Raw genomic sequence first — 60948 nt, 5'->3', positions numbered from 1 at the left:
TAGCACAGACACATGTAATCTCTGAAGATATAAATGGCTTTTATGTGAATATTTGTGGTTACCATAGAATGAGTGTTTGAGAATTCAGTTTTATGTACTGTATTCTGAGAAACTCGCATGACCTTCAGCAGATTTTACGCTCTTCTGAAAGTAGTTTTGATAGGAAGGAAAGTTTGAAGAAGGCTACTGTGCTGCATTTGATACTTCTTTGCATTGTGTGCTTCTGCTCTCGGTTTCAGACCTCAGCTGTGTTGCAGTTTCTAATATGTCCCATGAGATGATGCTTTTGTTGGTTGTTGCTCTTCATCACCAAATTTCCTGTTTTACACATGTGACCCCTAGTGCCTTAGAGAGAAGAGAGTTTCCTGAAATAAATACACGCTGTAACACGACCAGTTTGAAAGCCTGTGGGACGGTCTCAGAAAGGCCTACGTGGGTAATAACATTTAATCTTTGTTGAATTTTATTGAAATTAAGGGCAATTACTGTGTAAATGTACTGTTGCACAGCCTTTTAAAATTTTTTTTTTATACCTATCTGAGATGATAATCATCTCTACTATCTGCCATAACAACTATATACAATACAACAATTCTATAATGTTTATTTTTCCCTATATAAACAATAATTTTATATATTATATAAGTATAATTTATAATTGCATACTGTTTATTCAATCCAATTCATATGTATTACAACAACAATAATTACTGCACATGAATACTAAATATTAATGTTATGAATAACAATAATTTATTTACTATATAAATCAATATACAATTATATATATATATATATATATTTATCTACATATTTATGCATATTTAATATATGTATTTTGTATATACATGGAAATATGTATATCATACGTGTTCCTATTATTAATATGTATCATTCATAATCATTTAATATAATTTGTAATGTAATATAATTTTATATAGATGTACTGTAATAAATCTATATTAAATATTATATTTTATATGTATGTAATTATGAATATAGGTAAAATATAAGAAAATATGAAAATATATTTTAGTCATAGAATATAATTGTATGTACATTGTGTACTACTGGTACTAAGAGTAATAAGCATGATTTAATAATGGAATATCAATAATATGTACAATTTATATTTAATGTGTGACATTTAATTTAATGTCTATAAATACTACATATTATTATTATTATTAATATATGTTAAGATTAAAAATTCATATGTTACAATTATATATTTATTGTAATTATGTATTTATTACAATTATTATTCAAATACGTATGCTCACTAGGTTTTCTTGCTGTTCTTTTTCTGCATCACTGGACGGAACTGTCGTCTTGGGCTGCCGGCCATAATCAGTGACAGAGCCAAAATTCAAATCACTAGGGTTTCCTCTCGTCAGACGAGCCCAGCATGTTCAGCTCTGCCGGACTGCTGTGCTCCGACATTGTTAGTGAGATACAGGATATCCCTGAAGGGGGAGAAAGCTAAACCATATCAGACCTAATCAACATTGTTTGTTAAACAGTAAGCCAGACATCCTTCTCCATGATATAACACCCCACGCCCAACAGACATAAACAGTACACCGTGAGCTCCCGGGCAACATTTCAACCCCTAAATATGGACGCAGAGTACTCAGAACACGTGCTTGAATCAAATAGTAATATTAATCGCTTCCAGTAAACGTACTGAAATGCCAAGTTCAGAGGCAAACTTTCAGTCATGCAACTATTAATGAAACTGAAGTACATAAAAATGTTAAACTGCTGTTCAGATAAATCTTATAATCATAAAATATTATTAAACAGCAGTTGGAGGCCTTATTTCTATCAGTATCACCCTAGTGAAAATGAACCATGGCTTTATTGCAGTAAATAATTTTTTGTTTTTTTTTGTTTTTTTGCCATATTTATTACCATTCGTATAACCAGTTTTACTATAAATACCGTGGTTAAACTATGGTTAGTGTGGCAAAGCCATGGTTAATTTGTGGTTACCATTATTTAATTATAGTAGCATGGTTTTTTGGTTTTTATATGTAGTAAATTTTAATTTACTGATTAATTTTCATAAGGGCATGGACAGCATTGTTATTTTAGTATCACTGAGATATAATATTTTCAATCTTGAATTAGTTTTATTTTTGTATATTCCATTTTAATTTTAATTTGAAAGAAAAAAGACATACAGACATATAGGCTATACAAGAAAATGATAATAAAATGGACAAAAACACACAACAAAATTACAAAAAAATGTCCTACATTTTTATCCTAGTTTTTAAAAATACATCTGTATATTTTATTTATTTATTCAGTTTCAGTTTAAGTCATGTTAGTACATCAAGTTAAACTAAATTAAAAGGGGGAAATGCTGCTTTGGTAACTAACTGAAATCAAATATTGTTTTGTATTTTATTTTTATTAATCAATGTTTTTAGTTCCAGCCCTATAATAACCCTAAAGCCTCCAGGCCTGTCTTTGTGCTGAATGCATGAGGTCCATCTGCCAGCATGATTAACGTTCCCAGTAATAACTGCTATTTGATCTAGTGTTATTCTTTCAATAGGAACTGCTTCCCATCCTGCATCCTAATCCTGTTTCTCAGGTCAAATTACAAGAAGAACTTCGTCCCCTTGTTTGAAATCTAGAAAATCCTCCTAGCTTGTTTGTGGCCACACGTGACTAGCTAGGCTTCATTAAGATAATGGTTGATATTAGACCTGCGAGAGGATTCACATTACACCAATGCTAATTGAGGTCCTGCGAGGTGGTCTGGCTATTTGCAGCTTCCTGTCATCATCACTAATCTCGAAGGAACACAAAATGGGATGTCAAGGTGCTCTGTCACACCAACCCCTACAGCTGTACAGGATGAATTGAGATTTTTTTTTTCTTTACACAAATGAGGTGGGTTTAAGCGGTATTAGACAGGGCTGCCCACATGATGTCAGCAGATGATGTCACAGCTGATGGAAAAAGCAACATCTGTTGAGTTGAGGAATATTTCTGGTTAAAGGGATACTCCATCCAAAAATGAAAATTGTGTCATTAATCACTTACCCCCATGTCGTTCCAAACCGGTAAAAGCTTCGTTCGTCCTCGGAACACAATTGAAGGTATTTTGGATGAAAACCGGGAGGCTTGTGACTGTCCCATTGACTGCTAAGTAAATTACACTGTCAAGGCACAGAAAAGTATAAAAACATCACCAACTGCGTACGCTATTCTCTGTCATCAGTAACGCATGGATACGCTGTTTCCGTTCAAATCAAAGCGTAAATAAACGTACAATACGTATCCATGCGTTACTGATAACAGAGAATAGCGTACGCACTTTGCGTCCATCGGATGCTCTCCAAAATTGCGCTACGCTGACACAGAGAGACAGAGAGGAGACGAATTGTTGAATAAATGTCGTTATTTTTATTTTCTTTGCGTACAGAAAGTATTCTAGTCGCTTCATAAAATTCACATTGAACCACTAATGGCAGATGGACTATTTTGGCTATGTTTTTTATACTTTTCTGTGCCTTGACAGTGTAATTTATTTGGCAGTCAATGGGACAGTCAAGCCTCCCGGTTTTCATCCAAAATATCTTCAATTGTGTTCCGAAGACGAACGAAGCTTTTACGGGTTTGGAACAACATGGGGGTAAGTGATTAATGACAAAATTTTCATTTTGGGGTGGAGTATCCCTTTAAAAGGTAAAAGCTTAATCGCTTGTGAGTGGAGATCGTTTTCAAGACATTAAAGCCATTGAGGATTCCATGAGAAAATGTAAACATGAGCCCTCAAGTAAGGCTACATTTCAAACAGATGAAACATACACTGTGTGTCTCCACCCTTTATAATACAGTGTATTTATCACTGTTGTTGTGTTGAGGTAATACTGTCATTATGGCCACACCCAGCCTGGTATACACTAATCTTGTGTCTGGCTGGACTTTACACAGGCTTTACAGTAAAAGCCATGTTATATGAAGCTTAAAATGAGTTCAGGAATGGTTAAAAACCAAGATTCTGCGAAGCAGAAAAGCTCCTTGTCTCTACTGTATAGAACTGAAATGCCAAAATAGTGCAAAATGAAACTCATTATTAGTCTTTTATCTGTGTTTGTCATCATTTACTCACCCTCATGTCAGTCATATAATGTTTTTTTCTTCTTCTGTGGAACACAAACGTTCAGCAGAATTTCTGAGCTGTTGTTTCTCTCTGGATAATTGGTTGTGAATGGGCTCTTAAAAAAGACAAAAACACACTATAAAAGTTGTCTATATGATTCTTATTCTGTATTTCAAGTCTTTTGAAGGCATATGGTAGCTTTTTGTGTTGTTATGCTCTTGTTATGGTACCTTGACAGAATGCATCCACATTTACTTTCATATATGGAGCAGCGTGAACATTCTTCTAAACTTCTTTTTTTGTGTTCCACAGAAGAAAGCAAGTCATACAGGTTTGGAATGATGTGAGAGTGAGTAAATGATGACAGAAGTTGCATTTTCAGATGAATTATTCCTTTAAGGAGCATTATGAATGGCCAGTTTCAAAGCTGCGACTGAAACAGTGGAAATGTTTAGGGAGTATCCCAGAAGGTTTTGCTCTAAGTTGGAAAGAAAAACAGAAAATGGTGGCTGCCATGGCGATTTGGGCAATAGTCACACAAAGTAAAAATTGTGGTAGGCTACCTGTGCTTCAAATGATCATTCAGACACAGACCAAACTGGCAGAGCCAAAAGCTTCATGGAAAGGTTCAGACACGTGATGAGAATGGCATAAACAGGTTTATGTTTAGATATAATGTAATGCAAGACTAACCACAGTTTCACACACACATAACCTAGATCTAAATTAGTTCCTTACTACCTATTGTAAATCTCAGATGGAAGAAGAAACTGTTTACAAGATTATCATGTTTTCATCATTACAAATATTGAGTCAAGGATCAATGTTCAAGGCAGTTTAAAAACCAACTTTTACAATGTTAATTATCAACCAGAAACATGAGTGCAAATACAATGTTTAGGAATTTTTCCTGTTCAACTCTTGACATACTTGCTGATTTCTGAAGGATCATGTGACACTGAAGACAGGAGTAATGGCTGCTGAAAATTCAGCTTTGTCATCACTGGAGTAAATACATTTTCATAATATATTGAAATATAAAACAGTAATTTTAAGTTGTAATAATATTACTGATTTTTGATCATAATGTCATGTGAGCATAAAGTCAAGAGTGTGTCATCCTGTAAGAAACAAAAATTATGTGAGTTACACTATCAGCATTGATCTTATATATCTCTTACTGTATATAATTAATTAGGAGGAACATCTGAGACAGAGCTTCTATTTAAAGCATAAGTGAGATCTCCTGAGCTTTAACGTTTGCACTCCTGAACAATAATGTTTTCCTCAGGGTTACGTCTCTCTCTGAGATGGCGCTCTCTGTTTGTGACTAATGCATATAACACTTCTCTGTTTCTCAAAGCTGTGAGAATGTCATAAACTGCAAATACACAAAACAACAAACACCAGAAGGACCAAGCAGCCTGTCGATAATGCGTTCAGAGCGCTCTTTTTGTACTTTGAGGAATGCGTGTAACTCTAACAGTAGTTTGGATAGTCTTTGTTTATCAAAGGCAGTCATGTAAAACCCTCCGGTCTGGTCCCACAGCACTAAGCTGCCACTCAGAGCATCTGTGCTTATTCTGGACCTAATCTTACTTTAGCTCTACCTATACGCTCTTATGTCTGCAATGGAGAAGGCTTCCTATGTCATTCAATCCTTGGACCTTGCCACATATAATCTACAGTAATTGATTTCCTTGTGTGTGTTGTGTGTCCATGTGTGTGTGTGTGTGTGTGTCAGTTTGTACTCGATGGCTTCTATGTAAACACACTATTACAGAGATTAACATTCGCAATCAAACAAAGGAAGTAGTTACATGTTTGTCTGAACATCAACACAGTCGTAAACAGACTATGATCTCGGTCTACCCAATAGCCCCACACACACACACACACACACCTGTTTAAAACCCCCGCATATGCATATTTATTCACAGTTGTGTGGTTTTGATGGCATTTGTGGCTGTATTTTGTTCTGACAGGAGACTGAAATGGCACACAGGAGAACAAAAGCGTTTTTGGAGGCAGCAGAGAAGAATCAGTGACAGATTAAAGAGTTAATCCTCTTGAGTATCTGTAGGTCTGACACCCCACGTCAGGATGAATTCCTCTCAACACTGCGCAAGACAATAAAAGTAGAGTCAACAGCACAGATATAGACCTCACGCTTTCAAGACAAGGCCACACATGCAGTCATACACACAGCGTTTAACTTTCTATGTAAATGTATTCATGGAATAGCTATAAGCACATACAAAAGTGCCTGTCAAATTACATTAGAATATTGTAAAGAAGAGACCAAAGATAAAAATGCACTTGCTTGTTTTGCTTATGTCAGTGACAAAAACAAAATATCTGACATTGGTTTTACTTAAATACCTGTTTTGTATTATTTCTAATAGTTTTCAGGAATATGTGCTTCTGATCTCAATTTTATATCCGTTTATCTATTTTTTCCCTTGCTTTATTTCGATTTTCTCCACAGGAACAGATTTATCATAAAATTACAGATATAATTCAATAATATCATTAAGAGTATGTATGTGTGTGTATATATATATATATATATATATTAGTGCTGTCAAACGATTAATAGTGATTAATCACATCCAAAATAAAAGTTTTTATTTACATAATATATGTGTGTGTGTTGTGTATATTTATTATGGATATATAAATACAGCATATATTTTGAAAATATTTACATGTATATATTTATATTCATATAATTTATATAATAAATAAATATATTTAATGTATAAAGTTCTTAAATATATACATACATGTGTGTGTATTTATATATCCATAATAAATATACACAGTACACACACATATATATTATGTAAACAAAAACTTTTATCTTGGTTGCGATTAATCATGATTAATCGTTTGACAGCACTAATGTATATATATATATATCACCATCAATACGTATCCTGTCTATTGTATTAATAAAAAATGTCTATGCCATAAAAGAAACAGAACAGTTACTATACAATTGTTGATCCATGGCATGATGCAATTTACGCATGGACAGCATTCTACATTCTACATTTAAATAATTACAGGAGTACATGTAATCGAGTACACATAAGCTAAAATAGCAGCCATAAAAATAAATATATAATAATAATGATATAATAAGTGAATACATTATTTAAGTTATTTATTCTTTAACAAATTCCTGAACAAATTGCTGAAAAAGAGATCTTACCATGGTTTGCTGGTCTGTCGGCTCGTTTTATAAGGATTTTGAGAGCTTTTCAGCTGGTTAGGATGGGGTACTACTAGCTTGTAGTAACAGCTTGGCAAGGCTAGTGAGACAAGCTTAGATCAGCTTAAACCAGCAAACCATGTTAGGCTTTTCTTTCCAGCAGATATATAAACCACAGTTACAGTTACATTGATCTAACAAATGAGGAGCTGTCCATGATTTTACTTGTGGTCACGGTCTTAGTACAAATGCCACAGGTAAACTATTGGTGAGAACTAGCCAATGTGGTAAATAACTGAATAATAACATAATAAAACTGAACACAAAACAACATTAGGCTGATTATGTTTTTTTTGTGTGTGTGTTTAGCATTATATACTCTGAAAAAAGAATAGGCATAAAGCATTTTCCCATTAATTCGTTTATACCAGCGCGCATGGATTTGTGGGCTCGCCTCTCTCTCTCTCTCCGCCTCTTCCTTTAACTGCTGGGGGGCGTATTCATCCGCGCACACACATACCGTTCGACACCGCGCCGTTTTTATCTGCCTCACCAGCTCTGGTTTCCCCACGTTCAGCCTTTCCCCCCGTCAACTGCCGCCATGTTTTTTTGAGGCAGGATGACAGCAGACAGCGAGCGCAGACGAAGACGGATATAATACTGAAAAACCGTCGAATTGCAGCATTTTTTCGACCAGGCGCCGGTCTATTTTTTATTGCGGACTCGCGAGGAACTCATTTATCGGTATATTTGCGAATACCAAAGGCTGAATTGTAGTATTATTTTGCTTTCCTATGGCGTAGGCACATTTTTCCTAATATATATCTTTTTTTTTAAATTTCAGGATGGGAGGGGGTCCTCCCACATAAATATAAAATCCACAAATTATTATTTTCTCGTTTTGAAGTTTATGCCATGAAAAAGCAAGAAGTCAGAAGCCTGTCAAAAGAACAACCTATTCCTGCCTGCGCTTAACTAACCTACCTCTGCCAGCGAACATACAGGAATAACCAGACCAGTGATCTGTGCATGAGCAACTGCTTTACCACAAGTCACCTGCTGTCAAAACTTTGTTTCTTAAGCAAACCGAAGGAAGAAAAAAAAACAACAACTTTTAATCTAAAGTGAAGATCCGACAGAACATATTTCAAAGATGACGGGCAACATCCCAGTTGACATGGTAAGAATTTACTCCTACTGCAAAAGGTTTAGTGGTGTTTACGATCAAATTTAATGTTCTTTGAAACTAAATAGTATCTATTTTTTTGTTTCTAGTATTTTTGGCTATTACTAAAACGTAACCAAAAAAAAAAAAAAAAAAAAAAGGTTTTAACATGACTGGCAACTATTATTGAGGTGATCGTTTTTTAGATACTTAAATTAGTACTCGGGAGTACTCATTCCTTTGTTACTAGCCACTATACTGACAGATAACTATTCCATTGTTACTGGTAACAGATTGCAATATTCTAGTTAGATAGCAACAGTTTGAATAGTTAACGTTACAATAAACAAAAGAATACTTAATAGTACCTAATGTTTCTTTGGTAGTAAACTAGAATAGTTACCAGCAACAATTGAAATACATACTAGTCTGAAGTGAATAGTTAATAAATGAACCACAGATCTCCATAGAATTCAATAAAAAGTGTTGTTTGTTGCTAGATTCAATTAAATAGTTACTTGTCTCTATTGAGATCCTGACTAGTAGCAAAGGAAAGTACTGAAATCTAATGAACAGTGAATTACTAGTAATTTTTTGGTCTCTTAATAGTACATTTCTTAAAAACAAGTACTAGTAACATAATAATAGATACTAGTTAGTTTCATATAACAAATATGTTAGTGTTTGTCAGAGATTAAAGACGGTCAGTTGATTTCCTAGTTGCTTTTGCAAATAGACCAACCCAAGAAAATCAAGAAGGACAGTGTTATTAAATGTCTTGGATCACTTTTTGCTCTTCCGCCGATAACCACATCAAAATTCCACCTCAATCAGGAAGGGCAGTAGTGTAAAGATGATATCCTATCTGATGGCCTACACAGTGCTGTTCAGACTGATAAAGAGGAAGTATGATCAGGGAGACTCGAAAACAGTCACTGCCCTGTTTGCACAACTAAAATCATATCGAAATGTGAATCTAAACAAATGCTCAAACCGAAACTCCAACATTAGAATCTTGGTGTCCAGAGGGATGATGTCATAGATTCTTTTTAATCCTCATTGCATGCTTTAAGAATAGCATTTCAAGCTTTGCATTATGATGTAAGGCTATAATAGATTGGGACTTCTAAACCCCATGGGTGGTGGTAGTACTGTCAGTACTCGCCAGTATCCAGAAGGTCAGTGGTGTAAATCGAAGGACGTGAGAAATCAGCTTATCAACAATAAACCACAGCTCTGATTGTGTATTAAGATATTGAAACTAATATCAAAACAAATAAGAACTTCTCCTACTGGTGCCAAACTGTAACATTGTGTCGCAGCGTGTTAGTCAAGCATGCTTTGGGTATGCCAAACAGCTGATCTGGCTGTCAAACTCAAGAGATGCTGACGCTTTGACATTGCAGGGACTACGTTTGATGTTGTGTACGCTGAGGGCTGATGTGATCGGCCTTTACAGTGCACATTCAGCTGTCCTTCTGTTTCTGCCATTGAGTAGCACCTACAGTGGGTAAAAAAATTATTTGATCCCCTGCTGATTTTGTACGTTTGCCCACTGACAAAGAAATGATCAGTCTATAATTTCAATGGTAGGATAATTTGAACAGTCAGAGACAGAATAACAACAAAAAATCCAGAAAAACGCATTTAAAAAAAGTTATAAATTGATTTGCATTTTAATGAGTGAACTATTTGATTAGTAATGAGTATAAGTATTTGATCCCCTATCAATCAGCAAGATTTCTGGCTCCCAGGTGTCTTTAATACAGGTAAGGAGCTGAGATTAGGAGCACTCTCTTAAAGGGTGTTACCTGTATAAAAGACACCTGTCCACAGAAGCAATCAATCAATCAGATTCCAAACTCTCCACCATGGCCAAGACCAAAGAGCTGTCCAAGGATGTCAGGGACAAGATTGTAGACCTACACAAGGCTGGAATGGGCTACAAGACCATCGCCAAGCATCTTGGTGAGAAGGTGACAACAGTTCACAAATAGAAGAAACACAAAATAACTGTCAGTCTCCCTCGGACTGGGGCTCTATGCAAGATCTCACCTCGTGGAGTTTCAGTGATCATGAGAACTATGAGGAATCAGCCCAGAACTACACGGGAGGATCTTGTCAAAGGATCTTGTCAATGATCTCAAGGCAGCTGGGACCATAGTCAACAAGAAAACAATTGGTAACACACTACGCTGCACATGTACAGGCCCTTCTGAAGTTTGCCAATGATTCAGAGGAGAACTGGGTGAAAGTGTTGTGTTCAGATGAGACCAAAATCGAGCTTTTTGGCATCAACTCAACTCGCCGTATTTGGAGAAGGAGAAATGCTGCCTATGACTCCAAGAACATCATCCCCACCGTCAAACATGGAGGTGGAAACATTATGCTTTGGGGGTGTTTTTCTGCTAAGGGGACAGGACAACTGCACCGCATCAAAGGGACGATGGACGGGGCCATGTACCGTCAGGGTCAGGGCATTGAAGCCAGATGGGTGGCTGGGATGGGTATTCCAGCATGACAATGACCCAAAACACATGGCCAAGGCAACAAAAGAGTCAGTGGCTCAAAAATAAGCACATTAAGGTCCTGGAGTGGCCTAGCCAGCCTCCAGACCTTCATCCCATAGAAAATCTGTGGAGGGAGCTGAAGGTTCGAGTTGCCAAACATCAGCCTCAAAACCTTAATAACTTGGAGAGGATCTGCAAAGAGGTGTGGGACAAAATCCCTCCTGAGATGTGTGCAAACCTGGCGGCTATCTACAAGAAACGTCTGACTTCTGTGATTGCCAACAAGGGTTTTGCCACTAAGTAATGTTTTGCGAAGGGGTCAAATACTTATTTCACTCATTAAAATGCAAAACAATTTATAACTTTTTTGAAATGTGTTTTCCTGGATTTTTTGTTGTTGTTATTCTGTTTCACTGTTCAAATAAACCTACCATTAAAATTATAGACTGATCATTTCTTTGTCAGTGGGCAAACGTACAAAATTTTCCCCCAATTTAAATGTAAACCTGTCTCTCAGAAAGGCTTCCTTGGCAACTAAAAGAGCAATGCCACATATTGTTGATTTTAAGGCCAGAAACGTGAGCCGACCCTGATGATGACGATGCATCTCTTGACATCTCTACAGGAAGAAAGGCTTTTCTCACACTACGCAAACAGGGACAGAACAGGGAACAAAGTGTTATGTTATAGCCCAAAGTCAGGCATTGATTATCTAAGCTAGCATTAGAAGGTTTTTAAGGTCAACTTTGAGAACTTTAAATACCCGAACCTCACAGGAAATAATTTTATATGGATTTACTAGCTTTCAAATCCATTACTAGCTTTAAAATTAATGCAGAAGCTGCATGATGTTTTTCTACTTTGGGTTTAGGTGTCTATTTTTGGTCTCCTGGAACAGCATGTTCAGTTTTTGGATGAAATGTCCACGAGGTGAAACTTAGAATCATTGTGTGGTCTCCAGCTGAGGGGCATTCGGTTGGGGGGTAGGGTTGTCAAACAATGGGAGTGTCTGTGTGTGTGTGTGTGCATACATCTTGTGGGTGGGCATTTTAATGAATGGGCTTTTTTTCTGGAGAGCTCTCACCGTTTCAAAGCAACAAAATGTTGCGGAAGCCTTTCGCCTATAGGTGCTACATCAGATATACTGCTTTAAAAGAGTTCACTTTGATCAATTGTGAGACTGAGGTGTGAAGGAGAACTCAATACTCCCTGACAGGACTGTGTCACTTTGTGTGGTGTCATGTGGTATCGTGTCCTCTCTGCGTAGGGGTGAATTAGTACGGGAGGAATGTCAAGGAGAGACCTCCCCAGTGGCTGTTGTCCACACACTTGAGTAGCATTGCTCAGCACTTTCAAAAGTTTAAATTGTTATGTAAAAAACAATTGAAGTGCTTGATAAACCTACATGTTGAATGAAATTAGACTAAGAGCTAATCTTGTTATGAGGGGTAGTTATATTGTTTTGATATGTACTGTAGACATGAAATGGCATTTGAAACCGAGTGAAACAGGATATTCGATGAAAAAAAAAATGTTGGATAGCTCTTTATTATGTCTATCGGGATTGTTATGATTGTGAAAAGTGGCTTTTAGCACAGAATATAATTTTTTTGTAACATGTTTTTCTTTCAAATAACATGCACTGATGAATGAACAATAAGTCCAGGAATGTGCATTAAGGAAGTAAATGCAGTCAGTTTTGATTTTATGTTTCACACAAGATGGAGAACGAAGGTACATTGAACAAAAATGAGTGTAGAAATTGTAAATTGTAAAATTGATTTACAAAAAAACAGCAAGTAACATTGAATTAAATGTGAAATGTTGAAGTGAAAGACTTTGAAAAATAATTTTTAAGGTGTAATTAAGACAAATTGCTAAAGTAGCATGCTTTCTGTTTGCAGAATCAAACCAGCTTTGTCATTGAGACTTTTGCAAAATTATGTAACCGAGATCAAATCAATAAGATCTCATCAGAGAACCAGACAACAGAAAGATCTGGCTACACAAATCAGTCCCTTTGAGGGTTTATTAGGTCATTATAACATCTGTTTAATGACAGACCCTCTTCTGACCACAAACAGCATACCTGCTACGAACAGCCAGTGTTTAACTCAGAGGTGGCCAAAGTGAGAGAGAATGACAGGAGAAAGGTACAGGGTAGGTGATGATAAGTATTTGCGTATAAGAAATGGAAAAGTTGTAGAAAATGTTATGAAACACAACACAGTATGTGCCACGATTCAAAACATTGCGAATGAACCTGTGTCAACAGCGTGAGAAAAAGACTCAGCATTTTGGTGAGGTATCAGTTTAAATCTCTCACACGCTTAGAAACGCCATTTTCAGAGTTAAAGCTTAGTTTGGACAAACTACTTGGAACGGAATTGTAAAATTCTAGAAAAGCTAATGAATGAAAATGATATGAAATTGATGCAAAAACAGAGATGACGCAAAAACAGTTTAGTATCTATTGTATCTATATGTGTTTGTGTGAATAAAGCAACAAGTATGACATAAAGAGTATGATTTGCATAAAATGAATGACTCCAGTGAGTGTTTATGGGTCAGCAAGGGTTAAAGGCTAAAGAGGGAGCGAGAGAGAAGCAGGGGGAGGAAGTAGCTCAGACTCACTCAATAAAGGATCCTTTCAGTAGAGTGAGGAACAATTTACAACAGCTCTGTGAGAGAGGTGCCTGCTCGCGCACACAAACACACACACACACACACACACACACTGTCATGGAAAGTTAGAGTGATTCAACGTCAGTTTGTGTAAATAGTTCTCAGTGCCTTATATTGTAAGTTGTTTTAACTTCTCTGTGGTATTTCTACATATTCATTACTGGACTTGAGTCAACATATATCTGTTTTTACATGTTTCCAGAGGTGGTTCTATTTGAGCTTTGTGTGAGTTGGGTAGAGACTGACTGTAGAGGGTTGTTCCACTGTAAACAGTGGCTCTCGCTCGCCTTTATGACATCATTGCACAAGCATTCTCTTGTAGTTCAGTGAAGTCACAGATTGAAATCTCAGGCTAGACTTCCCTTCTCCTATAGAGGCCTCCAGTTTTGAAGTTATTGGCCAAAACAGGAAAGTTGGAACTTCCAGCATGTTTTGTTTCATTTTAAAGTCAGCATCTTCTAAATGCTATTGTTGTGAATGATTCATCCATGCATATGTTTTTTTTTTTTTTTTTGGACCTTTTCTGATTTTTTTAATCAAAATGTCTTAACTCGGTCATCTGTGAAACAACAGACTTCTCATTGATAATGTTGGACTTCTCCAAACATTTTCCTTACAGTTGACTGCAGGTTCACATTTAGATTTGCTTCCATTCAATCAACAACCGATGGACAGAACCAAGTCCCTCCCATACATTTTTTTCTTTCTCAATATTTAGTTTCACTCAGATGTCACAATACAGACACAATACCATTATATTGTGAATGTATATGACACAGGGAAGGGAGTGTCCATGAAAGAGTTTCATGAGCGCTTTTTTAAGATTACTTGGTTCATCATTATTAGGGGCAAGAATGTGATACAATTCCAAAATGATTCTTGGCCTACTTTTTTCCCTTTTTAATTATTCTGTTGTGCATTGAACTGTAGAACATGATAGAATTGGAAAAATTACTACAAGACACAAAGATTGAAAGTATCAACACAGATTTGTGAGAAAAAAATATCACACTATAATGAAAAATGATTGTATTGCCACATAGCATGCATGCTGTGTCTTAGAACTGGTGCTTATTTAATACCATTATGCAGTCTGTTTGACAGAAATAACAAGAAAAAGCCTTAGGACAGACCAGAGTTATGACTTTTAATGAAATATCTTCTCTGGGGTTGCCTGAAAGAAAAGATAAAAAAAAAAAAAAGAAAAGAAAAAAGATTTTCAGTCATGAAGTTGGCACGTGGAGTTTTGTCTCTGGTGCTGTAATATTCTGTTTGAGAACATGTGCATGATAGTAATAAGAAATGAGGAGGGTGTTTTGCAGATTTATAATACATGGCTGTCAAAAGGCCATTTCTATCAGCCGGTCGTCTCACTGATGGGGAGGTAAGTGAATGGGTCCCCTCCCCCTACTCTCTCTCTTTCTGCAGATGTCTGCCCTTTTTCATCAGTAGGCACGTGGGCAGGGCCTGCAGGGCAGGAGGCTGCCTGCCTTCCCTTCATCTGGCTACAGGAGATTAGATATTATTCTCTCATGCTCTGTCTTTCTTCTGCTTTTTTTATCTTGGTTTTTTTCTCCATTAGAAAATTAAATATAATTGTGTCAAAACAATTTTTTTATATAAAATTAATAATATTATTCTCTATATATAGAGATGGGCTTAAAGCCATAATTGCATAATTATTCTCATTAAGCAGAAATCTTGTCATATTTTCTGACCAAGTTGGGTTCTCTATTGTAGCATGTGTCTAACTAACAGAGATCTTCTAGCATTGTGACTTTTAAGATGTGTGACATTATCCTTAAAGCACCTGAAAGGAATCTTGTTTCAGTACTAGAAAGGTCAGAGTTCTAGGTTTGTGTTTATTTAACCTCACTAAACACACATTGCTAATGTGTTTATTGAAGGTGTGTAATTAGCCTTAAGAACAGGAAAGTTTGTACAAAGATGAATCATTCACAGACTCAGCATTTATTACCACCAGTGTGAAGCCATGTCCACTTCTGTGATTGTAATTGGCACGTCATCAGACGGGCTTGTATTGATTTCAGTGATATTATCACCCAAGCCCTTGTTTTCCCATCCGGTGAGATTCATCGTTTGGGCCGGATGAGCGCGTGTGAGTATGTCTGTGTGAGTGATTGTCCTTCAGGACTGCTGATAGGGCATCCAGACAGGCTGAGACTGCAGCTGCTGGGGTGCTGTGGTTGTGATTAAGTACGGAAGCTAAAACTAGCTTTCTGGTGCTAATGGCCACCTTGCGATGCGCTCAAGTGGGTTGGGGAGAAGACCAAGAGCGAGATAATGAGACTAAAGGATGTTCTAGACATCTTGAGGAAATGATTACAAAATGATCACTCTTACCGTAGCGATTGAGACTGGTCTATCATGGAAAAAATCCATCAAGGAAGTGTGGAAAGTTTTTGGCACTTTGTGGTGGTGCGTCATATGTGTTTTTATAGGACATTTTGAATAACCGACAGCTGTAACTAGAGCTTTCATGCTCGTCTGTTCAGATAAATGGCAACGATTATTAAGGAACATTATGTACAATAAAGCATTATAAGCATTAAGAGAAAGTAAAGCCACAATAGCCTTTAGCAGGGTGATCAAAGGCAAGCCTCATTAAGAATATCTCTTATCTTACATAAAAAAAATCACATATTAAAGTCAACATGACATCACCCTCAAATGCAGCGGCAAATGCAGCTGAGAGCAAAATCAATCATTTTGTGTTCAACCTACCGCACATCAACTCATGCAGAGAACATCCAGCCTCCTTTTGTGTTGTTCGTACATGGCAGATTTGCCCATGTGTGTGCGCATGCCCATGACTGCGAGTCAGATCTCAAATTCCTGCATAAAATTGTGGCATCCGCAGAGGTCTTGGAGATAGACAGGGAGCTTTACAATTCCACTACAGCCCCTCTCGCAGTTTAATTTCCCATGTCTAAATGTGCCATCTAATTCTCAGATCTCATGTCATTTTATGCTGTTATCTCTTTCTCCTGTGCCTTGCTCTTCATAATGAGAATTTAAGAGTCTGACGCACATCTGAAAGATATCACATAATAATGAATGGCTGGGTCTCAGATTTTTGCTCCCGAAACAATCTGCTCAATATCATGAAGGCACTTTTATATGAAACAGAAATCATTTTGTGGACTGGAATCTATTCATTTAGCAGCTCTGCCTAGAGACTAGTGGCTGAATGAGCTAGCTATTATCAAACATGCCGATTGTGATTGTGCTTTTGGCTCTGGCTGAAGTGAGACATTTATCCTTCCATTCCCATGCATTTCAATCTGTCATTTTGGACATGTTCATTGCATTATCCACTGCCAATGCAAACAGGCCAGACCATTTCATCTTCTGTTCAGAAAGAGGTCAAGGTGACCTGTAATGTTGAATACCTATGCAAATCCCCCACGCAAACAATGGTTGGTTTACCGTATTCAGCGGTTTTAACTTTCTCACCAGAGAAAGAATCGGATCACTATTGCAAAGTGGACCAACCTGTTCTGTCTCATGTTGAGAAATAAAAAACTGGATTGTACAGGCTGTACCTTGCTTGACTGAACCTGAAATCGATGCTTTGTTTTGGAAAAAAAATTAAATATATAAAGGTTTGAAACGTTGTAAAAATGGCTCGTAAAAGAACCTTGTATAAGTTACACCCAAGTTATTTTCATACCAAAATCATTTTATGGATAAACTTCTGGCTTTCTCAATTACGTAATTAAAGTAGAAAGCAAATGGCATTCAGAATCCCTTTTACTTCTACAGTGTGACATATTTCTAAGTGAAGCACGATATTCAGTAGGGCGGGACTTCATTTCATTGGGAATTGATTGGATTGTGATAGGGTTAAAAAGTAAGGTTTTACTCCTGTCAAACAAATTTTCAGAGGTGAAACAAGCTACACTACTATTCAAAAGTTACTATTAATTTTTTATTTTTTTTTGGAAAGTCTTATCCTCACTAAGGCTGTATTTATTTGATTAAAGATACAGTACAACCAGTAATATTGTAAAATATTATTAAAATAATATATTTCTGTGAATTTTAAGTAGCCATTTTCAACAGTCTTTAGTGTCAGAAATCATTTGGTGCTCAAGAAATATTTCTTATTGTTGTCAATAATAATATTTTACTTAATAATTTGTGGAAACCATGCTACCTTTTTAGGATTCTTGAATAGAAAAGAAAATCGAAAATAACAGTATTTACTTGAAATAGAAACTTTTTGTAACATCATTATAAATGTCTGTTAATTTTGATGTGTCAACTTAATGTGTCCTTGCTGAATAAACATAACTACATAACTAAACGAATAAAAACTTACTGACCCCAAATTTTACTAACACCAAACCTTTGCATATTACATTATAGTAGAAGAAAGATTATAAAGACAATTTTTTCTTTGGAACTTATATGCACTTATAATTCTTTGACAATAACCCTGGGAACATGCATTAAGGAAGTAAATGGGGTTAGTTGTGATCCGTTGACTGTTGGTTTAAAGCATCCAGTTTAGTCAGTTGGTACGGTATACTCCAATTTCAAACTGAGGAAAGAAACAACACTTCCATTTCAGGAATGAGATCCTCTAAAAAGCTCAGGCTTCACACTTCCTCAAGATATGCGGGTGAAATCTTGCTCACACCGTGACTGATGAAGGAGAAATGAGTGAGTGTGATCACAGTCCTCAAAACCACCTCTGTCTTAACTACATCACAGACTCCTGGAGACAGAGACAGAGATGACACCATTTGAACCAATAGTGTGCTGTCAGGAGGAAGATGGATGGCTTCCTTTTTCTGTCTCCTCTGTTTATGAATGAGGTTGAATTCATACACTGAAGCAGACTCTGAATCCATTGAGTAGAATGAATGAGTTTTGTGCCTGACTGAAATGGATTTTCAGGACACAGAAAGAGAAAATGATCATGTTTTGTTGAGCAGTGTGGTCATATTTTCTCAATTCTTCATTTATCTGTTGTTGTGACTGATTACGTCATGCTTAAATCAGTTTTTCTAAAGATCTCTCAAGATTACAGCTTTTGTTCAGAGCCCTTTGCTAAATGTCATGATATTTATATGATTAGTTTGTCTGGGTAACGCTTTGAATAAAACATTATTTTTATCTGTCGCATTAGCAGGACTCTGACATTGTGCATTCATTCACACGTTTTTTTTAGACTTGCAAACATAAGCACTGGTTTTCTGTGATGTATTGAACACCGATGCAGATTCTGCTCATTTAAATATGCCACTTTGGTACAGTAATCTACAGTAGCTGGCTAATAAAGGTGAGGTTTTTCAAAACTGATGAATGTTTTCCGAAATTTTTTTTTTATTATTGTAAGCAACTCTGTATTATTAAGCTGATTTGTCAAGTGTACAATTATAATACTCTAGAGTTTTACTTTTTTAATTTTTTTTGTCTTCACGTTAAAAGCTAATTTTACAGTATTATAGTGCCATAATGATATTTTAAGCCAGCATAGAACATCATTAGTATTTTTGCTAATAAAGAGCACTATAATATTGTTATCATTCCTGGGCTACATGGTTTTCTCCTTGTGTTTTTTCCTCTAGATTTTTCTTTGTCATGTCTAACCCTGGTCTTTTTCCTATTGCTGTGGCCCCTGCCCGACATATAGCTATAAATAAATAAAATTTTGAAGAAATTTTGTGATTCAGTCGCTTGAAGAATTTTGTAGTATGAACTGGAATAAGTCCTGGGTTTGTTGGTAAGACAGAGCCTAATGTTGAACTTGGGATCAAGCGTGCATTAGCCTTGTGTGGTTGCAATCCTAATGGCTCTTTCTGTCAGTCAGGCGTGTTTTAGGTGAGTTTTTTTTTGTTTTTGAATGTCATGTCAGTGTTCTTTAACCAGCTTATGTAGACATATAGCCAATCCCACCATAGAACTCACTAATTTCCTCTCCGTCCAAAACGGACAAATCCCTGCTGGAGGCGTCGTATCTAATATTGTTTTCATTGATGTGCGGTTGCGTAAGTGCTGTGAGTGTGTGTCTGTCCCCTATTGCATAAATGTCATTCCCAGAACAATCTGGCAGACCTCTATTCTGAGATGGGCAAAGCCGGTCGACATGTCACATCCACTGTGGTCAGCATTTGTTGTGGCTGCTTTTAGTTCAGACGTCCTGTCTGATACACTCATTACTGTCAGCATCACTCTCTCTCTCTCTCCCTCTCTTTCTCTCTCTCTCTCTCTCTCTCTCTCACTCCATGTTTCTTGGCAGAACCACCGGGTTGTTTATCCTTCTCAAGCAGAGAATCTCCTGCTCAACTTGTGATACCCAAAAACTGCAACCACCAGAAAAATCTCTAGTATTTCATGCAATGTCTTTAACTGAAGCAAACCTAAAACACCTCCTCTGGATGACACATCTGTTTTCAACAAGTCAGCTATGGAAAGACTATTGCAGGTGTTATTTGGCATCAACAAGCACCTTCCAGTACCGTATCACAATACAGCTGTCACAATTCAATATTATTCATCGCAATTTTGCAGTAAGCATATGATATCTACTAAAGTGCATAAAGTCTAAGAGCGTAATATCAACATATAGTATGATGCAAAAGCCTCTAAATGACACTTGAAAATGTGCTTATGTTCAGTTATTTCACTTCATTGGCAATGAAAGTTAAAGGGAAATTACTAAAGCTACACATAGGAGCCTGATAAAAAAAAATGCTCATTTTAGAAGAACATTTCAAATGCCACTTAGAGAATTTTGCATTTTGAACTCTTTTTTTTTTTTTTTTTTTAGCTATTTTTATTTATATTTTAATTTATATTTTTCTATATTTTATTTAAAGTTGTTTTATATATAAATACCACTAAGTTGCCACTAATTTATATATATATATATATATATATATATATATATTTTTTTAAATTGATGCATTTCATTTATATATATATATATATATATATATATATACATGCATATACATACATACATACACACACACACACACACACACAAATATATATATATATATATATATATATATATATATATATATATATATATATATATATATATATATATATATATATATGAATGAGGCATTTATATAGCGATTTCATGTGTATTGCAATACACCCAAAGCGCTTTACAATCATGTGGGGGTCTCTATATATATATTTGTATTTTGTAATGTTTTTTTTTTTTGTATATATTTATGTATATATATTTGTGTAAGCTTTATATTTACTAGTTTAGAAATTACTTGTTTGTGCAACCTTGGTAAAAATATATATATTTTTTAAAAATCTGTCAAGTCATGGCTTTTTTCATTCAGTCGAAGACTTTTTTTTTTTTAAAAGTTAAAGTTTTTTTTTCTTAATCATGCTTTGAACACAAAATAAGGTTGCAAGTATGAATATGATATTTTCAGTCACATTTCTACATGTAATGACTGTATTGGCAGAACCTTTGTTGTACTTTGTGTTTCTCTGGTATGAATCCAGTCTTCACATAAGCAAATCTTTCCATAACAGTGGAGATCCCATCACTCACGAGTGAGGTGTTACGTGTCGTCCGTGCCCCTAGGAAAGTGTGTTTGTGTGTGCAGGAGAGCGCTGGGGGGTGATTACATCAAACGTTCCCCCTGAAGGGTTGGTTGTGGGGATCTTGGCTTCCTGGGCTGGGATTGGTGAAAATACTTTGTAGGGATGCAGTAGCAGAGATGGCTGTTAAGTAGTGTAATAATGTTTGGCATAGCAACTACAGAGAGGGAAGCACCTGCCACCGGGTATAACCAGTGCCAACGTCACCCTCACCTATGTAATCATTCCCCAGCGGATGTTTTCTGCTGAGGTTGTTGTTGTTGAAGTTCCTCGGAGGCATCTCTGCATGCCGTATTACGTCATAGTGAGATTTCGTCTGCTCACCAAGGAGATGGAATGTTTCGAGCAGATGTATCCCAGCATAACACATATTTTTGCTGTTAGAGCTTTTCCTCCTTTATGCGTACGTCTGGAAACATCGTATAAATCAGCGTCTGCTCTGCATTCACCGGGTGAAGATGATATGCCATCGTTACACAAAGATGGAGTGACATAATGAAAGATGAGTTGCGGCGAGAGAGGAAGAGACAGATGAAGAAAGACTGCCTGCAGGTGATTCAGGTCAGCGCTCTCACAGAGGAGCCGCTGCCACGGTTACCATCTCTATGGAAACTAGAAGGTGTTCCGTTGCGTTAGAACTGCCATCCTGATGTTTTTGATGAACTGCTAGCTGCTGATTGCCAGCTTGTTGAGTGAGTCCTTGCAGGAGAATGACACACAATGCCTTTTTAGTTTTGAGGGAAATATTGCATCTTCATAACCAGAGGTGGGGAGATAGGTCAATATGAAACAACAATCCATTTTACTTCCAAATGTGATGCATTTTAAGGGAACAAGATACAAAAATGCAGGGTCATAATATTCACAACAGTTTTGTATTAAAAAGGTTTTCATTTAATTTTCACTAATTCCATTTGTTATTGGTAGTATATAATATAATTAAAATGGGTAATTAGCAAATATAGGGCCCTATGAAATCCGTTTTATTTTTTCCCATGTTCCTTTTTAGTTTTTTTTCCAAATTCCATTCTTTCCAAAAAACTAATTTTTTTTTATTTTTATCTAGACTCTGTTGTAATGGTTAAATTATATTTTATTAATCAAAAAGCATGTCAAATTAATTTAAATCATGAAACTTACACTATTAAATAGAAATTTATTAAAAGTTTTACAAAAAATAAATTTTTAAGGCAATATGAAATATGTTTCATATTTCTGCTAAATAAATTCTGGTAAATAATTTTTCTGGTAAATATAGCTTTAAAAATAATGTTTTAATAATCATTTTATTATTAATACTAGTACTATCATTACTTTAATGTATCCATCCAAAATTTGGCAAATTTTGTGACATTCCGTGTTGTAAATACCATTTTTATGACTGGATTCCGTGTTTTTTGCATTGCGGAAAACAGAGCCCTATAAATATACTAAATTGCTGCAAGTAATTGACCACTTATTTAATACAGTACGTCTGTGAAATATATAAAAAATATTTGAAAATAGAAAATGTACATTTATTAATTGCCAAAGCTGTTGTTGAATATAATCAATGTTTCATCAATCGATGCATTAATAAATTTTGGTCTGTTAATCAATGCCAATAATGTCAAACATGGCCAATAGAATCGGTAGAAAAAATTTAATAAATTAATAATAAGTTCATACATTATAGTTTAGTCTCTTATGCTCACCAAGGCTGTATTTACTTGATTAAAAATTAGAGCTGTCAAATGATTAATCGCGATTAATCACATCCAAAATTTCGCATCAAAAATAAAAGTTTTTCTTTACATAATATGAGTGTGTGTTCTGTGTATATTTATTATGTATATATAAATACACACACATACATACAGTATATATTTTGAAAATATTTACATGTATATATTTATATTCATATAATTTATATTATACATGAATATATTTAATATATAAACATAACATATTTTTGTTAAATATATACATGCATGTGTGTGTATTTATATAAACACAATAAATATACACAATCTACACACATATTATGTAAACAAAAACTTTTATTTTGGATGTGATTAATCGCGATTAATCGTTTGACAGCACTAATAAAAATGCATTAAAATCAGTAATAATGTGAAATATTGTTACAATTTAATGTAACTGTTTTCTATTTCAGTATATTATAATGTATTCCAGTATTCAAAGTCTCATAACCCTTCAAAAAAATCATTCTAATATGATGATTTGGTGATGAAGAAACATTTCTTCTCATTATCAATGTTGAAAACAGTTCTGCTGATGAATATTTATTGTGGAAATATTTTGCAACCTTATGAATTTCCTTGCTGTCGTTCCTCAAATTAATGTGTCTTTGCTGAATAAATGTATTGATTTTAAGAACCCAAACTTTTGAATGGTAGTGTATATTTGACTTATTTGCAAAAATATCACCAGAATGTTTGTTGTTTTTTCTTTACATTTGGATGATATGAATCCTAATTTTGAGGAAATGAGCCTTCTGTTGCACTTTGCATTAATTTCCTGTTTTCCCAACATATATAAATCAGCCTACATCTGTTAAAAACTCTGGAAATAGAGGAGTGAATTGACAAAAATGTGTCCTGAAATACTGTGATAAGTAGATTTTCTCTGGTATTTCCTTCCTGTGCGGTGGCTTCATAAAATAGCCACATACTAATCCGAGCCTAAATTAGATTTGCTTGTGTATGTCTGCGTGTTCATCTAACCATTATTTGGGCAAGTGCATGCTTGTGTGCGGCTGTTTGTTGACTGATACTCTATGCTTAGATGGAGTCTTTAAGATTGTGTGTGTGTTGTGATCTCTGGATGAGGGGTTTGAGTGAGCAGGCTTGCTTCTGGCTCTAATCTGATTCTATAAAGTGCTTAGGAGGATCTTTGTTTCCATCTGGTGGTTTTCACTCTGTTACATCACTGCAGCTGGTAGTGTGTGCGTGTGTATAGAAGGAGGAGCTTAATACTGGATCCTCTGATGTCAGAGACTCTACTAACACACGTGCATTGGACATGCATTGCCCCAGGCCCTGTCTCTCAGCTTGATGCCTCTTACTCTTTTGTTTTTAAATGGGCGACACTGCGATGCGAATGAATATGGTAATGGATGTTTTGCAATTTATATTGCTTGGGTACTTGTACAAACAGCATAATTGTGCTGATCGAATGACTGGTGGTTCACAGTCATCAAAGGAAGGACACAGCAAGGACATGAAAAATTTATGAAAGAATTTCTCAACCGTCCAATAAATAAAAAATCTATGGTGTCTTCTGTGACAGATGGATTTGGCTTAGCTATGCCTATTCAGATTCAGAGAAAATGGATACTGATATCAGAGCAATCAGAATTCCATCAAAAAACTTAACCTTTTTTATTTTAGACTAAAATACCATGGTAATTAATTTCATTTTTACCAACATACTTTTATGTTTCAGAAATTCATATGTTATTAATGTGTTTTCTATTATTAACATTAGCATTTTATTGTTATTTATTTTGCAATAATAGCAACTTATTTTTTTAATAACATGGTTTTAATTTAAAATTATTGCTGGAAGATCCACAATTAAGTTATTAAATATAATTTAATTATATAGTTGTATTATGGGTGCAAATTTGATTTGAAACTTTCCATGGTAATGGTTGGTATGTAAAAAAAAAACACAGTGTTGCTCACAAAACATTTTTTTGTCAAGTTTGTGCTGTTAAATAATTAAGATTTTTTTCCAACTTGATCCTAAATCCAATATGAAATTGAAGTTAATCCTACTTCCTTAATTTATTTCTCATTGTTTCACATTATTTAAATTTGTTTTCATTATTTTTTTAAAATGTAGGCTATTTTAATCTTAATTTCCCCTCAATGTAAGCTACTGTTTTCTTTTGCATTTATTTTGATTTCTGAAATGCATTTAAACACGATAAGCTGAGAACACTACACTCTTATTGGTTGGTGAAACATAAATAAATTAATCAACATATTTGTACAAAATAAATGCAAGGGTCATGAGATTGTGAAGCTTTGTGTGAGTTTTTTTTAATTCTGTAAAAATGTGCAGATCTTTCTCTCTTACGTCTGCACAGCTTTCCAGTAGTATAATAGCTATTTATGCATTGTTTTAATAAACTAACATTCAGTTCTGGCTCTATTTTGGTATGAAACTCAGAAAGACGTCACACTACAGAGTGAAAATGGGCTGCGAATGCCATTTCGTGTCGATGTTGAGGAAGTGTGTGGTGGATACTGACCAAGCTTCTAATGGCTCTATTGTTTGTGTTTGTGTTTCAGATCAACTTGAGGCTCATCTTGGTCAGTGGAAAAACAAAAGAGTTCCTGTTCTCGCCAAACGACTCTGCGGCTGACATCGCCAAGCACGTGTATGACAACTGGCCAATGGGTGCGTGATGATTCACATCTTAAAACACATTTTTTTGAATGCGTCCCATTAATAGACTAGAACCATTGGCTCGTGTGAAGGATTTTCAGGCTATTGTTTCCTAGCGTTGAGTAGATTCCTCTTTACAACCTTTTTCTGTGTTCAGATAATCTGTGCCGCAGACAAATCTGAGTCTGACCGAGTGGTAATCCTGCGCAGAGCTAGATTCCACTCACTGTGCGCTGACCTAAAGTCAATGACAGTACTGAAGGGTAAAAACGGAGTGTCTGAGTTTGTGTGTTTATACATCTGTCTGGCCGTCTCTCCACATGTGTCTGAGGTCTGTGAAGTGCGGTTTTCATTCAAATATTCCACAGATACTGTTCTAGCTGAATCTGTAGGTTATTATACATTTTTAGGGAAGAGCAGATGGTATCCAGACTCCTCTTTCATCTGTTTCTTCACTGTGCCTTGGCAGCCTATCTGAAATGACAAGTGCTTTTAGGGATGTGGCCACAAGCTCAAGTTAAGCATTTTTCCATTTTATTGACCTCTTAAACATACTGTGGTGGTACTATGGTGCAGTGATGGTAATACCATGATGTTTTGATATATACACTACCATTAAAAAGTTTGGGATCGGTACGATTTTTTAAATGTTTTTGAAAATCTTTTACCAAGGGTGCATTTATTTGATTAAAAATACAGTTAAAACAGTAACGTTCTAAAGTATTATTACATATAAAAGAGCTGTTTTCTATTTTAATGTGTTTAAAATTCAGCAGCCAATGCATTACTCCAGTCTTTAGTGTCTTCCCAGGTGAAAAGAAATATATTTAAATTGTGCTTTTTCAGACACACTTAATATATTTATATTATACTATACTAAGTGCATATTAAATGTATTATTTTGAAACAACTTTAAGTATATTAAGTGTATTTCAAGACATGTTTAAGTTCGATTTTAATCTATTTATAATATATGTAATATATTGAAATTGTGTTAAATTGGAACCACTTTAGTACAATTTAAATGTTTTTCTTAAAATACACTTAAAATGTACTTTTAATACTTCATGAACTACAGGTAGAGTATATTTGAAGCATCGTTCAATGTGCTTCAAGTACATTTCAGTTGTATTTCAGCTCATTAGAAATGCATTAGCATTACACTACTAGTATATTATATTAGTTATATTATATTATATTATATTATATTATATTATATTTATTAGTATTATATTTTTCAGTATATACACACACGTACACACTTTGATATTTAGAAAACTTACAGAAAGAAAAAAATACATGAAGATTTACTGAAAAACAAAGTGCAGAAGTGAATGATGTGTGTGCAAAGACTGAAGATGAAGATGTTAAAGTTCAAGCAACAGAATAGGGAGGGATGAAGGGGGTTTTGGAGGTGGACGAAGAGATGACGTAGAGATGGTGAGAGGCAAAAGTGCGGGGATGATGGCAGGATGTGGTGAAGGGAGGATGACGATGATGCCCTGGCGGCTTAGATGGTGTTTGGAACATGGTACAGACCCAGAGCATCCCAGTGCTGACAACACGGCAGAGTCGAGAGAGGGAGGAGCTAAGATGTAGATGGTGTGGCTGCCGACATCTGGGGGCCGACCGATGGAGACAGAGCTGGTGGATCCGAAGGCACAGACAGAGGGCCGATGGAGCTGAGCGTCATCGCAGGTTCCGGAGACCTGGGCACAGCCTAGTCGTCCTGGCATACAATATTTTGCACAAGTGCCTTGCAGCTTTAGAAAAAAACAAAACAGACACAAAATTAGATAACAGATTTTTACATGAATGACTGAAAGGAAGAACAAATTAGCCACCTGGAATGGACACATTGCTAAATGTTTTTCTTCCAAGATTGAGTGAATCACCCTCCATTAGGCCTGATTCAAAAATCTCTATAACAGAGGTGATACAACATTAAAATATACTTACTATTCCTTTGCTTGTCTCTGCACTCAGATTTCAGTTTGTCTTCTATAGCAGCTGGTCTGAAAAACAACAAATGTTAATATTTCTCACACACACAAAAAAAGGCAAATGATGATTGATGATTTGTTTTCAATTTAAGAATGACAATGTACCTGGTCGGAAATATAGTCAAAAACCTTCCCAGCCTCAGCAGTTTCAGATGTACTGTATGCTCTTTTATAAGCAACCCTCCTTACAATTTAATCTTTGTTCTTATCTGTAATGAGCAATATATATTAGAAAATAAAGTCGATAAGGTTGTCAAGCTTGAACAAATATAAACACCAATCAACCAACACTACCACAGTTGGCTGAGATCAGCTCAAGGCAAAGTAATTTTATGTTCATAATCATGGTTTTTCAAAGATCGTTAACCTCATTACAATGAAGCCAAATTGTTCAGGAAATCAGAAATAAATACACTTCATGTTGCAAATAGAAGAATGTTAATGTTGTACATGTTATAATGACTTAATTTTATTTATTTATCTTTTTCTGCCAATGCATGTGTCAAAAGCACGACTGGCACAGACAAATAACGTTAATTAAATACAAATCTTACCTGAAGTCACAGTGAGGTACCAAAGCCAGACGCCATACACGCTAGCAGAAGCTGGTAAAAATAAGAATATACCGCTATATTTTCTAATTAATTTCATAGTTCCACCAAAACAATTTGAATTCTGTCATCATTCACCCTTAAGATGCTCCAAACCATCTAAGACTTTGAAAGAAAAGCTGAGATATTTTAATGAAATCTGAGAGATTTATGTCCCTCCGATGAAAAGATTCATCAAAAATGTTCACGTTTCAAAAATGTAATCGCAAAAAAAAAATTTGAATTATTATTTTTTCCCATTTCAGATATAATGTTGAAATCCTTGTGGGAATTTCATAAATATATATTAGAAAATAAAGGCGTCAAGCTTGAACAAATTTAGGAACACCTAGCTTATTAAAATTAATGTATCATATAATGAACAACAGCCTAATCAACCAAAGTAGCATAACAACATATTTTAAATATTGCAATGGTTAATACTATTTGACAAAAGTTTGTACATTGTAAATGTTAAAAATGTTTTTCAAAATATCGTACTTTTCCAAATATTAAAATTATAAATACATAAATATCTCAAATATAACCATGTGTAGGCCTACTGCAATATAAAGTACATTAAAAACCCACTAAAAGTGTAATCATTTTGTTATGTTCTTACACAAAGTACACATAAAATATATTTTAAGTAAGAGTAACATAAGTATGTTTTCTGTAAATACACTAAAACGTCACTAAAAGTATGCTTGTGTTTAGTATATTCCTTAAAAGTGTAACTAAGAATATATTTATTAACAGTATTTCTAGTATACTTTTTTATAAGTACATTAAAAGTATGCTTCTGTTTAGCATATTTCTTAGAAGTATAACTAAGCATATATTTAATACAAAAGTACTTCTAGTATACTTTTTAGAAATATATTAAAATGCAATTCAATATATTTTTAATGCACTTCAAATAAGCATGTTGGGAATACAAATGTATTATAAACATACTACTTGAATTTCAAGTATATTTGTAATACATTTAATACTACGTCTTTTTCACCTGGGTTATGATCCTTCAGAAATCATTCTAACATGCTGATGTGGTGCTCAAGAATAATCTATGTTAGAAAACCTGGCAGGAGTAATATTTGGGCAATGTTGAAACTGTGATGCATATTTTCCAGGATTAAGTTATTCATCTAGTTCTTTAGTGTCACTTTTGGTCATTTTGATGCATCATTGTCCCTATTTGTCCTCTAAAGAAATCCAGGGTTTAGTTAAGTTGAAGTTTATTTTAATTTTAATTTTATTTAAATTTCTTGCTTTGAATAGCTCTTATGAAAGTCATCAGCCTTTAATTATGTCAAAAAGAATATTGATGAAAAAGCGAGGAAAAAGAAAGGCCTTCTTTGTTGTACAGTTCGTAAACTCCATCGGGGTGGTCCGGGATTGAATCAGAGTTTTATTCATAGCAGACGAGCACAGCGGAGCTCGACCTCATGAGGACACAGAATGACCCTCACTTGAGTCTTGTGACTGATTGAGTCAAGAGTGAGAAAGAGACGGGTGGGTCGTATGAATAAATGAATGAAGAGAGAAAAAAGTGAAAAACTAAGGAAGAAGTAACATGCAAAAGTGCAGACTAGTAGAAAAGTGTGTTTTTAGGGAACAGTTCACCCAAAAAGAAAAATACTGTCATCATTTCCTCACCCTCATGTCATTCCTAACTTGGATGACTGTCTATTTTCTGTGTAAGACTTAAATTTTTTTGGAAAGGTCTCCTTTTGTGTTTCTCTTTGTGATGACACTGTAATCACAAAATGTGTAAACATGAATTTTTCTAATTTGTTCTGTCTTTAACAGACTGGGAAGAGGAGCAAGTGAGCAGTCCGAACATCCTGCGCCTCATCTACCAGGGCCGATTCCTACACGGCAATGTGACGCTAGGAGGTGAGCCGCCCTCCCACACTCCTCATTACCATTATTAACATCACATCACACATGCTCCGTTTCTCTTGATTTTTTTATTAAATCATTCCTCTCAGTCCAGAATCATGGGTCTGACAGATAAGAAGTTGCTTGGCTTTTTTTTCTGCCAGGTAAATCCGCTGCGTCCCAGTGGACTCGTAACGGTACAGATATTTATTTTGGCTTTGTCTTGGTTTATTTCGGGCCAGGGTGCAGTGCGGTTCAGTTCTATCATTGTTCGGCTGATTATAAGGACATCCAAAAATTCAGCTCCCAGTCCCAATACACCTAAATGTTACTATTTTCGAGTCCTGAATAGAGTTCACTGACTTAAAATATTCCCAGAATGCGGCAGCGAGTTTGTCAACGAGCAGTCTATGAATGTAGGAAAGCACTGGCTGGCAGACCTGTCATCAGGGACAGAAAACAGGGAGGAGAGGAAATTCTTTGGGCGTGAACAGGAAGCATTTTTTTATTTGTTCAGCCATCCCTCAAGCAACAATAAAAGATGGAGTGGGTTTGTGAATGCGTTTATAAGAAAGTATATGAGTATATGTCTGTCTATCTATCTATCTATCTATCTATCTATCTATCTATCTATCTATCTATCTATCAAATGTTTTTTTGTCATATTACACAAATAAATCCTTGTTAAGTCCTAGATTCTCTATAAATTTGACAGGGCCTTTTATATATGACCTGTGAAAAACTTGACTATGATATACTTTACTTATAACCAGGGGTTTTATCACTATATTTTGTCTGGGCAAACTTTTCCCATGGCTGAATAACTGTGTAAGTGAAACCTCACAACCGGTTCCAATTCCTGAAATGACGTGATGGAACGCAGGCAGGTTTTGCCAAAAAAGTGTCACTTTGATAATACATGCTGACATCTTCTTGATTCAAGAGCACCAAGGCATGAAGACCGAGTGTGTCTGTGGGGCAGAAGGCAGCAGCAGTGCTCTCAGAGTCAATAAGGCACAGACTTATGTTTACATGTTATCCTGCTCCTCTGTCCTATGATTTCATCCCCTTGAAAAGTGACTTTGGTGTCATAGATGTACAGCTGCATTAGTCTCTAGAGTCCATTTGGTCCAACACTCTTTTTTTCTTATGTCTTGCAGCTTTAAAACTGCCTCTCGGAAAAACCACAGTGATGCATTTAGTTGCCAGAGAGACGCTGCCCGAGCCAAATTCCCAAGGTAACCATTTTGCCCTCTCTCTTTTCTGTACACTCCTCCTTCACTGTTTCACACGCTCCCTGTCTCACTGCAGCCATCACTTTGTTCAAAAATGTTCAGTTTATATGTGGATCATTCTCACCCTCTGGCACTATTTCAGTTTTAGGAATTTTTAAAGTAGTGTTTAACCAAAATATAAAAGACCTGGTCACATGATAGTTTTGTACGAAACGATAGGAAGATAAATGTAATGCTTGTTGAGCTTATTCTGACATATTAGCAGAAGTTAAGGGTTTTATGAGGTTAAAACATTGTTATTCAAATGCTGAACTGAAGGCACATTTTCATGAAAATTGAAACGGATGATGTGCAATTGATTTATGGTAGAATAGCATAGAAAAAATTATGTACGTATACTATCTATTTGTAGTTATTAATTTGGGTATGAGGGACACAATGGTTACTGACAAACAGGTACTGGTTTCTAATAATATTCAGGTTAATTCTGATAATAATTAACGTTATTTAAATAGTGAAATTGTTAATTAACTATTATTATTATTATTTTTTTTAATTGGATTTTATTTAAGGATTACCCATATATAAACCTTACTTTTACATAGCCCCTAGTTAAAATAATAATATTTCAGTGTACAATAAAATAAAAAATACATACTAGAGTAAACCACACATAAAATGAAATGAAATAAATTACTATACAATTAGAATACAAAGTCTGGCAGTGTCACTTATAAGGTGCTTTAAATAATTTTTTTCATTTTTAATCCTTTTCTGTATGAGATAATATTCTCAGTTGTGTTTGCATTTCTATTTTAAATAAAATGTCTTTTATATCGTTTTACTGTCTTATCAGTACTGAAGGCCATGGCTCTGCTCCAAACCCTAGTGAGCTTCCATGCTGCGTGCTGCCTACATGGGTAGCTGCCTATTAAGTCACTGAAATAGAACCTCGTATGTGATCGATTTGGAGATATTTACATGCTTCTTACACAAAAATGCAAAGAAAACTGATTTTGTTAATTCTGTAGTAAGCATACAAATACAGTACATGGCACATGATTAATTGCTAATAGAGCCCTTTAACAATGCTGTTTTATATCTAATGAGATTTATTTGCTTGTCAAGGATTAATTCTGAGTAAAAATATATGCAGAATGAAATATGCATCTTAGAAAGAAACATAATTATGTTGCCTACCAATTTCTGTGATGCCTTAAAATGCTGTCTATGTAGGCACTAAGTTTTGGAACAAAACCATTGTTTGTTTTTGTGCAATAGTATTAAGTTTCTGTGTGTTTGTTATAGGTCAGAGGAACCGGGAAAAGACTGGAGAAAGCAACTGTTGTGTGATCCTGTAAATAAATCCCATCATCCCTCAGAACGAGTGTGTCCTATCACCCTTCTCCCATGCTGCTTAAACACAACTAATCACACCTGACTCCCACGAGCACCTGACCACAACAAGAGCTTTGCTTCTCCTGGAAAGGAAAAAAAAAAAAAATCACCCGAGACACGGATATGAGAACATTTCGGCTTCGCACAGTTCGTATTTAAGCCAAAAGATGTAAAAAAAAAAATCAGATAATAAAATGCATCCCTCCTTCACACACACATTTCCACCCTTTCTAACATCTTCACACGCATCCATGAACTCATTCAAACACACACACACACACACACTCCTCCCCTTCTGCCAGTTTGCACACGGAGGAGGTCCTTGTTTCTGTTTTTTTTTTTATTGCACATAGTAACATGAATGATTCAGTGAAGAAAAAGAGACTCGGTCGCCTCAGCCGAGGCCCTTGATTCTTCCTTTCAGGAGGGAGATGTGTGAGAGGGAAATGAATTTACACAGGGTCTGACGAACTTTTCACATTTATCGATGCGATGGCTTTGATCCGGTGCGGCGGTGGAAAGGCATGGTGTCACCTACGTCTGAAATAAGAGCACACGCTTCACTGACGGGGTTAATCTCCGCTACAGTCGCCCTCCCGGACTCTTTTCGTCAAATGCTAATCGCCACACGCAGTCTGATTTCAGTGCAGGAGAACAAGTATTGATGTGCCTGATGAACGTTTTAGAAATGTTTCTTATACATTTCCATGCGTTTTAAATGCCCCATTAAGGTCCTGGAGATCCAGCGTCCTGCTCTATCGAGTTCCTGTACGCCGGAAGTGTTTCAAGCACAGTCGGGACTTTGCAGGAAGGTAGATCTCCAGAAGTTGGTTGGATTGACTCGTGGGAAAGTCTAAAATACACGTAATGAGTAACAGTAACATTTGCGACTGTGTTTTGACAGTCAACCAGTGTTGCGTCTGCCCTCTTTAGATAGATCTGAGCTGCTCTCTTTCAGGAAGGGTAATAAGATTTATCCCTTTATTTTCTAAGTGTAGTGGTGTAAATTAATGCTTGCGTTTGGAGCCAGAAGATAACTATGGAATGAAGTTTGGCTTGGTTTCTATTTCCCCTTCCTTGTTAGATATAAAATTTGTTTGCACAACACAGAAACATGAGCTGTTTCGTTTCTAAATCTGTGTAATTTTTCTTTCCCTTCCTACCTTTTTAATATTTTTCCAAGTGGGAATTGTATTCGAAGGTTACATATGTGTAGAGTATATTTAATATGAATCTTATAGAGAACATAACTATAGATTGTTGATATATATTGGTGTCTAGTGTATGATAGTCTAAAAACAGTTAGCACATTAGCATTTGGAGCAGTGAGACGCTGACAATTTCATGTACTTTAACAGCAGCAAATCCCTCTCTAATGGCTGAAGAAATTATTGTTTTCTCTCTCTCGCGCTCTTTTTTTAAATCAAATGTTCATAATTTGATGTTTTATTTCTGACTTCCTTTTTCTTTTTATGTGGTCTTTGCTTTCTGCTTTTTAACACCGCACTAGGTCTGAAAAATATTGGTCCTTATCAGGGTTCAAATCTGTACAGAGCTGAAGTTTTTAAAAAGATAATTGTAAATAAACTAATGCTTCTCATTCTCTAAACTACAAATGGAAATACATCTATAAACTGAATAAAGAATCCAGAATATTGAAGTGAAATGGTTATTGCTTGCTGTGTTCACCTTCAGATTGTTTATAGTCAGTTTGAGAGAGTGAAATTTATATTCTATATTTATATTCTTACTTTTTATGTACACTTGAGAAAACGCGCACACACACACACGTCTGGTTTTCTATCCTTGTGGGGACTCTCCATAGACGTAATGGTTTTTATACTGTACAAACTGTATGTGCTATTGCCCTACACCAACCCTACACCTAAACCTACCCCTTACAGGAAACTTTGTGCATTTTTAGATTTTCAAAAAAACCCCACAATTTAGTATGTTTTTTAAGCCTTTTGAATTACGGGGACATAGGCAGTGTCCTCATAAACCACCTTCAAATTGTAATACCTCTGTCATACCCATGTTATTATACAAATTTTGTCCCCAAAAACCAGTACACAGGTACGTGTATATAATGTGTATTCTGCATATTTTATATTTCACAGTATTAGTGTTTTACTGTATTTTCATAAATTCAGCATATAAATAATATGCAGTTTAGGTGAACATAGACTTATTTAAAAATCATTTAAATCGTGTATTTATTACTAGTATTTAGTACTAGTCACGAGTCATCAGTCATCTAGTCATACAGCCTTTCCAAAATCTCCTTATTGTATTGTTATCATGTATGGAAGCATGGGTGAACGTCAAATACTTGTTTTGTTTATCTTTTTGCGCCATCTTGTGGGTAAACTGATAATTACACACATCTCAGTTTTATTGGTTTATATTATATTTATTTATTAGTATTTATTATTGTTAAAATTGCTCATTTTCATTTTTGTGCTTAAGTTAAGATAAGAAAAATAAAAATATAACTAAATTTAGATCTGACTTGTTTAGTCTCCAAGTACCAAGCAACACTTAGTCGATTTGATCTCATTTAAAAAACACTTTTTAGGGACTTTCTCTTAATCTAATGCCGGGAAAAATACAAGACGCATGATTGATAGTAATATAAAACATGGATTTAATAATGTATTTAAATGGCTAACAGTAAACCTAAAGAGCACACATCACGGCCTTCGACACAAAACAACTTCCTGCTCGTGTTTCTCAAACTACACGAGGTAAGAGTCAGTTTTTTTTCTCTGCTCAGCAGAACACTGTCTTGTGCATCAGTTAATATTAACTAACTTTATTGTAATAAAGTGGCCACTCCTTGGAATTTACCAGTTTGATAAGATTTTGATAATTTTATTTACTTTAAGCGAAAAAAAGCACCAGATATATGCTTTTAATTTATTTGAAACACTGATGAAACCGGTTAACTAAACCTAAACTAAATAAACATAACAACATCATATTAATAGCAGTCTGTTACATTATGGTCATTTTAAGCTTCCCCCCCCCATTAAATATCAATCGATGGTGGACACTTGAGGGGATTTATGATTTAGTAAATCATACTAAAAATGTAGTTTTACTACAGCATGTCAAACCACAGGACATGTCAACTTTCCATGTATATGTTTTGTTCTTTCTAATCATATACTGTAATTTATATCTTGCCTATTGATCCATTCAGTGAGTAATAAATGGCCTTCCACATTTTTAAAATGCATATTATTAGTGTTATGCAAAAGAAAATGACAATAATATCAGCACATATTGTAAATGCATAACAACAGCACATAACTGCATAACAATAACATGTCAGTTTCATGTAATAAGGTGCATAAAATCAACTTAACAGGAAAATCACCTTATTTAGAAATAGTTAATGACCTACTGATGAACCTGTTTCTGTGAACACACCATTTGAGAAAGAACTGTCTGATTTCTTTGATCCTGATGCAGTAGATGAAGGGGTTCACTACAGGTGGAAGCAGACTGTAGAACATGACCAGGCTGATCTTCTGACTGCTGTTCATCTGAGCGTTTGGGATGTTAGAAGTGGTGTAAACCACAAAACGGGGCACGTAATAGATGGTAATGATAGTCAGCTGTGTGGCACAGGTAGAAAAGCCTTTCATTCGGCCCTGTGCATTTGCTATTCGAAGCACAGACCCCAGGATACTTAAATAGGAAAATATAATGAAAGACAATGGCACAAGAAGCACAAACATTGCTACAGCATATGCAATGCGATTTGAGAGGGTGGCATCAGCACAAGCCAGCTGGTTCATAGATAGAGAATCACAAAAGCAATGAGCGATCATGTTTGGCCCACAGAATGGCAGTTTCACTGTCTGCATTAAGCTAATGGTTGGAGTAATCATTGCAGTAACCCAGGAAAACCCTATTAGAAGCCTCATAGTGCGGTTAGTCATTAAACCAGGGTATCTTAGCGGGTAACAAATCGCCAAGTATCGATCAAGTGCCATGATCATCATAATAAGAGAGTTCAAGGTACCAAAATAGTGAATCAGCAGCCTTTGAAACAGACAAACATAGAAGCCAATATAACCGTCATTAAACCAATAGCGAGAAATAACTTTTGGCAGAGCGACTGTGCAGAAACCAATATCAGACAAGGACAAACTCAGCATGATAATATACATGGGCTTATGGAGGCTGCGTTCAATCATAAACAGGACCACAATGAGAGAGTTTCCGGCGATTACAGCGATGTAGATGATGAACAAAAGCGCTCCTATCAGGCTGTAGTATTTGGGCTGGAGTCCAGGAAAACCCACGATGAAAAACTCAGTTACAACAGAAGCTGTGGTTTCGTTTACCTGTGACATACTGAAACATGCAGTGAACACCTGTTTACAAAAGAATAAATGTATCTGTATGTTACACTGACAGTAACTGCAACTCACTCTTGTAAAAATTTCTTTCACTAATTTGATTTGCCCAAAAATATAAAAATATTTCCTTGAAGTAAAAATTAGATACGTTAAAAATGCAGTATATATATTTATATAAATAAAACATTTAAAATGTATTTATGCAATTAACATCAATAAAAGATTTAAATACATATCATGAAATATTAATAATATGAAAACATTATATAAAAAAATCCTTAAGTGAATCACCTATTGCCACAATTTAAAATGTTTTTAAATTATGCTATTGCAAAAAGTCTTATTTCGGTTTGTATTTCAGATAATTGCCTTGATTATTCCTTGGTTAAGTTATCTGACATCTTCTAAAAAAAAAAAATACTATCTCAGTGTGTCACGTCTCTCAGTGCTGATGTCAAAGTTTTGTTTGTAGTTTCATTATTTTATAGCTGTAGAATCAGTGTTAAAGCCTGTAGGGTCCAACACGTCAGAGGATCATGTTCACAAACCATTTGGTGTTGTGAAACTGGGCTGACCTTTGGGGTTTGGGAAATGTGTTTTATAAGAAGATAACTATGGAATGAAGTTTGGCTCTTTTGTGTTAGGTATAACATTTATTTTTAAATGTTATTTCATTTTTATAAATCTGTGTTGTTGTTCTTTTTTTTTACTCCAGCATAATTCTATATTGGATCATCTGGAGTCATTTTTGACCCACATACTTATTTGTAAAAGTCACTGTATGTAACTGAACTACTATGAGTCATCAATGTTTGGTTCTCTCTTTTATTTTATTTCTAAAATAATCAATTTCGCAAACAGCTCCTTTTAGCCATGAATGTGTCTCAATGAGTTATTGTGAGTTTTTGCACCACCTTGTGGATACATCGTCATTTCTGTCAAATCTCTTCACTCTCACATAGAATAAAATATGAAACTTATTTATATTATATATTTTATTTAAATAGGCCACTGTTAACATAGTGCGTTATATTTGTAGGTACAAAAATACGATAAACGTCAAAAAAGCTTTTTGAGTGAGAAACTATAGTATTTTGGCGGAAAGCATGGGAACCTGACGAGCACACACACCAAGGCCGCCAAGTGTTTCTTAAACTGCACGCGGTAAGAATAGCTACAATATTTTCACCACTAAGCAGGTCATGTACATCAGTTAATAACATAATTAATATAAAGTAGTCTATTCTTTGAAATATACCAGTTTTATAGGTGATATTTGACTAAAGAGTAAGTAAATAACAACATTAATTTAATCGGCATTTTATCTCTGTGAATGCCAGTAAAGAAAACAGGAAAAAAGTTGCGTAAGTAAGGCCTTAGATGCAAAACTGTTCTGCCTCCGTTAGAGGCTGTGTACAATTTATGATGGACATTTGCATTTACCAATATTATATTTTTGTAATACTTTAATGTTCTGTATAAGTTTATTTTTGCCTGCCGTTATTGTGTAGGTTGTTATGTGAGGACTCTTATTTTGACGTGTTTCCGCGAGCGACGCACATGAGGTAACAGGAAGCAGCAAGCTCGTGACACAGCAAGCCTTGACATGTTTGTGCCGCATTTAAGTTAATCCTTCTTCTAAACCCTGTCGAAAGCGTTGTCTGTAAGTTCATTTAAATCATTAATATGTCCAGTTTATATTACAGAAGAGTATGTTCAGTTTAAAGGTGATATAATCAAAGATGTTTGTGATTGCCGATCACAAATTGCATTAGTGCTCTGCATTGAGAATGCTTCTAATTTGCTTCTGAGTAAGCTATGTATCTGTATACATTTTACTTGTTAAACTGATAAGTTTGTTACAGGTTTGATAATTACTTTTCTATATTTCTTTTATTTCATTTACAGTTTTACTCGGTTCAATGGCCGCGGAGTTTGATTGTGTAAACCACACATTGGACTATTAAAGGAGCAAGGTGCTCATATCCTGGCTATTGAACAGAGTTTGGATTGCTGTTTATTTATATTACACGCTGGGAAAGCAAAACATATAAAGAGAACAGTACAATAACAAATATTATTAGTAGTGATCTAATGATACATAATGAAACAAACAAAAAGCTACACTCGTAATGCATCATCACATGTGATTTCAATGAGAACGGAGGAATATGTAAAACAGCAGACTCGGGTGAGCTCTGACTTTTCTACACTCCCTCTGAATACCTCTTCATCAACCTGTGCACAAGAATCGACTCCTCGTTTGATCGATAAGTCTCAGAGCACGAATGGTGCATATGATGGGGACACAAATGCAGTTCAGGAGCGGAGCAGATTATGCGATAGTGAACGTCTACAGAGCACAAGATTTTCAGATTCCCCATACAATCCGCCTCATTCCATCCCGAATACTGCATTTAAAGCAACTTCACATCAAGATCCTGCTTCAAAAAGGTATACGACCCAATCAGATACACAGCATTACTCTCAAAGCCAAGCCACGCCTATGCTAGACTTTGCTAAATTCATAGCACGTAGAGAGCTAGTCACCACAGGGCTTACCTGTGCAAAAATGTGCTTGTTGCGTGTCTTTCCTCGAGAACAACGGGAACGAGCTATCAGGATATATGCCATAATTGATGATCAAAGCAATCGCTCACTGGCCAAAGGAGAATTCTTTCGACTATTCGGGATCCAAAGTAACCCCTCTCCGTATTTGTTGAGAACATGTGCTGGTTCCATGGAAACGTCTGGAAGGAAAGCGGTTGGCTTCCAAATAGAGACCCTGGATGGTAAGACATGTCTTGATCTCCCACCACTGATTGAGTGTAATGAGATAATGAGCAACAGATCTGAAATACCCACTCCAGAAGTCGCTCTTGCCCATCCACACTTGAAAACTGTGGCACAGTTCATCCCAAAGCTAGATCCTGATGCTCAGATCTTGGTATTGCTGGGAAGGGATATGATTTGTGTACACAAAGCGAGAAAACAAATCAACGGGCCTCACAATGCACCTTTTGCGCAAAGGTTAGATTTAGGCTGGGTGATTGTAGGTGATGTCTGCATTGACAGAGCCCATAAGCCGATGGTGAGTGTCTTTAAAACTAACATCCTGGACAATGGCCGCCCATCACTTCTCACTCCATGCCAGAGCCACATCAAAGTGAAAGAGAAATTGTGCCATGGCGGGGAGCATAAGTCTGTCGTTTTTCCCCATGCGTTCAATCACGCTACTCATGGTGTGCAAGCAGAAGACGAACTTGGGCTCAAGGTATTTGACAGAACCAAAAATGATAACAAACCTGCCATGTCCTTCGAGGATGAGACCTTCTTGAAGATCATGCAAGCAGAGTTTCCACCAAGACGAACAGAAAAACTGGGTCGCTCCTTTGCCATTCAGGTCACCCAGACCATTACTCCCAAATAATCGGGAACAAGCTTTGTCTCGCCTTAATTCTTTGCGTCGCACGCTGAGTAGAAACCCTGAGATGAAGGAACAGTTTTCTGCCTTCATGGAGAAACTCTTTCAGAACCACCATGCAGAAAGAGCACCACCTATCCACGAGGGTGAAGAATGCTGGTATTTACCCATCTTTGGAGTGTATCATCCGCAAAAACCGGGACAAATATGGGTGCTCCTCTCAGGCCCTGACTTAAACAACTCACTGTTAGGTGTGCTGCTACGGTTCAGGAAGGATCGCGTTGCAATTATGGCGGACATCCAACAGATGTTCTATGGTTTCCTGGTGAAAGAGGACCACAGAAACTATTTGTGATTCCTCTGGTACAGCAACTTGAGCAAGGAGGTGGTAGACTACCGTATGAGGGTACATGTTTTTGGAAACAGTCCTTCTCCGTCAGTGGCTATATACGGTCTACGGTTAGCTGCACAGCAAGGTGAACAAGAGCACGGAACTGACACTTCACACTTTGTTAACAGGCACTTCTATGTGGACGACGGCCTCGTGTCCAAGCTTTCCCACCGAAAGATCTCGCTTCCGGTCTCCGAGATCTGAATTTTGGAAATGAGAGTTGGCCAGCACAAAGAAGTCTGGGTTTCTACTGGGACATAAAAACAGATACTTTCACCTTCAAAGTTGCAGCAAACGACCAGCCCTACACTCATCGCGGAGTGCTCTCTGTCGTGAATAGCCTCTTTGACCCTTTGGGCTTTGTGGCACCAGTGACAATCCGGGGCAGAGCGTTGGTATGTGAGCTGACCAAAGAGGTACATGATTGGGACACGGTCCTTCCTGAAGAGAGGAAAAACATGTGGGAGGAATGGAAAACCTCACTTCAAAAGCTAAGCAACCTTCACATCACACGCACATACCTACACCATTCACTTTCTAACACTTCATACACTGAGTTGTGTGTCTTTTCAGATGCCTCGAGCTGGGCCATAGGGGCAGTGGCTTACCTCAGAGCTCTAACTGATGAAGGCGAGGTCAAAGTGGGATTTGTGCTAGGCAAAGCGAAGCTGTCACCTCTTCCTGAGCCTTCTATCCCTCGCCTGGAGCTGTACGGTGCAGTGCTGGCTGTGGAGATGGCTGAACACATCCTCGATGAGCTAGACCACAAGCCGAATGCAGTGAAATTCTATTGTGACAGCAAAGTGGTCTTAGGATATATTTACAATCAGTCCAGACGCTTCTTTGTTTATGTACACAACCGTGTTCAGCGGATACGTCAGTCGACTTCTCCAGACCAGTGGGGTTATGTGCCTACGGTTCAGAATCCAGCTGACCTGGCAACAAGATCTGTGGTTACTTCACAGCTGAATGACACCATATGGTTCACAGGAACCAGCTTCCTCTACCAACCGCCCCAAGAGCAACAGTGTGAGTCCTTCGAAATGGTTAATCCTGAGACAGACGCAGAAGTCAGACTTTGTGTAACCAGCTTCGCTACTCGAGCTGAAAGAAGCCTCTTTTCGGAACGGTTTCAACGCTTTTCTACCTGGGAATCTTTGCTAGGAGCGGTTTCTTTTCTGATTCATCAAGCACGTTCTCTCACGTCAAGTTCCATCAGTACATCCCATACATGCAAAGGATGGCATCAGTGCAGCAAAATACACACACCTGAAGAGCAGACAGCAGCAAAGAGACTAATACTTCTACACGCCCAGAAAGAACTATATCCCGAGGAGTATGCAGCTTTGCAGAGAAACGAACAAGTTTCACATTCAAGTGCACTGTGGAATCTCGACCCCTACATCGATGACGGCCTCTTGAGGGTTGGAGGACGTTTGAAACATGCTTCAATCGAGTCAGAGGTAAAGAATCCAATCATCCTTCCAAAGCAAAGTCATGTTGCTAAACTGTTGGTGAGTTACTACCACTCCAAAGTGCACCATCAGGGGAGACAGTTCACAGAAGGAGCAATCCGACTGGCTGGCTTGTGGATTGTAGGGGGGGAAAGACTGATAAACTCTATCCTTCACTGTTGTGTGACATGCCGCAGACTCAGAGGAAAGCAAGAAGTTCAAAAGATGGCAGATCTTCCTCCTGAGCGCCTCAGTACATCTCCTCCATTTACATACGTGGGGTTAGATGTTTTTGGTCCGTGGACAGTGGTCACTCAACGCACCAGAGGCGGTGTAGCTGAAAACAAAAGGTGGGCTATACTCTTCACATGTATGACTACACGAGCAGTACATATAGAAGTCATAGAGTCTATGAACACTGCCAGTTGCATCAATGTTCTGCGAAGGTTTTTTGCTGTGAGAGGACCAGCAAAACAGCTCAGATCAGACAGAGGAACCAACTTCATCGGTGCAAGTCAAGAACTAGGCATGCAACCAGCAAAAGAAAACCAGACTAGTCTTCTGAAATACCTCCATGAGAATGGCTGTACGTGGGAATTCAATCCACCACATGCATCCCTAATGCGTGGAGCATGGGAACGCATGATCGGTGTAACCCGCAGGATTCTAGACGGCATGCTGTTGCAGAAGAAACATGCTCACTTGTCCCATGAGGTACTTTGCACTCTGATGGCAGAGGTGTCAGCAATCATAAATGCTAGACCTCTGGTTCCTGTCTCAGCAGATCCCTATTCTCCATGCATACTCACTCCAGCGATGCTCTTAACCCAAAAGCCCCTAGTACCTGTTCCGTTCGAGAACTACACTGAAAAAGACCTCTTGAAATGTCAGTGGAAGCGCGTGCAGGCATTGGCTAACGAGTTCTGGAGTCGATGGAGAAAAGAATACATAAGTACACTCCAACCTCGCCGCAAGTGGCATGAGACTCACCGAAATCTGCACCCTGGAGATGTTGTGCTGTTGAAGCAAGTTCAGTCCCCAAGAAACAACTGGCCTTTGGGCTTAATTACATCCGTCTTCCCGAGCAACGACGGAAAGGTCCGCAAGGTAGAGGTTAGAACAACCTCAGGCGGTAACGTGAAAACATTCTTAAGACCCATTTCTGATGTCATCTTACTGCTAGCCAAAGAGGAATAAATAAGACTGAACACAGACTGTCATAGCCAGGCGGGGAGTGTTCTGCCTCCGTTAGAGGCTGTGTACAATTTATGATGGACATTTGCATTTAACAATATTATATTTTTGTAATACTTTAATGTTCTGTATAAGTTTATTTTTGCCTGCCGTTATTGTGTAGGTTGTTATGTGAGGACTCTTATTTTGACGTGTTTCTGCGAGCGACGCACATGAGGTAACAGGAAGCAGCAAGCTCGTGACACAGCAAGCCTTGACATGTTTGTGCCGCATTTAAGTTAATCCTTCTTCTAAACCCTGTCGAAAGCATTAGCTGTAGAGCCCTGCACGGGCCATAAATCTGGGCCCTAGCCCGGCCCCGGCCCGAGACACTAAGGCCCTAGCCCGGCCCCTGTCCGACAGCTTATCAGAATTACCGGCCCGAGTCCGACCCGAGCCCGTCTTTTTTTTCTCCCTTCTCCCAAAACAGCTTATATTGTTTCAGCTATTAAAATAGATTTACAGTTTTGTAAATAATGGCAAAGTGAATATATTTCGTTTTGTTTTTATTAAGTTAATTTAGAAAAACGTTTGGAGCATTTTTTTTGTTCATTAAATATAACTTTTTGTTTTTTAAAGTGATGACGAACGATCAAGTGCAATAGCGCATGCGGCCGGCAGTCAGTTTATGACGTTTGATCAATTTAGCCTCTCAAATCAACACTTGACTTGACTACAATAAAATCCATAGAAATAAAACACTTCAACGTTATCACAACGTTAGTTTAAACGTTTATTATCACCATCTCAGAACAAAGGCATTTTTGACAAAACAAGATGAGCAGGCTGCTGCTCGCAACGGCATGGAAAAGAAAATAATAGCCAAATAATAATAATAAAACGAAAATAAATAAATAAATAGACTAAATAGGCTCATAAAAATGCAGGATTTCTTACCCTAAACATGAAGACTTCACCACAGAACATGGCCATTCTTTTTTCCAACAGTTATGGACTAGACTTTATAAAAAAAAAAAAAAAAGAAGGCAAATCCCAAACGAAAACGAGACATGGCTACTGCCAGAAGAAGTCTCTTAGAGAGCATCGTGAAGAAAAAGCACAGCATCCACAGTGGAAGGCTTTAATCCAGTTCTCCTTTCCTCAATAATTCTTCCAGCTGTGCTAAAGGCATGCTCACTGCTACTGCTGCTGGCGGGGACACTAAACACCGCGTGAGCCAGTCGTGAAAGAAGTGGCAGTATGGTCTCGTGCTGTTGCCACCAGTGCAGAACATCTCTTCCATCACCTTCCATGTTAGGATTGAGGCGCAGGTAAATCTGAACTTCATCAGTAGTATCCTCCTCCTGCTCCAAAATGTTTTCCCACTCTTCCTCAAACTCGGCCAGAGCTCTCTTCTTTGCTGCGGGGCCAGCAGCAACAGGTGCAGGCACAGCCTTGCCCGCTGCTGCATGAATAATAGTTATAATTATTGGTTAGGCCAAGGCCATCAGGCTATTAATACATTAATTTAGAGACCTGATAATAATAATAACAACAACAACAACACATGCAAAAGAAAATCTCACCGGCTAGTTGATCAGCCCTTTCCGCTGCCGCCCCCTCTCTGAAGCGGGCTATCTGATGTCTCGCCAGCTGATGGATGTCATCCCTTTCGGCGTCGGTGAACATCCTTAATTGACTGAACTTCGGCCATAAGAATATGGCCAGTTTGTGAAGTGGCTGGATGTGGAAGAATATTGTCGAAGAGCGGCAAGAATATTAGCCCCCTGATCGGTTACCCAGACAACATTATTCATTACTGATGCTTCAAAACCAAGGATTGAGACTAATTGCTGCTGCAACTCTTTTCGGATATTGTCTCCTGTTTTTGCCTCGTTTGGGAAGCTTGTTGTGGTGAGTACCCTGCTCTTCATGTCATATTGTGTTGTGACATAGTGACATGTGATTGACAAGTAGCTTATTTTACGGTGATCATTGTCCACATGTCAGTTGTCATGCCAATATTTATTAACGACATGACCCCCTTGATCTCTTCAACTATGTCTCCTCTCTTAGCAGTCGCCAATTCTTTGCATTTTCGGGAGATTGTGGTGGGGTCAGGGAGCAAACTTGTAGCTGACAGACGGCCGTGAGTTGCGCCACATTAATTAGCTCTTGCGCTAACTGAATGAAACCGTTCCCTGCTACGGTTTCAAATGGCCGTATGTCCATACAACAGAAATTTACACATTTAGCTGTGATTTGCGATTTCACTGTAGAAGGAGTTGGCTTGGTGAGGAAATCACTCACACTCGTTTGTTTGCTGCTGCTGCCTGGTCCGCTGCATCCGCCGCGCTCAAAATGTCTTTGTAAATGAGATGATCCAGTTTTCTTACTATCGTAACTTAGCACAGCCTTGTAAGTTGTGCATTGTGCATAACCAGTTGGCTCGTCATTTAAAGTTGTCACTATTTGAAAAGCTGCCCAGAAATGTGCCTTTCCTCTAGTGTTTTTCACAGTTTTAAGTTCGCCATTGGCGATTCTTCTCTTTATGTTCTCCATTGCACGTGAATCGTCTGGAAATATGCGCGCGTGACGCGTGTGTGATTAGACTGTCTGTGTAATAGGTTATGAAATATATTTGTTTGGTTTACCGTCATCAACTTCTCTTAGTTTCTTTTAATTTATGGATCTCTCTAAAATATAGAAAAAGGAGAAGCCTAAAACAAGCCCGATGCCCGGCCCGCGCCTGCGCTATGACGTGAAAATTGGCCCGAAGCCCGGCCCTAGGGGCGTAAATAAGTCAGGGCCCTTCGGGCTCGGGCTGAAATGCAGGGCTCTAGTTGGCTGTAAGTTCATTTAAATCATTAATATGTCCAGTTTATATTACAGAAGAGTATGTTCAGTTTAAAGGTGATATAATCAAAGATGTTTGTGATTGCCGATCACAAATTGCATTAGTGCTCTGCATTGAGAATGCTTCTAATTTGCTTCTGAGTAAGCTATGTATCTGTATACATTTTACTTGTTAAACTGATAAGTTTGTTACAGGTTTAATAATTACTTTTCTATATTTCTTTTATTTCATTTACAGTTTTACTCGGTTCAATGGCCGCGGAGTTTGATTGTGTAAACCACACATTGGACTATTAAAGGAGCAAGGTGCTCATATCCTGGCTATTGAACAGAGTTTGGATTGCTGTTTATTTATATTACACGCTGGGAAAGCAAAACATATAAAGAGAACAGTACAATAACAAATATTATTAGTAGTGATCTAATGATACATAATGAAACAAACAAAAAGCTACACTCGTAATGCATGCTGGGAAATTTACACAAGCTGTGCCTGTCATCAAAAATAATAACAAATATTGTTTAATTCAAGCTTTTCTGAATAGGAATCTAGAGTGGGCACTTTTGGTGGGGATTTGTGTTTCATTTATATTTAAAACCTGCAGCCATTACATTTACAAACATGTAAAAAAAAAAAAAAAACTTAATTATATTTTTACATAGAGTAGGCTATATCATGTCAAACAGCGGGACATGACATTAAATATTTTTGTGAAGATTACATTACCCATACAAATGTTTTTAAATTATTCTAAGCATTACTTCTTTTAAATTTACATTGAGGGCTAATTACCCACTGTAAGATGTGCTCAGTCTACTGTGTATATTGGTGAAAGAGGGGAAAATATCTCTTTTTATTTGTCCAGTGTCCGGATAAATGACCTTTAAATTCTATTTAAAAAGCTATAATATATATATAAAAAAATCACTGTTATTTCTATAAGTGTGAAAGGCAATAAAAACAGCACATAATAACATATGTAAGTTTTATAAAATGGGATACATCAGAACAGGGTTATGTACATCATATCATTTGGGAATAGTTACATTTTTGACTTTTAAACTAATCCTGTTTCTGTGAACACACCATTTGAGAAAGAACTGTCTGATTTCTTTGATCCTGATGCAGTAGATGAAGGGGTTCACTACAGGTGGAAGCAGACTGTAGAACATGACCAGGCTGATCTTCTGACTGCTGTTCATTTGAGCGTTTGGGATGTTAGAAGTGGTTAGAACCACGAAACGGGGCACGTAATAGATGGTAATGATAGTCAGCTGTGTGGCACAGGTAGAAAAGCCTTTCATTCGGCCCTGTGCATTTGCTATTCGAAGCACAGACCCCAGGATACTTAAATAGGAAAATATGATGAAAGAGAATGGAACGAGAAGCACAAACATTCCTACAGCATATGCAATGAGATTTGAGAGGGTGGCATCAGCACAAGCCAGCTGGTTCATAGATAGAGATTCACAAAAGCAATGAGCGATCCTGTTTGGCCCACAGAATGGCAGTTTCACTGTCTGCATTAAGCTAATGGTTGGAGCAATCATTGCAGTAACCCAGGAAAACCCTATTAGAAGCCTCATAGTGCGGTTAGTCATTAAAACAGGGTATCTTAGCGGGTAACAAATTGCCAAGTATCGATCAAGTGCCATGATCATCATACTAAGAGAGTTCAAGGTAACAAAATAGTGAATCAGCAGCCTTTGAAACAGACAAACATAGAAGCCAATATAACCGTCATTAAACCAATAGCGAGAAATAACTTTTGGCAGAGCGACTGTGCAGAAACCAATATCAGACAAGGACAAACTCAGCATGATAATATACATGGGCTTATGGAGGCTGCGTTCAATCATAAACAGGACCACAATGAGAGAGTTTCCGGCGATTACAGCGATGTAGATGATGAACAAAAGCGCTCCTATCAGGCTGTAGTATTTGGGCTGAAGTCCAGGAAAACCCACGATGAAAAACTCAGTTACAACAGAAGCTGTGGTTTCGTTTACCTGTGACATACTGAAACATGCAGTGAACACCTGTTTACAAAAGAATAAATGTATCTGTATGTTACACTGACAGTAACTGCAACTCACTCTTGTAAAAATTTCTTTCACTAATTTGATTTGCCCAAAAATATTAAAATATTTCCTTGAAGTAAAAATTAGATACGTTAAAAATGCAGTATATATATTTATATAAATAAAACATTTAAAATGTATTTATGCAATTAACATCAATAAAAGATTTAAATACATATCATGAAATATTAATAATATGAAAACATTATATAAAAAAATCCTTAAGTGAATCACCTATTGCCACAATTTAAAATGTGTTTTAAATTATGCTATTGCAAAAAGTCTTATTTCGGTTTGTATTTCAGATAATTGCCTTGATTATTCCTTGGTTAAGTTATCTGACATCTTCTAAAAAAAAAAAATACTATCTCAGTGTGTCACGTCTCAGTGCTGATGTCAAAGTTTTGTTTGTAGTTTCATTATTTTATAGCTGTAGAATCAGTGTTAAAGCCTGTAGGGTCCAACACGTCAGAGGATCATGTTCACAAACCATTTGGTGTTGTGAAACTGGGCTGACCTTTGGGGTTTGGGAAATGTGTTTTATAAGAAGATAACTATGGAATGAAGTTTGGCTCTTTTGTGTTAGGTATAACATTTATTTTTAAATGTTATTTCATTTTTATAAATCTGTGTTGTTGTTCTTTTTTTTTACTCCAGCATAATTCTATATTGGATCATCTGGAGTCATTTTTGACCCACATACTTATTTGTAAAAGTCACTGTATGTAAAGAACTACTATGAGTCATCAATGTTTGGTTCTCTCTTTTATTTTATTTCTAAAATAATCAATTTCGCAAACAGCTCCTTTTAGCCATGAATGTGTCTCAATGAGTTATTGTGAGTTTTTTGCACCACCTTGTGGATACATCGTCATTTCTGTCAAATCTCTTCACTCTCACATAGAATAAAATATGAAACTTATTTATATTATATATTTTATTTAAATAGGCCACTGTTAACATAGTGCGTTATATTTGTAGGTACATGTCTAAAAAATACGATAAACGTCAAAAAATATGCGTCCGTCTGGAGGATTCAGCTTTTTGAGTGAGAAACTATAGTATTTTGGCGGAAACCATGGGAACCTGACGAGCACACAGGAACAGGAAACAGGAAAAAAGTTGCGTAAGTAAGGCCCTAGATGCATAACAAATATTATTAGTAGTGATCTAATGATACATAATGAAACAAATAAAAAGCTATACTCGTAATGCATGCTGGGAAATTTACACAAGCTGTGCCTGTCATCAAAAATAATAACAAATGTTGTTTAATTCAAGCTTTTCTGAATAGGAATCTAGAGTGGGCACTTTTGGTGGGGATTTGTGTTTCATTTATACTTAAAACCTGCAGCCATTACATTTACAAACATGTAAAAAAAACAACTTAAATATATGTGACCACCCTGCTGCCTAGAGTTTGTGTCATAACAATATTCAATTATTTGTATATATTTTGTCATGTATTTATGTATGTCTATTTCTATTTACATGTGTATATAAGTTTAATTTAAATTACTTTAATGTGTTATAATGAGTTCCCCTTCAATTCGGTCACTCTACATTGCTATGGGAAATACCTTTTCCTCGAATACTACTGAAGCCTTATTGAATCACGCCAGTAAAACTGGCCAATGACGTTCAAGCGCGCAAAATATGAGCGGGATCCCACTCTATATAAGGCAGTGCTTGTACGTCATCCATTCAGAATTTTTTCCTTCAGCAAGAAGCCTATCAAGAAATCTTCTACTCACCGTGATCTACACTCTGCAGCGGACACGCCTTTTCTTCCCCTGCTGTGTTCCGGTGAGCTTCGGACGGATAAAGATGACCTCTCGCGATTGCCTCTCCTACGTAGAGCCAATCGAACCCTCTGATGGCCACGAATTGTGCGTCTTCTGCCTGGGTCGCGCCCACGCAGAGGCGGCGCTTGGGGGGTCGGACTGCCCCCACTGCGGAGATATGAGTCTCCGGACTCTCAGGCTCCGTGTGGCCATCGTCCAAGGCGATGAACTCGCCCATCTAGCTCTGCCGCGCTCTTCCTCTGCAGCCTCTTTTGAGCCAAGGAGTAAGGTGCCGCGAGTTACTGACGCGGATCTGTCCGGGTCGGGTGACGAGACCGTGCCGGCTCAGTGCCCACGCACTCCTCACCCCCCTGCTGCAGGTCCTCTTCCAGTGCGCTTCATGGCCGCTAATCTCCGCCCCTCCCCCAGCGCGCAAGATGTGGTGTCTTTCGGAGCCACGGAGGAGGATGAGGATGATGCCATCTCGGTGGCAGCGTCTGCGAGAGAGGAGTGGTCCAACAGCCCACTGGATTACGCTGCGCCCATCAGTGACGCTGGGGACCTCCATCAGAGTGATGTTGAGCTCCTCCGCGTCCTGACCAAGGCAGTTGATGAGCTCGGTCTGGAGTGGGCGCCTCCTACCGAGCCGGCCAGAAGCCGTCTGGACGAGTGGTTCCTCCAGTCGGATTGCGGCCGAAAGGACACCCCGCGGAGGCCCGGCCCCTTTTTCCCGGAGGTGCACGACGAGATAGCGAAGTCGTGGAACGCGCCGCTCACTAGTCGAGTGCACAATCCGGGATCCTCCCTTCTGTCGTCTGTGGACGGCGCTGATCGAGCGGGGTATGTTAAACTCCCCCCTGTGGAGGAAGCCGTCGCTGCCCACCTCTGTCCTGCAGCCGTGGCAAACTGGAGGGTGCGAACCAACGCGTCTCTCCCATCTAAACCTTGCCGAGCCACCGCAAACTTCGCTGGCAAGGCTTTTTCAGCGGCGGGCCAGGCAGCTTCAACACTGCATGTTATGGCGATACTTCAGGTGTATCAGGCCAAGCTCCTTCAGTCCCTGGATGAAGGTGGCCCGGACCCTGAAGTCTTCAAAGAGCTCAGACGCGCCACAGATCTGGCCCTCAGAGCGACGAAGGTGACAGCTCGAGCGATCGGCCGCAATATGGGTAATCTTGTGGTGCTGGATCGTCACCTGTGGCTGACTCTGACCGAGTTGAAAGACTCAGAGAAGACGGCTCTTCTGGACGCTCCCGTGAATCCCTCAGGTCTCTTTGGAGCGGCGGTAGAGGCGTTCGCGGAGCGCTTCGTTGAAGCGCAGAAGCAGTCGAAGGCCATTAGCCACTTCTTACCGAAGCGCGCCGGCGCGAACCCTCCTGCGCGTTCCCGCTCCTCCTCAGCGCAGCGCGCGGGAAGACCGTTCGCCCCTCCTACTGCTGTTCGGCGCGAGCATGAGCCGGCAGTGAGACCAAGACAGCCGTGGCCGAAGCGCCGCCAGGGCTCGAAGGGCCAGAAGCAGCGCCCTGACAGAGACGGCAGGCCACCGGCTCCGGGATCAAAGCCGCGTTCCTGATGCTGTCTCTCGGAGGAGGAAAGCTGCACTCAGCGCCGAAGACGAGCCACTGAGAAAGTCTGCTCGCTCCGCTGTGTGTGTTCACCACGCCCCCCTGCCTGTTGCGGGCGGCAAGAACGATTGTCATGTTTGTGTTTTGACTGTTCCACAGTGCAGTGCAATAAAGTTAAAAAAAATACAAAAATCACCTCAATATCAGGGCAGTTTTCCTCCTCTCACTCCCCTCTCCCACATCACTCACTCTCACACTCGTGTGGTATTAAACTCCCCGCCCCCCAACGGCGAGTTATCCCTCACGGTGTGCAGTCCGCCTCGCCCGCTGTCACAGTTCACAGAAGCGTGGCAAGGACTGCCAGGGGTATCAGAGTGGGTTATGAAATCAATAAAGAACGGCTACACGCTTCAGTTCTTTCGCAGACCGCCCCGTTTCAACGGTGTGTTAATGTCCACTGTGCGGGAGCAGAACGTCTCAGTTCTGCGAGAGGAAATACACAAACTTCTCGCAAAGCGTGCGGTAGAGGCAGTACCTCTCACTGACCGCGAGAGCGGCTTCTACAGTCGTTATTTTCTGGTGCCAAAGAAAGACGGCGGACTCCGCCCAATCTTGGACCTGAGGCCGCTGAATCGCGCGCTTTCAAAGCGCTCGTTCAAAATGATTACGCTGAGACAAATCCTCTCACATATCAGACTGGGAGATTGGTTTATCTCAGTGGATTTAAAGGATGCTTATTTTCACATTCAGGTAGCCCCCTGACACAGGCGCTTCCTGAGATTTGCATTCGAAGGGATAGCGTACCAATTCACGGTCCTGCCCTTCGGCTTATGTCTGGCCCCTCGTACGTTTTGAAATGCATGGATGCTGCTCTCTCTCCTCTGAAGCAGAGCAGAATGCGCATCCTGAACTATCTCGACGACTGGCTAGTGTTAGCCCAATCAGAGAGCGCGCTGCTCAGCGACAAACTCAGACTCCTCGCTCATGTTCAGAGTTTAGGACTGACTGTAAATATGCAAAAGAGCATGCTGATACCGAGCCAGAACATCTCCTTTTTAGGAGCGGAGCTGGACTCAATCAATATGCGAGCGCGTCTGTCGGAGGAGCGCTCACAAAAACTGATCAGTTCTCTCGCAGTCTTCAAATTAGGGCGTTCTCCCCTGCTGAAATGCTTTCAGAGGACCCTCGGCCAGATGGCTGCTGCCTCGACAGTGTGCAATCTAGGGCTCCTACATATGCGTTTGCTTCAGCTCTGGTTAAAGAGCCGGGTGCCACAGAACGCATGGCGCACAGGCACCTTGTGCATCAAAGTGACGTGCAACTGTTTGCATACACTGAACCCTTGGCGCGATATGACTCTGTATCGCCGGGGTGTTCGTATTGGTCAAGTGATCAGGAGAAAGAATGTTACGACAGATGCATCAAGCACGGGCTGGGGAGCCGTATGCGATGGCAGACCAGCCTTCAGGACGTGGTCGGAAACGGAGAAGTCATGGCACATAAACTGGCTGGAGCTCCGTGCTGTTCACCTAGCGCTCGAGTGCTTTCTTCCAGACATTCTTCAACGTCACGTTCTCATCAGGACGGACAGCATGACAGTGGTGGCGTTTATAAATCACCAAGGCGGTGTGAACTCCCCACCACTGCTGCAACTGGCGAGAGACCTCCTTCTGTGGGCAGATCGACACCTCCTCTCCATCTGGGCAGTACATGTCCCCGGACGCCTGAACTACGGCGCGGATTTACTGTCGAGGGGCGGGATAATCCACGGGGAGTGGAGATTACACCCTCTGACAGTCAATATGATTTGGAGTGTATTCGGCAGGGCGGAGGTGGATCTCTTCGCATCAGCGGAGAACACTCACTGCCTGCTGTTTTATTCACTGACACACTCTCCCCTGGGAGTGGATGCACTAGCTCACAGCTGGCCGAAAGTACGCAAGTATGCCTTTCCTCCAGTGAAGCTTCTGCCTCACGTGCTTTGCAAAATCAGAGAGGAAAAGGAATCTGTTCTGTTAGTGGCACCGAAATGGCCCAATCAGCCGTGGTTCCCAGAACTGGTGGAGATGCTGGTAGCCCCCCCATGGATTATCCCACTGAAGAGAGACCTCCTCTCTCAAGCACAAGGAACGATTTGGCACCCAAATCCAGAGTCATGGAGCCTTCATGTCTGGCCGCTCGACGGAGCTTGCCAGTAACAGACGCACTTCCTCAGCGGGTGTTGAACACTATCTCTGAGGCTAGGGCTCCTTCCACGAGACGTCTTTACGCACATAAATGGAGAGTTTTTTCAAGTTGGTGCGTATCGCGGGGCGAAGACCCAATCAGCTGTCCAATACCAATAATCCTTGCCTTCCTTCAAGAACGATTTGATAGTGGTCATATGCCATCCACATTGAAAGTGTATGTGGCCGCTATAACAGCCTTTCACGCGCACGTCGAACTGAACCCTTCTACTCTACCCACTTGGGACTTGGCGCTTGTGCTTGACGCTCTCACGGGACCCCCGTTCGAGCCCATACAATCAGCGAGCTTGCGAGCGCTCGCTCTCAAGACAGCGCTCCTGCTCGCGCTGGCATCTGTTAAGCGAGTTGGAGACCTGCAGGCGCTTTCAACTGACGACTCATGTATTGAATTCGGACCAGGTGATTGCAGACTCACCTTGAAGCCTAGAAAAGGTTATGTGCCTAAAGTGCTTTCGACTCCATTTAAAGCGCAGGTCATAACACTGTCTGCTTTCCGCCCCGAAACACCGGCCGGGACGGAGCCGCTTAATACACTCCTGCTGTGCCCTGTACGCGCGGTGCGTACTTATATCGAGCGCTCTAGACAGTTCAGACTCTCGGAGCAGCTATTTGTATGTTTTGGTGGACGTGCAAAAGGATTGCCTGTGTCCAAGCAAAGGCTGTCACACTGGATCGTCGACGCAATTGCTTTGGCTTACAGCTCTAAGGGCGTGGAATGTCCTATAGGGGTTCGGGCCCACTCAACCCGCGGACTCGCGGCCTCATGGGCCTGGGCAAATGGCATGTCTATTCAGGACATTTGCATGGCGGCAGGCTGGTCGTCACCCAGCACTTTCGCTAGGTTTTATAACCTAGATGTGTCGTCGCTTGCCTCGCATGTGCTGTCAGTGCACGCACCTACTCAACCTCAGCTATGATCTGAGATGTGTATCAGAGTGGTTTCGACTAGGTCGTATACACCTTGTATCAATGCACCACCAATTCAATGCTGTCCCCGTCAGTTATCACAGTGTTATGGTATAGTTCACCACGTCTTTTAGGACTTGGTCACCATCATACCGATACGGCAGTACATCATAACATGATTTCATTAAAATTACAATTAATCTATATGTGAAAGCGCCGAAGCTGCCGCCATTTCACTTTCTCTGTTTCACCGGAGTTAACTCCGCCCCTAGTGTGACGCGGCATCATCTTGCTGCCGCACCCCCCTGACTTTTACATGGTTTCGACTAGGTCCTGTAGACCTGAGCTGTGTTTAAGAAGAGCGCCAATATCATTGCCGCTCTCATTACGACTCTGGATGTGAAACTTGACATACTTGTCGAACCAGGCTCCATCGCTGTGACACGGCGGGATTTTATACGTTCCCATAGCAATGTAGAGTGACCGAATTGAAGGGTTTTCCCGAAATGAGGGAACGAGACATTGCTGTTATTGTCGTGTCACAGAGCTCAGGATCTTAGAATGCCAAGTTGCTTCAGTCAAAGATTCTGAATGGATGACGTACAAGCACTGCCTTATATAGAGTGGGATCCCGCTCATATTTCGCGCGCTTGAACGTCATTGGCCAGTTTTACTGGCGTGATTCAATAAGGCTTCAGTAGTATTCGAGGAAAAGGTATTTCCCAAAGCAATGTCTCGTTCCCTCATTTCGGGGAACCGAGGTTACGTTAGTAACCGAGAGCGTTTGCACTGGACAGTCCAGCTGCATTTTCCGAATTCCTGGTGGCAGTTGAGAGAGAGTAGAGTTACCGTGACAACTGCAGCGCATCCTCAGACAACAAAGAGGACCGCTTGGGCAACCACTAACTCTTGTCTGTGTCTCTCTCATTTATTATTAAGGTTAGTTAAATTTATTAAAATGTAATGTCAAACTACAGTTTACATGCCTTAATGTGTTAATAATTTGTTTAAATTGATCATTTGTGTAATTGTGTAATTTTAATACCCGTTTCATAGAGAAGTTTATCTGAATCATTTGCATACCTCCTTCAATACTTACCTGAGTAGTTGATCTGAGATATTTATGAGTAAATCCAGATGTGTGGAAGATCTGCAACATTTCTGTATATATGATTATCTATTTATTTGTTGACTGTGATTTGATTTAAGTATTTATATGTGTTGATGACTACTATGATTCAAAGTGTCTTAATGAAATACAATGTATATTAAAGACAACAAAGAGGACCGCTTGGGCAACCACTAACTCTTGTCTCTTGTCTCTCTCATTTATTATTAAGAGAGTACTACATATATTTTTACATAGAGTAGGCTATATCATGTCAAACAGCGGGACATGACATTAAATATTTTTGGGAAGATTACATTACCCATACAAATGTTTTTAAATTATTCTAAGCATTACTTCTTTTAAATTTACATTGAGGGCTAATTACCCACTGTAAGATGTGCTCAGTCTACTGTGTATATTGGTGAAAGAGGGGAAAATATCTCTTTTTATTTGTCCAGTGTCCGGATAAATGACCTTTAAATTCTATTTAAAAAGCTATAATATATATTTTAAAAAATCACTGTTATTTATATAAGTGTGAAAGGCAATAAAAACAGCACATAATAACATATGTAAGTTTTATAAAATGGGATACATCAGAACAGGGTTATGTACATCATATCATTTGGGAATAGTTACATTTTTGACTTTTAAACTAATCCTGTTTCTGTGAACACACCATTTGATAAAGAACTGTCTGATTTCTTTGATCCTGATGCAGTAGATGAAGGGGTTCACTACAGGTGGAAGCAGACTGTAGAACATGACCAGGCTGATCTTCTGACTGCTGTTCATTTGAGCGTTTGGGATGTTAGAAGTGGTTAGAACCACGAAACGGGGCATGTAATAGATGGTAATGATAGTCAGCTGTGTGGCACAGGTAGAAAAGCCTTTCATTCGGCCCTGTGCATTTGCTATTCGAAGCACAGACCCCAGGATACTTAAATAGGAAAATATGATGAAAGAGAATGGAACGAGAAGCACAAACATTGCTACAGCATATGAAATGAGATTTGAGAGGGTGGCATCAGCACAAGCCAGCTGGTTCATAGATAGAGAATCACAAAAGCAATGAGCGATCATGTTTGGCCCACAGAATGGCAGTTTCACTGTCTGCATTAAGCTAATGGTTGGAACAATCATTGCAGTAACCCAGGAAAACCCTATTAGAAGCCTCATAGTGCGGTTAGTCATTAAAACAGGGTATCTTAGCGGGTAACAAATTGCCAAGTATCGATCAAGTGCCATGATCATCATACTAAGAGAGTTCAAGGTAACAAAATAGTGAATCAGCAGCCTTTGAAACAGACAAACATAGAAGCCAATATAACCGTCATTAAACCAATAGCGAGAAATAACTTTTGGCAGAGCGACTGTGCAGAAACCAATATCAGACAAGGACAAACTCAGCATGATAATATACATGGGCTTATGGAGGCTGCGTTCAATCACAAACAAGACCACAATGAGAGAGTTTCCGGCGATTACAGCAATGTAGATGATGAACAAAAGCGCTCCTATCAGGCTGTAGTATTTGGGCTGAAGTCCAGGAAAACCCACGATGAAAAACTCAGTTACAACAGAAGCTGTGGTTTCGTTTACCTGTGACATACTGAAACATGCAGTGAACACCTGTTTACAAAAGAATAAATGCATCTGCCTGTTACACTGACAAATTTCTTAGACTAATTAGATTTGCCTAAAAATATTGAAATATTCACTTGAAGTGAAAATTTGCTTATGCTCTAAAATAAAATTATATAACAATAAAATGAATCAATTATACAATTATTATTAAATGGTTTAAATGACATTTACTTACAAAATTATAAATTTACATAAATTATCCAATATGTAATTTATAAATATAATTTCATACATTTATATTAATAATGTAAATAAATATATTAAATTAAATGAATTACCCATTGTTACAGATTTAAAATCATTTCTCATTGTGAAAATTTAAATGTTATTTTGGCTTGTATTACCTTGATTATTACTCTCTTAAATTATGTGATATCAGCTGGAATATATCCCTGGCTCAGTGTTTCACTTCTCTCAGTTTTCAGTGCTGATGTCAATGTTGTGCTTGTGGTTTCATTATTTTATAGCTGTAGAATCGGTGTTAAAGCCTGTAGGGTCCAACACGTCATAGAGGATCATGTTTTGAATTATTTGGTGTCGTAAAACTGGGCTGACCTTTGGGGTTATCTATATTACTAGTGCTGAACGGAGCCCCTAAAGGGACATGGTGATGGAAAAAAAATTAGATGTAAAAAAATGCGACTTTTGCATTCTCTCAGAAAAGTTTTGCATTACATTTACACATTTTTGTTCCTGAAATCCACACTTCTGCTGGGATCAGTATAATGCTGATTTTTTTTGGTTGAAAGGTATCCCAATCTTACTAAAAAGTTTTGAACAACACAAACTGACTGTTTGATCCAGATCAAAACCAAGACTGCATTTTGTGATCTAATCCATTTTAGAATCCTTTTTTTCTTTTGAAAAACCCATTTTCAAGATTTCAAGATCCAATCCAATATCTGAAATCCGATCAGATTATTTTTGAACAACTGGATTCTGGTGTCATTTTAAATCTACATATACAGGTGCTGGTCATATAATTAGAATATCATCAAAAGTTTATTTATTTCACTAATTCCATTCAAAAAGTGAAACTTGTATATTATATTCATTCATTACACACAGACTGATATATTTCAAATGTTTATTTCTTTTAATTTTGATGATTAGAGCTTACAGCTCATGAAAGTCAAAAATCAGTATCTCAAAATATTAGAATATTTACATTTGAGTTTGAATAAATGACCATCCCTACAGTATAAATTCTGGGTATCTCTTGTTCTTTGAAACCACAATAATGGGGAAGACTGCTGACTTGGCAATGATCCAGAAGACGAACATTGACACCCTCCACAAAGAGGGTAAGTCACAGAAGGTCATTACTGAAAGGTGTGGCTGTTTACAGAGTGCTGTATCAAAGCATATTAAATGCAAAGTTGACTGGAAGGAAGAATTTGGGTAGGAAAAGGTGCACAAGCAACGGGGATGACCGCAAGCTTGAGAATACAGTCAAGCAAAGCCGATTCAGTGCATCAAGAGTCACCACGCTCAGACGTCTTCAGGAAAAGGGCTACCAAGCCACTTCTGAACCAGAGACAACATCAGAAGCATCTTAACTGGGCTGTGGAGAAAAAGAACTGGACTGTTGTTCAGTGGTCCAAAGTCCTCTTTTCAGATTAAAGTAAATTTTACATTTCATTTGGAAATCAAGGTCCCAGAGTCTGAAGGAAGAGTGGAGAGGCACAGAATCCATGTTGCTTGAAGTCCAGTGTGAAGTTTCCACAGTCAGTGATGATTTGGGCTGCCATGTCATCTGCTGGTGTTGGTCCACTGTGTTTTCTGATGTCCACAGTCAACGCAGCCATCTACCAGGAAATTTTAGAGCACTTCATGCTTCCTTCTGTTGACAAGCTTTATGGAGATGCTGATTTCATTTTCCAGCAGGACTTGGCACCTGCCCACACTGCCAAAGGTACCAAAAGCTGGTTCAATGACCATAGTGTTACTGTGCTTGATTGGCCAGCAAACTCGCCTGACCTGAACCCCATAGAGAATCTATGGGGTATTGTCAAGAGGAAGATGAGAGACACCAGACCCAACAATGCAGATGAGCTGAAGGCCACTATCAGAGCAACCTGGGCTCTCATAACACCTGAGCAGTGCCACAGACTGATCGACTCCATGCCACGCCGTATTGCTGCAGTAATTCAGGCAAAGGAGCCCCAACTAAGTATTGAGTGCTGTACATGCTCATACTTTTCATTTTCATACTTTTCAGTTGGCCAAGATTTCTAAAAATCCTTTCTTTGTATTGGTCTTAAGTAATATTCTAATATTTTGAGATACTGATTTTTGACTTTCATGAGCTGTAAGCTCTAATCATCAAAATTAAAAGAAATAAACATTTGAAATATATCAGTCTGTGTGTAATGAATGAATATAATATACAAGTTTCACTTTTTGAATGGAATTAGTGAAATAAATCAACTTTTTGATGATATTCTAATTATATGACCAGCACCTGTACATACTTATTTGTAATTGTATATAAGGAGCTTTACTATGAGTCATCAATGTTTGGTTCTCTCATTTATTTTATAACTAAAAAAAATCTAAACTACTCCTTTAAGCCATTGAATTTCATTGAGTCTTATTGTGAGTTTTTTGCACCACCTTGTGGGTATAATGATACACCGTAATTTCTGTCAAATCTCTTCACTCTCACGTAGAGTATAATAATAAGAAATGCTATGGTTCCTAACATAACCTTGGTTCCCTGAGATAACAGGGAGAATGTTGCATATAGACTAGGCAGGGCTCGACAGTGCAAGCGTTTCACTCACATTTGCGACTAAAAATAGATGTGTGCGAACTGGAAAATGTATTTAGGAGCATGAGTGCGAATACAATACAAAATACAAAACAGCCTAACTTATACAGTAGCCAATAACAAACGTATTAATTTCTTCAATTTATTTATGGAAAATAGCGATATAGCCTCATATGATTACTGAACTTTAAAAAGGCAACGGTTGAGAAAGGCGGAGCGAGTGAAGTAGACGTGCTGAATGAAAGGCACATTCGCCACTAGAGGACGCTGACGCTGCCGTTACGGAGTAAATAATAGGCTTGTTTGAGATGCGCCTCGCCTCGCCTCGCCTCGCCTGAAATGTAGGC

The 60948-nt window shown here is 38.3% G+C and overlaps 5 protein-coding genes across 6 annotated transcripts; 2 read left to right on the top strand and 3 right to left on the bottom strand.

The window, feature by feature from the left end:
* The first annotated feature begins 7844 nt into the window (after positions 1–7844).
* ubl3a (ubiquitin-like 3a) lies at positions 7845–34485 on the top strand. Of its 2 annotated transcripts, XM_058789282.1 has the most exons (6): positions 7845–8084; positions 8185–8520; positions 25610–25718; positions 30112–30198; positions 31344–31421; positions 32727–34485. In XM_058789282.1, the coding sequence occupies exons 2-6, from the start codon at positions 8494–8496 to the stop codon at positions 32777–32779; spliced, it is 354 nt and encodes a 117-aa protein (XP_058645265.1). In that variant the 5' UTR covers positions 7845–8084; positions 8185–8493; the 3' UTR covers positions 32780–34485. The 2 variants fall into 2 exon arrangements, with proteins under 2 accessions (XP_058645265.1, XP_058645263.1); XM_058789280.1 differs by having other exon boundaries at positions 7845–8520.
* Positions 34486–36199: 1714 nt separating this feature from the next.
* Positions 36200–37311, bottom strand: or30bu1 (odorant receptor, family 30, subfamily BU, member 1). The gene has a single exon (XM_058790011.1). It carries the CDS (start codon positions 37181–37183, stop codon positions 36200–36202), a length of 984 nt encoding a protein of 327 aa, XP_058645994.1. The 5' UTR covers positions 37184–37311.
* A 153-nt stretch (positions 37312–37464) lies between these two features.
* LOC131548790 (uncharacterized) lies at positions 37465–47457 on the top strand. Its single transcript, XM_058790364.1, has 3 exons — positions 37465–38852; positions 39098–39981; positions 41133–47457. Exons 2-3 carry the CDS (start codon positions 39979–39981, stop codon positions 43653–43655), a joined length of 2526 nt encoding a protein of 841 aa, XP_058646347.1. The 5' UTR covers positions 37465–38852; positions 39098–39978; the 3' UTR covers positions 43656–47457.
* A 20-nt stretch (positions 47458–47477) lies between these two features.
* Positions 47478–48912, bottom strand: LOC131548792 (olfactory receptor 2AT4-like). Its single transcript, XM_058790366.1, has one exon. The coding sequence runs from the start codon at positions 48504–48506 to the stop codon at positions 47517–47519; it is 990 nt and encodes a 329-aa protein (XP_058646349.1). The 5' UTR covers positions 48507–48912; the 3' UTR covers positions 47478–47516.
* A 7890-nt stretch (positions 48913–56802) lies between these two features.
* Positions 56803–57792, bottom strand: LOC131547926 (olfactory receptor 2AT4-like). Its single transcript, XM_058788713.1, has one exon. The coding sequence runs from the start codon at positions 57790–57792 to the stop codon at positions 56803–56805; it is 990 nt and encodes a 329-aa protein (XP_058644696.1).
* Between the last annotated feature and the right edge of the window lie 3156 nt (positions 57793–60948).

This window comes from Onychostoma macrolepis, chromosome 10, assembly GCF_012432095.1.
Source record: "Onychostoma macrolepis isolate SWU-2019 chromosome 10, ASM1243209v1, whole genome shotgun sequence".
Classification (NCBI taxonomy): domain Eukaryota; kingdom Metazoa; phylum Chordata; class Actinopteri; order Cypriniformes; family Cyprinidae; genus Onychostoma; species Onychostoma macrolepis.
Note: the sequence above shows the minus strand (reverse complement) of the source record. Positions and strands in the feature narration are given on the sequence as shown.

Excerpts from the sequence above, each read along its gene's own strand:
- ubl3a (XM_058789282.1), top strand. The coding sequence starts at position 8,494 with ATGACGGGCAACATCCCAGTTGACATG. Across the intron at positions 8,521-25,609 it reads GCAACATCCCAGTTGACATG|ATCAACTTGAGGCTCATCTT; the intron begins GTAAGAATTTAC and ends TTTGTGTTTCAG. Across the intron at positions 31,422-32,726 it reads GCCCGAGCCAAATTCCCAAG|GTCAGAGGAACCGGGAAAAG; the intron begins GTAACCATTTTG and ends TGTTTGTTATAG.
- or30bu1 (XM_058790011.1), bottom strand. The coding sequence starts at position 37,183 with ATGTCACAGGTAAACGAAACCACAGCTTCTGTTGTAACTGAGTTTTTC.
- LOC131548792 (XM_058790366.1), bottom strand. The coding sequence starts at position 48,506 with ATGTCACAGGTAAACGAAACCACAGCTTCTGTTGTAACTGAGTTTTTC.
- LOC131547926 (XM_058788713.1), bottom strand. The coding sequence starts at position 57,792 with ATGTCACAGGTAAACGAAACCACAGCTTCTGTTGTAACTGAGTTTTTC.